At 42.9% G+C, this 62,688-nt stretch overlaps 2 protein-coding genes across 6 annotated transcripts; one reads left to right on the forward strand and one right to left on the reverse strand.

Annotated features, from left to right (window-relative positions):
• Positions 1 to 1,079: 1,079 nt before the first annotated feature.
• CREB1 (cAMP responsive element binding protein 1) lies at positions 1,080 to 42,583 on the forward strand. 5 transcript variants are annotated; one of them, XM_054829731.1, is made up of 8 exons: positions 1,080 to 1,307; positions 21,261 to 21,382; positions 24,844 to 24,990; positions 26,930 to 27,030; positions 29,849 to 29,991; positions 31,461 to 31,643; positions 33,027 to 33,181; positions 36,183 to 42,583. In XM_054829731.1, exons 2-8 carry the CDS (start codon positions 21,269 to 21,271, stop codon positions 36,321 to 36,323), a joined length of 984 nt encoding a protein of 327 aa, XP_054685706.1. In that variant the 5' UTR covers positions 1,080 to 1,307; positions 21,261 to 21,268; the 3' UTR covers positions 36,324 to 42,583. The 5 variants fall into 5 exon arrangements, with proteins under 5 accessions (XP_054685706.1, XP_054685705.1, XP_054685707.1 ...); XM_054829730.1 differs by having other exon boundaries at positions 33,027 to 33,177; positions 36,179 to 42,583; XM_054829732.1 differs by lacking the exon at positions 36,183 to 42,583 and adding an exon at positions 33,306 to 36,124 and having other exon boundaries at positions 33,027 to 33,177.
• A 4,271-nt stretch (positions 42,584 to 46,854) lies between these two features.
• On the reverse strand, positions 46,855 to 50,121 carry METTL21A (methyltransferase 21A, HSPA lysine). Its single transcript, XM_054830848.1, has 3 exons — positions 49,668 to 50,121; positions 48,407 to 48,518; positions 46,855 to 47,351 (listed from the first exon to the last, which is right to left on the reverse strand). Exons 1-3 carry the CDS (start codon positions 49,812 to 49,814, stop codon positions 46,954 to 46,956), a joined length of 657 nt encoding a protein of 218 aa, XP_054686823.1. The 5' UTR covers positions 49,815 to 50,121; the 3' UTR covers positions 46,855 to 46,953.
• Positions 50,122 to 62,688: the final 12,567 nt, after the last annotated feature.

Raw genomic sequence — 62,688 nt, forward strand, 5'->3', positions numbered from 1 at the left:
CTCCTCTTCTCTGATGAGACACAAACCCGTATCCCGTCCCCTGCCCCGCCATGACCCCATGTCCCTCCTGAGAGGCGGTGAAGCACGGGGCTGGCACCATGGGTGCAAACTGTCGCCTCGGTCACAGCCGCTCTGAAAATTGTGGTTTTACAGCTTCGGTGTCTGCATCTCTGTCAAAACAGGTTTGTCCCTGTGGTGCTGACGGGGGCCGGTTGCTCAGGGCTGGGGGATTTCACAGGGGTATTTGTGTCGTGATGGAGCAGCAGTCACCCTGCGCCTGGCTTTGGGCTGCCAGGGCTGGACACAGGGCCAGCGGGGGCACGGAGCAGGACGGGAGTCGCAGCCTGGACCAAAAGCCAGGCAGCAGGGGAAGGTTTAGAGGAGCAACATGAAGGACGTGAGTGCCTAACAACGTGGGGAGGGGACAGTGGGGACCCGAGCAGCCGGGAGGCATTGTGGAGAGGCAGCACGGCCTTGCCACAGCACCTCACCCACCATGTTGGGCCTGCGGAGACAAGGGGCGGTTGGGTCTCGGGGGGGAGAATCGGGGGCCTGAATCTTGACAGCTGTCCTGGCAGTGGGGCACCCAGGGCAGGACGCCCAGAGCGTGGGCAGCCCTGTGGGGCTGGGGGAGGTGGGTGCCCCCCCGGGGCGCCAGTGTGTGCGTGGGGACGTTCTTGGTGAACTCGGGGGGCCCAGCGCCCTCAGTGGGGTAGCCGGAGCAGACGGGCCCGCGCTCGTCACCCGGCTCCGGGGCGGCTCGGACGTTTCCGTGAGCGCTCGCGGCTTTCCGGCCCACTCGGCCCGGCTCGCGCGCCCGGCAGAAGCGGGGTACGGGGGGCGGGGAGGAGGGGTAAAGGAGGACGCGCTCCCCCCCTCCCCCCCAGCCCCACTCGGTGCTTTCCGCGCGGGCCGCCCCGGGCGGAAGCGCTGTTCGCGCCTTCCCGCGGCCGCTCGGCTCTTTCCGCCTCCCCTCCGGGGCGCTTCGTTCGTTTCCGCGGTCGCTCGGCTGTTTCCGCGGGGGCCGGCGGCGCGCTCGGCCGTTCCCGCCGCCTGCTGGGCGTTCGGCGTTTTCCGTGAGCGCTCGGCGTTTTCCGTGCGGGCCGCGGCGCGCTCGGCGCTTGCTCCCTGGCTGGCGCTCCTCAGTCGGCCGCTGCCTGCCTGTCGCCGGGCTGGGAGCGCCTGTGTGTGTGTGAGTGACGCGGCGGAGGTGTAGTTTGACGCGGTGTGTTACGTGGGGGAGAGAATAAAACTGCGGCGAGATCCTAGGCGCGAACGAAAGCAGTGACGGAGCAGCCTGGTAACCGGTAAGAGGAGGAAGGCGCCCAGCAAACAGGGGCGGGGGGGAGGGAAGGAAATGGAGCCCGGCGGGGACCAGGGGAGCCGCCGGGCGGCAGGACGCGGGGGCCCGGCCTTGCACCGCCCGCGGGAGGGGCGCCCGCTTTAAAGATGGAGCCGAGCCCTGCAACATCCCCGCCGCCGCCGCGAACAAAGGATAATGGCGGATGGGAGCCGGCCCCGGCGGCGGCGGTGGCCGCCACGGCCGGGCGGCGGCGGCGACTCTGGCGGCAGCCAGCGGCGGCGCTCACCGCGGCGGGGACGGGGGATCGCGCCCCCCGGCCCCTGGAGGAGGCGGCGGAGGAAGACGACGAGGGGGGAGCGGCGGCGGGGGGTGTCCGCGCACCCACCCGCGCCCCCTCTGTGGCGGGGCGCCCCCTCCCCGCGCCGCCCCTCCGTGTGCGCTTCGGTCTGCTTCCCCGCCGCCGCGCGCCCCTCTTCCTGCCCCCGGCGCTGCCCGACTCGGTCGGCGGCGGCTCCGGGCGCGGCCTACCGGCCGGCGCGGCCCCGCCGGGCTCCGGGGACGCGGGGCCGGCCGTGACGGCGGGGCGGGCGGGCAGCCCTCCTGCGGGGCCGCCCCGGCCCCCTGCGCCCGCCGCTCCGCGCCCGGAGAGTTTCACTTCCCCGGTGACCCGAGTGCGCTGTATAAATAAATAAACAAACAAACTCTTGCCGTGATGGAAACGAGTACGTGGGGTGCTCCTAGGCTCTGTAACACGCTCCTAGGCTCTGTAACGAGAAGTTTTTAATAAAATCTGTGCACAGAAGCTCGGGCCAGCGCTTGGTCTGGTGGTTTACTTTCATTTGCAGCGTGGGGCACGGCAGTCTCCAGCAGGCTGTAGAAGGGGTAATGGTGCTCGGTCACCCAACACCGCGCTCCGGGGAAATATTGGAGGGAAGAGTTTTAAGCCCGATGCGCAGATCACGTAACAGAGATACGGTTCCCTTTTGCTCCGTTATTTCTTTCCTGTTAGTGTTTTTAACCCAAAGCGAACTTGAGCCTGGCCGTGGCTGGTAAATCTTGGTTTGGGATTTGCTTTTGACATTTTTCCACTGACTCTTAGGTGCTGCACAGCGAGCAGGATTTGACCTCTATCCCTGCTTTAATAGCAAATAGCAACTCCACTGCCTTTTCCACCTTACACCAGCCTTGCCTTGCTGCGGCTGTGGGGCTTTTTTCCCATTTTGTTGCCAAGAATAGAAGACATTTTTTACTTCATTTCTGCTTTCAAAACCTGGATATCTGCATTTTTGTGTACAGCAGTAATAAGGAAAAATGACATGGCAGTCATCTTAAACTTAGTTTAAACAAAGATTGTTGCACCTCTCAAATATATACAAGGATTAAAAAAAATTTTATAGGTCATATGACTTTTCTTCCCAAAAACACTTTTGTAAAAATCTTTTTTGTTTTCTAACTCCCTCTTAAATATTGACATGCCTGCACATAATCTGCTTTTGGAATAACACCTGTCATGAAACTATTCTTTTTTCTGAGGTTAGAAACAAGTTTCCTATTTCTTAAATAAAGGATGAGAGACTTAGGAATATCCAGTGTCTCTGTTCAGTCCCATTGTGACCACCAAACACTGTATTTTGAAATACAGGAATTTTGAGACTCTGCTTGCATGTACTAGGGTCTCTACCTTTCCCTGTATCAACAATTGTGGATTTTTACAGTAAAATGTGAAGTCATTGAAATAAGGTTTTATTCAAGACAGGTATTTGTGATTCACATGTGTAGATAGGCCTGTCCTTCCTCATATATAAATTTCTGTTTTCTGTCACTTCCACCACTTCTTTTGAAATGAAGGCCAAAGCTGCTCTACATCACTTCACTCTGAATAATACCAACATGAGAAGAGAGTTTCTAAAGTAATTGATTAATAGACATCTGAGGACTTCAGTAAGCAATGTAGCTGTTGATAGTTGATTAAAGAGAGTGTTAGCGATTGGTGTATTTCATTCATTCTTGGTTTGATGGAATATGCGCTTCATTTTAAATACAAAAATGTGACAGTAAATCCTTCCTTGTTTTTTGTAGCTTTAGAAACACAACATTTTATTTTATTTATTTCATAAGAGTGGAAGACTCTCAGATCCATGTTTTCTAACACAGATCTCTGCATTTCCTCACCAGCTTTGTATCCTCAGATCAGAGAGAAAAGGGAGCAGAGAGGTAGTTGTGTATTTGCTAAGCATCACTTACAGGTGACCTAAAAATATTTGCATAGTTGCATGTAGGAAAGAAGAGTGTAATGACTTGTAATGCTTTAATTTCAGTGATAGCACATCATTGTACTCTCAGCTTTGTGTCTGGATCTGCAATAAATGGTCTGCATCTGATCTTTTCCCCCCCCCCCCCCATACTTCTGGTGATAAAAAAAACCCCAAAGGTCTGAAAGGGGAGAGGGATCTGTTGATACAGAAAATTTAGAAACATCTCATTTAGACTGTCAAGTCATCAATCTGTCTGTTTCCTGGAAGCCTGCACCAGTGTAGCTATTGCTGGTACTGGTGTCAAATATAAAATATTCTGTAGTAGCTGAGCTTATTCTGGAAAGTAGCTGATCCACTGCAGTAAGAAGCAAACAGCCTCGCTTGCCTAACTGCAGCTACAGCTCTGTAGGTGCAGATTTTGATAGTAGACAAGGCCCTGACTAGGAATTTCTGTTGACACACTTGTGAAACAAATGGGATATTCACACTTCACCTCTATTTTCGGATCTCTGGAAGCAAGTGGAGATCATGCCGCACTTCGCAAGGCTTTTGTGCAGTGAGAAGGCCGTGCTAGCTTTCTGCCATGAATCTAAAGTTAGTTTCATGGGACGTTACAGCATTCCTCATCTACAGAAACAAGCCTGCTGAATTCAGTTTGAGTGCTCTGGTGCCCTAACTGCATACAGTTGAAGTTTCATGACAAGGCAGTGATTTTTCTCAGAATCAAAAATTGTGTTGCCTCATCTGCAGTCTGTGCAGTCATATTTCATGGTGATTATGAAAACCTGAGCAATCTGCGGTTAACGATCTTTGTACATCGCCCAGCATGAAGGCATTGATATCTATTTTATTCTTCAAAACTTTTAGATCACTTGGTTGTACCACAATTAAAAAGGTGAGTGAGAACAAATACGACACCTTCCATTTTTCCATGTTTCTAAAACAGCCTTGTCAGCTGTGCAGGAGATGAAGATGTGCCAGGGTCTAGTTGATCTTCTAGGTAAAATAGCATCTGAAAACAGACAAGGATTTTCTCATTTCATGCTGCTGCTTTTTCTTTTTTTTTTTTTTCCTTCTGGCAGTGCTGGATTTAGAGTATCCTGTGCGAAGTGGAGAGAATAGAAAACTGTAGGTGGAGGAAGAGCCACTTAAAGGGGAGAGAGTAAGGAATTTGAAGGAAGTGTGTTCCTGTTTGGATGCATGCATATGTTTTATATATATGTAAAACATAATATACATACATACAAGTTAAAAGCAGCACTGATGCTTGTTAGGTACTTTCAATGATTTCGAGCAAAGTGCGTAGGTACAGGGTTTCTTTTACTGCTTAAGATAATAAGCATACCTGCTTTTTACCTGAGAATATTGTGAGATTCGATGTTTGTCATAAATCAAACCCATTAGATGAAAGATGGAAAAAATAGTTCGTAAGATGGGAGAGCCCTGCCAATTGCTGTTCTGGATTTCATTACTTTTCAATTGGTCTCTGACAGAAGACTACACTAGCTACTTTAGACAAAGCTGCAGGAGGCCTTATAATGAACTATTTTGAAGCTACCTTCATGCAGGAAACTGAAACAAAAATGTCTACTCTTGATGTTTTCATACTTTTTGGAGGGGAGAGTTCAAGTGATGTGTAAAAAATCTCTGATCCTCAAGGTGTTGTTCTAGCAATAGCTTGTTTGGTCAATGAGATTATCAGCAAAATTTTTTTCTCCACATTTGGAAGAACTGTAAATTTGGGTTGTATTTTCCTCTTCTGGCAGAAACTTTTTCACATAGCTTTCTAAACTTAGGAAAGAACGGGTTCTTTTCTTGAGCAGACTCAAAAAAAAAAAAAGATAGTCAGAGAAATGAATTTCTGAAGTTTATCTACTTCCTGACAGACTGAAACTATAGTTCCACATACTTTTTTTGACAGTAATATTGGCTGAAGCAACCTCCATGTCTGGTGATTTGTTCATGTCTTCTGCATTGCACTGGCACAAATGTTTGGGCTATCGCATGGTCAGCCTGAGTGGGGAAATGATCCAGCAGGCTGTGGGGTGGGGAGCCTGATTGTTTTTCACCTGGATCATTCCCTCCCCTGGTTGCTGCACGGCTGCACAGTTGCCATACCAGCATAGTCGGGGAAAGGGATGGGGCTGGAATGCACAGGAAGATAAGGGCAGCTCAAATAGTAGTGCTGCTAAATGAGAAAATGCAGTCTACATACATTTTTTAAATTATTGCTGTGTTTATAAGTGAGCTGGATGGCCTAGATCCTGTTGTAGTTGTTCTTGCTGCAGCGCTGGATCATTTAGCTAAGTTTAAGTTTTTAGGTGTGCTAAATATGAGCAAATGAACATGAGCAGCAGCTGTTCCCAAACTTTAATATCATGTATACATACTGTTTGTTGTGCTACCTATTTACTTGTCTTAAAACACCTTCTATGTGTTTTTTTAACAACTATTATGTTCACTTCCTCAGTCCTCTTCTCACATGCTTTGTTCTAACTTCTAACCTCCCGTCGCCATTCTCTGCAGCTCTTTGCTGCAATCTTCTTAATCATCTCTCCAGCAACACTACAACCTCTGATGTTTTTGGCTCCAATATCACACGCATTTTTCTGATAGATGCTACCCTAAATCTTCTCTCGTTCTCTACTGCTATTCAAATATCAATCAGATTTTGCTTTCCCTTGCACCTTTCGTAGGGCTTGAGTGTAAAATCTCTTCTCACCTACCTTATCTTTTATACCCCGTGGAATAATGGATGCGAAGCATTTATTTTCTTGCCTTTTTCCGATGACTTCCTGTGGCTCTGCATAGCTGGCGCAGCCTCAAACTCTGCTGGTGCCTGTCCACTCCTCCAAGTGACATGCAATATGAGCAGGGTTTGTAAATTTATGTTTTTGTAGATTGTAGAGAGCTTTCTCTTGGAAAAAAGTCTAGGGCGTCACTAAAGAAGTAGGACCCCTGCCCATCTTAAGGAAACTCATCCAAATTTTTCTCTCTCGCGCTGATAGGAAAATTCTGGGAGATACCAAGGGAGGGAAGATGTGAAAAAGGGCAGTGTGTACTAACGCCACAGCATAATACCAACAGAAGTAGTCTGTTGCTGTGGTTTCATCTGAACTGATACAACTGTATGTGGTTCTCAAGAGACAGACGTCTTCCTTCCCTCCTGCTCCTGGTTGTGTGGTGTTCACCCATCCCTTACGTTGGCTGTAATGTTGATTGTATGTAAAATCTAATGAGCCAGTTCAAATCACTAACCCAGGAGAAAACTGTGCTTTTATGTCAGGTTAGTTTTCTTCTGTGTGAGCGAGCTGAATTGGTTGGTGATTGAGATACTGTTAGCACCAACAGTGGTGCAAATTTGTAGGGAGATGGCAGGGAAAGGGAGGAGGGGGACACAATTTTCTCCTTTCAGCAGCAGAGAGCTGGGTCAGCAGACCCATCTCAGGGAACTGCAGCACATGCATGATGCGGCGTGAAAGAAGGAAGAGTAGGGCTCTGTCCATGGTGGTCAGGGCCATGTCAGTTTGTCTTTGCAGCTAGGAGAGCTAGAACACAGGAAGTGTATCAGTTGCAGAAAGAAAAAAAAAAAAAACCAAACCCAAAAACAAAAACCACAAGAGGAAAGTTTCCCTTTTTTGAAAGCCTGGTGACACCTGTGTGGTTGAACTAGCTACTCCTCACCAGAGGCAGGTTTCAGTCTTCTCAAGAGGTTGGATCAGTATATCTCTTAGGTCCCTTTCTTTTTGAGGAGCCCAGTCAGATGGGGAGAATTATATATAACATTTCTTTAACCAAGCCCAAGTTGAAAGACGAAGCTCCAGAAGGAGTCCAGGTCTAACACCTGGGTGTAAATCCTGTCAGTTGGCCCAAGGCATCTGGGCAGTGAGCTCACTTTAGTTTCACTGTTACTACAAACTGATTGTTTGTAGCCTTTCATCCTGATTTGGAAATAATTGTGGCTGAAACTACTAGCATGAAAGTTGTAGTATAAGGTTAATGTGGAGTGTATAACCAGTGCATGTTATCCTGGGCTGGGTAGAGGAAGAATTATGTTACCTGCTGCAAACTGCATTGTCACTGATGTGGCTGTTAGAAAAATGTGTCTGTCTGCCCAATTCTCACAAAGCTAATGTTGAGTATATAAAATATAATCATCCTGTTTCCAGCCTCCCACTCTTAAGCAGAGTCATCAGTAAAACAATAATAAATTACAGAATCTAGATGTTTTCTTTTCTTCAGCATCTTTGTTGACTTACTGCAGTCTTATGACACTGATACCCATGATTTGATCTACTTTGCTTTCATTGGCAGGCCTGTCTGCAGCAGGGTGGACTCTGCTCTACCCTCCCTGTTCCTGCTCCTGTGCCAGTAGCACTGGTGTGGCTATTTGTGAGGCAATGACGTGAACTGGATCAGAGAATTGGTCCAGGATAAAAATAAATTGCATTTTCTGGTCTGTCTGTGGTGCAAATTGGTTGCCCAGTCCCATTTACTACACAGCCTCAGAGAGAGCTGTAACGGTGTAAATAAGAAAGAATCAGGAGGAAAGCAGAGCCTGAGCTGGCAGTGCTGCCAACAGAAATGCTTGTAAGACTGCAGTAGCAGAAAGCAAAAGGGAGATTTTCTTTTGTGTGCAACAAACTGATGCAAAACATGGATTCCGTTTCTTTCTGTGGCCCTTTCTGGTTCATCGATGGCTCCTGTTGCTTACTCAAGGTCATCGTTCTGACCTTCAGCGTTACCAGCAAGTCACATCTCTGTTCCATCAAGACAATTTTGTTGCCCACAGGTAATACAGGTCTTAAACTCCAGTTAAGTACTTGAGAACCAAGATACATTATTCTCAGTTCTGGAATCCACTCAGTTGATAACATCATTCAAAATTATTTTACTACAGAATTTGGTCACTGTTTAGTTTCAGTTGTTTTTTAGGGAGAGGGTGGGTCATAGATTTAATTTTGGTACATTAAGCAAGATAATGTGTCTGCTGTTGCTTCAAGACTAGTGCTAATTGACAAAGCAACAATGATTTCAATATAAGTAGTAAAGCCAGAGCAATTTTAGGATTTAAGGTGTTTCCAAGTCTGAGCTGTGGCTTAAGCCCCATATCTTTTGGTTTTAATGTTGCAATAAATTTTGTGAATAGGATGCATTCAGAAGGTGAACAAGGACAAGGTTTGTAAGGAAGTGCTGGTTTTTTTTGTGCATACCTGGGCATACTCTACTGTGGCACTCCAACTGCAGAAAAATTTCAAAAGTTTTCACTTACTTAAAAGCATTGAAGCAAAAAATAGTCTATATTGCCTGTTAAGAAACAAAGCTATTAAAGCATAACCAAAAGTGTGTTGCTTCTGCAGATACAGGTTATTTTGAATTTGTTTCAGACATTTGGCTTTATATCTAGTAATTATCAGCTTTGTATAAATAATTCAGTCTGTCTTACTTTCAGATAACCAGATCTACTGATAATCTATTAATAAAACACTGAAGGCATTGGTCTGAAACATCCATTTTGTTGTGTTTTCTTTCTGAACTCATTAAAAGTGTTGTGTTTTTTTTGAACAAGACTTTCCAATATTTACCAAGGTATATAACTTCACACTCTTATACTATGGGTTGAACTCCAGAAATACGTTCCAAGCATCAAATGGAATGAACAGTTTGAATAATTTCTGCCTATAAAGCTTGCAGCGTAAACATAAGAAGTGGCATTTTTTATGCATTAATCCTTTAGCCACTGACATTCAGAAGTGGGTTAGAAACATTAGCAACAGAGCTGTCCCTTCTCCCCAACAGACAAAATCTCAGCGCAGACACAAATTCTACTGAAAATTCTCTTGTCAAGTTTAACTATTCTGCTGATAATACCTAAAACTCCATGCTTGCCTTGAATTTCTTAACTGATTTGATAGTTCTCTGAAACAGAAGAATGATGTGAAAACAAGTGCAGTTTGTATCACTTTGGGGTTTCAACATCTGACCCTTTTCAGTCTGCAGTATTTTGCTGAGGTGACCTACAGTATTCAAACCTCAGGCTTTTTTTAAATTGTCTATATTTTGCTTGTTATGCTAATGGCCATCTCTTGTCAGGACTCTGTACAGCACCTGGCTCTGGGTAGATCCTACTTTTTTGTCATGGTTTAACCCCAGCTGGCAATTAAAACAACCATACAGCCATTTGCTCACTCTCCCCTCACAGCGGGATGGAGGAGAGAATCGAAAAGAAACAAGGTAAAACTTGTTTAGAACAGAAAATAACAGGACATAATAGGACAGAAAAGGAAGAGAATAATGATAATGATAAAAGAATATACAAAACAAGCGATGCACAGCACCATTGCTCACCACCTGGAACTGATGCTCAGCAAGTTCCTGAGCCACACCGCTTCTTGGCCAACCTCCCATTTATTTACTGAGCATGACATCATATGGTATGGATGGGAAAGGAAACATTTGCTTTATTCATGGGAAAGTCCCCTGAATTTCCGGCACTTTCCAGAAAATTAAGTTTCGGAATATAAATTTGCATTCATATTACATTAGAATGTCATCTTTAATCAGTGTAATCTCTAAGAACCTTCAGTCCAGTCTTACAGTACTCTATTCTGATAAATGTGAAGTGTGTATTAATATTTTCACAGTAAAATTAACAGAGATTCTGGAAACAAATTACTTTGGAATGGAAAGATTTCAGGTAATAATAATAATAAACATTTATATGATTTTCTGTCTTCATCACATTCCTGCATATGCTTCCATTAAATCCTAGCTGGTATGTAATTATTACAATTAAGGACACACCTGAATGGAGGTGATTCCTTTCTCTGTTACAGGTGTAAAATTACTATATGTTGTATTCTTGGTCCTTGGGCTTGGAGCACTCAGGTTAACTAGACTGATGTGAGTCTGCATAATGCTCTGGGTTTTATTTTTACTTTATAATAAGTTGTTGCTGATCTGCTCTGAGCACCAGAAGAGAGCTGGGTGATCTATATAATTTCAAAGTAGCTTTAGTGTTGTTCACTTAAGCATTTGTTGTGGACCCAGTGATCAAGACTATGCAAATCTCTGTACCACTATATAGAGCAAACCCTGCACAGGAGGCACTGTTATTAAATACCCTTGTCTTAAGAACATCATAGTCCTACTTCACTCTCGCTAGGAGTATAGCTCTGTTGAGCTGTCAGTCATCGCTCCTGTAGTTGGTTGCTGAGAACAAGTTCCAGTAGTTTCCCCACCTCAGGGATAACAATTTATTTAATACAAACATGTAGAGTCTCTTCCTACAGAGTTGGCACGCTGCCACAGGTTTGGGATTGCAGCAATTCTTCCAGCTGATGCCTCTGACCTGGGATGTTTAAAAGTTGCTTGGCATGGGGACAAAGATCCTTACAATGTGTCAAAACGTCAAATATTTCATGCAGCATTTAGGTGGGTTTTACTCTGCCAGAATGAATGACAGGGCAGTAAAAGGCCATAAGACATGAAAATACATATGAAGGAGAACAAATAGGATCCATCTGAATGACCCTGGCAGGTCTACCCAGTGGAAAAAAGGAATGCACCTTCTTAGATGGATCTTAACCTTACTGACTTGGCATCATTTTCTGCTCCAAATACTCCTTTCATTGGTTGGTAGGGACACAGTCCTCTTTTCTAACATCATGCCCCATTTTCTCCATCACCAGGGAAGGAGAAGGTCTCTGCTTGCAGAACTGGCTTTCCCTTCCGTCACAATGGACTGCCTTAGCTCTTCTGCGGGAACATCTTCATGTGCCAATGTTTCCTATGAAAGGAGGTAGCCCAAAATGTTCTGCTTGTTGACCAGCACAGCAGGATGAATTATTTATTTGGTGTGTCTAGATGGCTGGGTGGTACCAGAGCACTGTTTCTTAATTACTCGCTGGGCCAGCCAGGTACAACCTATCTCCTTACGCAGGGCTCACATAGCTGCTTTAGCGTAGTGCTGAACCCAAGGTAGCAACCTGCACTAAGAGGTAGGGTGTACCAGCTTGGGCACAGGGCCTCGTTAGAAGGAAAGAGATGTTAGTTTATCACACCCATTGCTGCACTCACATTACTTGGGTTCAGGCTGCATTAATACCCACCATGGCTTTTAGATGGGTGCTGGTTCGTGTCCATCAAGCTTTCACCATGGGCTGAGCAGGTGCTGTCCCCACCTTGCTGTGTGAGGTGCCTGCTGTTTGCAGAAGTGAGCGGTGTTGGTGAAGTGGAGCATCTAGTAGCATCACAGGGTCTCCCTTTTGGAGAGACACATCCCCACACCCCAACATACTAGTGTTAGTACGGATGTAATTGTATCTTCGTTCTTTTATTAAAAACTGCCATCAGACTAGCTGTGGTCACAGTTTATCACTGGAGTTGGAAGTGGCAAATGTGAGAAGCGGCTGGCTTCATGTCACTGCAGTCAGTTGTGCTGAGAGGTCAGCTTCAGGTCTCGTGGAGTCATTTATTCCTCACTTCTCCACCCACTGCTGTTTCAGTCAAAGGTAAAAGGAGGTTTGACTAGGGCCAGAAATTAAACCTCATCATGAGTGGCTATGCTGATTATTAATTTGCAAAGCCTGTACCAATTGCAAAGAACTTGTTCCTAGAGTTCATGATGTATTCAGTCGGAGCATGAGCTCCGAGATGCTGTCATAAAAAAATCATTTGATGCTTGTCTTTTATGTTGCATTAAAGATGTCTGTGTACAAATTATACTGTTCAGATACATTGATGTGATAATTTTTATTAAGTAACCAGCAGCTACACCTGGCAAAGTGAGCCACAGTACTTTCAGTAGACATGGAGAAGAGAGGCGTGTATTTTGACAATTTCACGTGGTTTCATTTTTGTGAAAGGAAAGCTTCTTTCTACAGTTAATAGCAAGTACAAGAAATCAGCATAGGTTGAAAATTAGGTGCTTTTTATGTTCTAAAAGTAAAGTCAGAGAAAAGATGGTAAGCTGTAGTAAAGTGCGGTCAGATTGTATGTAAATGCACTGCGTAAATATGGTATTGGCAACAAATGTGTAAGAACTACAAAATGTGCTGAATTCTCAGAAACCAGCAAGTTCTGGTGAAGTCCTTATTAACAGATTGTATATACTGCCTAGGACATCCCTAAAAATATCTGTTTTCTCTAAAATTCAGTTTGCAGACAGCTTTGGGGTTTTCGTTTTGGTTTTTTTTTTGCTACGCATATTCACTGAAGGTGTTTATCAGTAGTTATGACAATTCTGTCACACATTAGGGATCACAGACATAAAGCAGGTGAATTAGTCTTCTAATATCCTAAGTGCATTCACTATGAGGACAGAGCATTTATAAATAGAACGTGTTTATGGACTGTGTTTTCACTAATAATAATAGTTACCCACTGACTTTATAACCTTTCTGGGATTTGTTTTGGCATTTCTTTTTTATCTAAGTGAAGTCTGACAGTATTTTGGGGGAATTTCTGAATGCAAAAGGGATAAGACAGTGGAGAGGCATTTGTTTGCTTTTCATTGTTAATGCCTTAGGAAATACTTGCTTTGGTCTCCCCCACGCAGATTTCTACTGAGCTCTTTGCAGAACTGATGTAGTCACATAGGACCTATCCTGACTATTAGATAAGATATTGTCGTTTAAATAGGAAAAAGTTGTGTGTGTTTGGGGTTTTTTTAATATATGTATTATCAGTAGAATTAAAATTTATAAGTTTTTTTTTTAAAACTGGGCAGGAGGGTTCACCCTTGCTTTTAGTACCCAATTCACATTCTTGAAGGAAAAGGTTGTAATCATCTCCTGATGATTCTGTATTAGGCAAGAAAAGGCAGTATAGATTAAGCTTGAATTAAAGTATGTGTGCGTACCAAGTGCTTGCTGGATGCTCTTGTTCATAGAATCTGTGATACAAGAAATAAATTGCAGTTAGTTGCTATCAGAGTCTCTTTTCCTTTTTAAAAAGCTCAAAGGCAGAAACCCTAGAGACTAGTACAGTGCCAGGAGTGTGGAGTCAAATCAGGAAAATCCAGCAGTGAAGAGTGTTTAAGCAACTTCCACTCACACACCTTACCTGTGCATACTGATTCACCATCTGCCTGGTAAATGTCATCTTTCTTGTGTTACGCTAACAGAAAACAAAATCTAGAGCTGATCGCCGATTTGGGTGCTTGCCGCTGTAGCTGCGAGATTAGATTTTCGGTCTTCTGCCCTTGTTTTAAAATCTGCCACTGCTTTTTCTTTAGTGAAAGGCAGATCTGGCATGCAACACAAGTAATTTCCTCCAATGCTTTCATCATTTATTTATCTAAATGTGTTAAGTATGAGAAATGTTCGCTGACTTTGGAAGTGCAGCTACCACTGCACTAGAAGTTCTGTTAGAAAAGTCATGAGCCAGAAAAGTTCGTTACACATAATCAAGGCTCCTGGTTGCATTTCTTATGTGATCTGTATGAAAATACTACTTTGCCTCTCTTGCATTGGCTGTTACAGCATGTATTCAGTCTGCAAAGAGTTTTCAGATGCTTCTCCAAGTGTCATATTGATGGAGAGAGAAGTGGGACTACAGGTATTACATTCAGTTGATGCTCTGATTCTGCTTTGTGCAAGATCTCTTTACAGTGAGATTCAATTTTACTTTTAAGTTCAAGATCAAATATTTTAACTTCACTGACAAGAGGAATTTTTCCAGCTTTTTATTCTTTAATTTGCCTGGCAGATTGGTGTGTGTGAATGCAAATAATCTGAAGACTCTTCTCCATTTTTGGCGTTTTCAGTAGAGGTGGTTGTTGAGGCCAATTCTTTTACTTCCACTTGGTTTGCCCAGCCCCTGCACTGCCTTGAAGCTGGCCCCATCATCGAGTGGCTGTGTGATGAACCCATTCAGAGAAGTGATAAAAGGTAAATTTAAGATGAAGCAACAAACATAGGTTGTGTTCACAGTATGGCACACTGTCTTGTCACCCCAAGGAGAGTGCAGCAAATACCCAGGGGACAGGGGCAGAGGCAGTGCCAGCCTGGGATGACAGAGAAGCTCTGGTATAAATTGCAATTCCTATGCCAACCCACTGTAGTCATTAGCGACAGAGAGAATTATGGGCCTGTCTTGTCCTGTTGAGCATTTATTACTGGTTATTTGAAGTCCCACGTGTAAGCTGTAAATAAAATTATTTTTCTCTGAACATTTGCAGTCTGGCAGCCATTGAGTGGAGTTCATAAAGCAGTTGTTGAGCCGCGGCTGAGAGGGCTGGCATGCCGCAAGGTAACAGTGGAAATGTTTACAGATTTCATGTGAATGTCCTTGGTAATTACACTGAAAAGATGAAAACAAGTAATAGCATACAAAAGGGGTGGTGATGACCTTTTCAGTGCTTTCATGGTGGATCTGTGGCTTTATCAAGCCACAAATAGTAAATATGGAGTGAGCTGAATTCCTGGAACTTTCGATGGTGGAGCTGTATTTGCTTCCTGAACAATCGTACTGGCATGCCTGCTGTGAATAAATCCGAATACAGGGCTTGAGAAACAAGCATTGCCTCCATTTCCCTTCCCTCAGCCCCCTCGTTGCCCCAGCTCTTCATTGCCATGAGCGGTGGCTGGATATTGAACTGGGTCAGGAACCTTGTGTGACAGAAGAGATGGCCTCTGCAGGTGATGGCCAAGTGAATGGCTGACTGGATGTGGCCCAAGTCGGGCTCAAAATGGGCATAGGTTTGTTTGGTCTCTGTTCTGCACTGGTTTTGGAGACTGTCATGTTGTTCTTCAAAATCTGGGTGTGTATTTTAATAAAATAAAACCCGAAGGCATCATCTAGCTATGGAGGAGAAGGAGACTTCAAAGCGTGTCACTTGGTAAAGCTGTGCTTGCTTGTGAGCAGGCTGTGACAGTAGGTCTGAGGTGTAAAGCAAACATGTTGCCTCAAGGTGTAGTTATATTATGTGGCCAATAACTGTCAGCGTAAGCATTAACTGTAACAGTGCGTTGTCACCACGATGTTACTAAAGACAAAAGAAAGGCTTTCTGGGAAAGGTAGCATGTTTCTGGGAAAGGTAGCATGTTTCAGGGAAGGGTAGTATGTTTTACTGTGCCAGCTGGTACAACTGAAAAGCACAGAAAGCTTTGGGGCATTCAGGACCTTCATCTACGAAAGCGGATGGAAAGTTATATCTGCTGTAACAGCCACAGTGAGGTATTGTGGTTCTTGGATTTGGTGGTGTTTGGGAAAGGAGCTCCACATTTGGAGGCAAGGAAAAACCAAGGAACAGAGCCTAACGTTCAGGAGAGATGCTGGAGTTTGTGGGGATGTTTGGGATAGGAAATAGGAAAAGAAGTAAGAAAGCAAGATATACCAGGGAGACCACAGACGTATCAATAGGTGGGTATTAAAGAGTGAAGAAGATGATATGAAAGCTGTGGGAAGACAGAATTATATCTTTCTGGCTCTGTAAGCAGATGGGAGGAGAGGTAACTCTGCTCATGCTCTGAATAGACAGCATTGATGCTCACTTTAAATTACAAGGATTACAGGAGTTGCCATTATCTGTAGCACACCTAGTTTAGCATCCTGTCTTTAAGATAGTGAAGATCAGTAGGTACCTCACAAGACTACTGAAACCTGCAAGAATTACATGTGACATAATCTCCCCCCCTGCCCCCGAAAATCTTTATTTGAATTTTTAAGGATTAGAGATTGATTTAAATCCTGACTCATGAGGTTTTATCTTCCATTCAGTTCTGCACTACTTGTGCTATGAAATAACCACACTAATTCTGGATATTCTTGTTATCCATGTGCATGCCTAAACCCTGTTTGAATCCTGATAAATTGCTTATCATCAGGAGCATCAGTACTCTATTTGTGCTGTACATGAAGTATCAATGTTCATTTTTCTAATAGATATTTTTAAATTTTCATGATAAATTGCTTATCATCAGGAGCATCAGTACTCTATTTGTGCTGTACATGAAGTATCAATGTTCATTTTTCTAATAGATATTTTTAAATTTTCATTTTTATACTTTTAAATTTGCCACCTTTCAGCTTCGCTGTTCTTATAATCAAACATTGAATGTTTCTTGTTGACTTACCCTGTTACTAATTTAAGTATATTTTTAGTTTTTGAAGCATTTCTCTCCTTTCTGGAGTAAGTAATACAATTCTATCCACTCTGTTCATACAACAGGTTTTCATTGCCCCAAATGCTTGCTTTCTCTGAACATGCAGATTCCACAGAACCCATTTTTAAGATGGGCTCCCAACATCTGCACTGTAGTCCAGAGGTATAGGGTCCATCTCTAGAAATATAATTTTTAAAGATTACCCTGTGACTTATTACTGTTGCAGTCTAACACTTTAGCTTTTCGTGTTACAGATGCATGTTAAGCAGAAATCTGCAGTGAACTGTCTGCAGTAGTGCCTGGGCCCCTTTCCCAGGTTTATGCAACTAAGGAGACAAGTTTATTTGGATTTTTCTATTCTGTGTGTAGTTCAGTTTCCCCTGCATTCTGCAACTGTTTATGTTTATTAGCATCCATCTTCTGCTGTCCTCCTGTAAATTCTAGTACAGTTAGTTATCTTCTGCTGAATTTCTTTCTCCCAGCCCTGATTTGGCTAAAAGAAATTACTGAGTGTCAGCTGAATGTTTTGCTGTTTGGCTCTTCATCTCTGAGTTTCAGAACATTAGTAAGTATGCTATTAAGAAGGTATTAGTAAGTATAATACTAGCTCTTTTGAACTAATAAAGAAAATTGTGTGTTACATAAAAGTCATGAGTTAAACCGTCTCTGACCAGGTAATCTCATCAGCTTTCTTAACCTGTGTTCAGAGTTCATTGCCGGGGTGTTTTGGGCAAGCAGACTCTGGTTTTCCAACTCTGGTTCTTAATAGCTACCTGTTTTTTCAGTTAGTTTCATTTAGAGTACTTGGTTCAAGATGAACTACAGCAATTACTCATTTTTTCTCAAAGTGTGGGGTGTGTCCCCTCCTGACAAGATGGAAAGTAGCCTGGAAGCAGAGAGGAATGAGAAGGTGTGCTCCCTCCGCTCCCGTATGCCTTCCCTGCCCTGGACACTTGTTCCCCACCAGGACACTTTCAGATCCTCGCCTCCATTTGAGAAGTCCTGGTGTGGTGGCTGCCAGGGAAATCGGTGCCAGGGAGCGGGGTGGGCCACTGCGAAGGAGGCAGGAGGAGCGAAAGGATGGGATGGCGGGGTGAGCCTGAGCACCCACAGGAACAGAAAGGCACTGGGGTACTGGTCATCAAAGCTTGTCTAGCCTAGGCATAACTGAGAGCTTGGAAGGGAGGTGTAAGGATTGCCATTCATTTGTATGTGTGGGGAGGTTTATGGTTTCAAACCAAACATCATTTCACCGGTTACGTTGTATATTGCAGGAACTAACAGGAATTTACAACCTTAATTTCAGCCATGATCATCTTATCTGTACACACAACTTAGCGTGTATTTATGTTCTAGGTGGCTGGCCTTGTATATCTTGGTAATCTTAATCATACCATACTGTTAAAGCAAACGTGAAACAATGTAGTAGTCAGAGTATCTGGAACATGATGTTGTGATGCTCAAATATCCAATTCCTTCTTTTTCACACAAGTTATTATAAAAGGTAGTAGTAAAGATGTTAGAATACAAATACTGTGATGTATAAGTGCAAGGTAAATTGAACCAAATTCAAGAGTACTTAGAACCTGAAAATAACTTAAGACTAAGAGCTCGTCTGAAAACTACAAGTCATGTTGGAAACTGGCTTCAGCTGCATGTGTCAAGGTGTAAATCTTGCAGGCAGCTTCCTGCATTGCTTGGTGCTTACTCTATGTTCTGAGGAGGTTCCTTTTAGGTGTTTGCAAGTCAGGTTAAGAATTTGATTTCTGAAATGTTGGTGTTGTAGAAGAGGGAGAACCTCAAACAGTTGATGCTTTTTGCTGATTACATATGCAAAAGATGATGCAAGTGGAGAAACCAAGCTTGTAAAAACAGAGGGCCTTTGCTGAATAGCGTATGAGAGGATTGGAAATTCTTCCTAGGAAAGCATTGCATTTATCAGCAGGAATTTGACAACATCTACCTTTGTGAACATTGCTAAATACCTGATTCAAGAGACTCCTCACTTGCACATTTCATCTATTTCTAATCCCATTTGTATAGCAATTGACTCAATACTGGAGTCACGATTTCTATCAGCAAACAAAAGCATTATTAGTTTTGCAACATACTTGAATTTGTAGCTGGGAAATTGGGGTTTTTTTGAAGTTCTTTTCAGATACTTGCCTAGGAGATGTTGCTGATGCAAAAGATCTGCTTCTGAAATGGTTCTGTGGAGGTAGTCTTTTGACTGGAGTCTCCCTGATACATGCATAGGAATTGGGAGAAAGTTGTTGATTTGCTTGCTTTGGACAAACTGGCTGATACTTGCAAAAAAAGTGATAAAACTAGCTATCTACTTAAAAATGATAAAAAATCAAAGGGGAACCTATGGTAGTCTGGTTTGTAGTTTGCACTTTTGAAAATGCAGAACACTAAAAAAAATACTGGGTGTATAACATGGAGGACTAAGACTGTTAAAATATAACTCATTTGTTGAAGTTGGAATAGAAAACCACCTAAACTGTTGTCATTAATGAAGTCTTTAAGAACTATTTGGTAATGTATATTACAAATAGTAATAGTGCATGGGTTTTCTTTTGTGTTTTCTGGAAGATGAAATGCAACAAGGAGAAGACTTGTTACTGTAGGAAAGAATGGAGTTATTATATTTACATGGACACAGGCTAGTCTTGATGTTCTTATAAAAATTGTAATGTTTAGACTACTTAAAATGCAGCGAGTTTACAATTAGTTTCTTTCATGGCAAGTTTACCAGTATATACATATAGGTAGAGTATTGTTTATGAGCGTTCGTCAGACTACTGCCTGGTTTGTGTAGGACAAAAATCATGGCAACAGGGAGAGGCAGAACAAAATTTCAGGTGCTTAGAAGAATTTACTTAGTTGTTTCCAAAATTTTTTAAGTTTTCTTTCATTGTTTGTTTTTAAGGAAAATGAGATTTAATTCTTTTCCTTCTTTTCATTTCCTAAGAGTTTCTAAACTGATGTTGGAACTAAATATTTGGTACCTAAACATATCAGTGTTCACACACACACACACAAAGGTCATTTGAACAGTCACTTTCAATACTAAATATACAGATTTTGATTTATATACTCTGACTTGCTTTCTTCTGATGTGAGCTGCAGCTACTACTTTAAAATGCAATTTATCTTTGTTAATTAGCAATCATTTACTGTAAGACAGAAATTTCTTATTATACTCAGGGTTGAAGTGTGACTCTGCTGCTTTAGGCAACACATCTCCAAAGGCTATTCTTGTTCCTGTGATACTGAGGTATAGTTTGCGTTGAAATTGAAGTTTCCCTGACTTTGTGTTTAAAATGAAATGTCTTGAATGTGGTCATGGTACCACCACCTGTATTGACACTTTTCCTGGGGGGTGGCCCAGTAAAGTTGAGCAAAGAGAGGGGCATTTCTCCTTCTTTCCACCTTTCTTCTGATCTGAGCATCCTCTGCCTCCAGGCCCTTTCCCAAAGCAGAAATGCTCTACTAGTTGTTTTGCTCCAGCTCTGAAGAGGTGTGCTGCCTCAAGGTAGCCAGAGGCCTGAGTAGATTGGGCAGCATGGGGTGGTACACAGGATTAGGATTTTGTCATGGAGGTAATATTAATTCTTAATATTTGGTATTTGTAGTTCCATATAAGACAGTGGTATTGCTATATCACCATTGGGAGCATTTCCTTGTATTTTGAAGTTCTTTGTTATATATTAAATATTTTTATATCAGTATTTAAAGAAGAACTGAAAAGAAATTTTCACAAATCAGTGCAGAATTTAACATTCATTGCACTCTGCCTACATGCATGGTTTTGAAAGTTATGCAACCTCTTTTTATAGAGTTGTGTGATCTAGGCTTGCTCAGTTATTGCTTAGAAATAGAACTGTATTAGGAGCTATATATGATACAAAACTTAGGTCATGACAAAATACTATGTACCTCTGAAAATATTTATTTGCAGTAAGGTTCAAGTAGAAATGGCTTCCATCATTATATATACTGACTTTAAAATGCTGAGTAGAAAAGACTATGTTGCTGTGACGTAGGGCCATACACAGTCCGGTTGTGGAAAGACTTTGCATGGAAATGTTGCATGTTCAGTTCAGACAGAAGGCTGAAAACTTTTAAGTGCCCAAGGCAGAAGCAATTGCTATGGGTTATCTGCAAACTGCAGTTGCGGGACAGAGGGAGGGCTGTAGCAGGGCAGGCATATTGTCACCTTGGCACTGAGGGAGTGCCCTTCCTGACAAACTGTCGGTCGTTATTCCAAATTGCGGAGGTACTAAATCATCATAGTGCAATTGCTCAAGCGATTTTTTTAAGATGAGCAAAACGCATTTTTATCCGATCTCATTGTTGAAGGAGACTGGACCTGTTTTTTGGAAACATTACACACAGAAAAATCAACCTGAGGCAGACACCTGGCATGAAAAAATTTTGCCTGAATGCTAATAGTTTGGCAACATTATAATAAGGAAATGAAAACAGTATGTAGTAATGGGAATTCAGCTGCAGTGATTGCTACCAGATCCACCAAGAATAATGGACTTGCATACCAACCCAGACTTATGACAAATATTGTGATTGTAGGTTACTAAATGACCATGGAATCTGGAGCAGAGAACCAGCAGAGTGGAGATGCAGCCGTTACAGAGGCAGAAACCCAACAGATGACAGTACAGGCACAACCACAGATTGCAACGTTAGCCCAGGTATAAAATCATATGGTATAATAGTTTTACCTATTGGGTAATTTTTTTAAGAGGGTAATGTCTACTCATGGACCTGAGAGAAGGTTCCATTAATACAATTCTGAAACAGGTGCGATGTATAGTTCCTTTAATATTTGCTTTCACATTTTTAAAGCAGTAGAGATTTTTAACTTCCCATCACACTAGGTTCTGTTAGTTCTGAAGAAATGTATGTGTGTAAACTGTGTAATGTTAACAGAATAATGAATGAAAATATTTATAGCATTCTTTACCACAACCATACCACTGAAAGGTATTTTTTCCAAAACATGTAATTTACTGTCTTCTTTATATTGATTGGATTGTTTTGTTGTTATGTTTTCTGTTAGAAACTTGTCTATAGCAGTCAGTTTAATTATTAAAAAAACCCCGAAATTGAAAATGTAGATAAATAATGCAGCAAATACAACATCTTATCAATAAACATTATAATCAAGTGGAACAACTTGGTGTTTGACAACTCATGTTATCCTTCTGTCCTCCAGATTTTCACAGAATTGTTTAGAGAGACAGTAGTAGATCCTTTATTATCCCCAAATTATTTTGGAGAGACAAGAAATCCGATCCCAACTGCATCTCTAATTTTTGAACCCAGTTTCATTCTTGGATATACTGAGGGTTGGCAGAAGCAACTCCATTGTGTAAATGAGTACAGAATCTGTTCGGCTCTCTTCTGTAACCATTTCATTTTAAAACTATTTGCAGTCTGCAAAGAACAAACAGGTTTTTTAGATCTCATGGTTTGGGGAATTGAGTGTCTTTTAAGTGGCAGAAGTGTTAAATCATTTATCGTTTTATAAATTATTAATATCTTTTTAAAGTCATTACACCTTTTAGTAAACCAGAGATAGTACACTTCCATTTAAGTGATAGTATAGGGATTGGAGTTGTTGAAATGCACAGGGTGATGTTGTTCAGTGAAGCCTTAGTGTGAATTTACAGGCCACCAGCTGCCCTGCACCAGCTTGCCTCTTTGGGCAGTTTTCTCACTGTCTAACTTAGGCACAGGATGTAGGTGGTGTGAATAACACTTCAGTGTGAACTGAGTGGAAGTAGTTTATTTCTCTTGCAAAACCAGTAAACTGCTTCTCACTCGATATACATTAAGATTTAGTCCAGAGAAGCAAGAATGTTTTAAATTTGTGTGCTAACATACTAACCTCCGGGTAGCTGAACTTACAGATAGGTAGTGGGTTAAATGCACTTTACTCAGTCAAAATTACACCGGTACTTGAATGAGAATTTTTTCCAAGTAAGAAAAAGCTATACAGCTATGGTTAAAATCCACGTGAACCACAAAGAAATATGTTACATTTTTCCTAATGTCCTCTGTCGCCATTCACTGTATTATTTGCACCTTAGCTTTCCCCCAGGCTTTATATTCCTTGTGGAGGTGATATAACAGTCTAAACATAATTCCTTGTCTTGTTCACATCAGTGTTACGTTACTAGATATTTTTAATACGTGAAGTGGCAGTGTTTGGCATTAAGGAGTGCCCTTAGAGGCTTAGGCAAATCTGAATAACTAATTATGTCAATTTAATTCTTTCATTGTCTCCTGTGAGGTCACCCCTCTTGTAAGCTTAGTTTAATTGCTGCATTTTTAGTGAGTTCAGGGTAGTTTTCAGAGTCAAAAGGAAACTCGTTCCAGTTCCACAAGGTATGAGTCAGAGACATCTGCGGAAGTTACACTCTGCTGTTGGCTTAATCCAACCGCAGTGTGGCCTCCAGTTGATCAGCTTTGCTGCCATTGCCAAGGACTGTTTAGTCAGAAATGCATTATTAAAAAAGGTTGCTTGGTAAAGGAATATAATTTGCCAGAGGAAAGTGTGCTCATGTTAATCTCAGCTCTGGTTTCTCTCAGATGTGAGTTAAGTACTGCCATGTAATGCTACAGCCATTTTCATAAAAAAAGAAGGTAAAGGCAAAAGCACATGTGTGGATTAGGGAGAGACAGCTGTGGAGGAGAGAGGCCTACATGTAATTCCCCTTAATTTTGTTGTTAAGCAAGATTTCCTTGTAAGTGGCGGATGTTTACGAAATTCAGAGATCAGCTACTGCAGCTTTTTGAGAACCCTGTGTTCATGAGGACAGCAGAGGATTTAGTTCTGCATTCGGTACAGAGCAGCTCCTTGAGGTTAGGTAGGACAGCAGTGCAGCCCCTTCTCGCATTGTAGCTACATGGATCGAATTTCTTGAAAGTGCCATTGAATACTGGAGGATTGATAAATTTTCCAAACTTGGGTGTGTAGGAGAAGGCTGGGTAGTCAGCGACCCATGACCTGGCTGTGGTCTGCGAGAGCAGCTCACGCTTGCCTGCACTCTTTCCCTGAGGGCTACGGTGGTGCGAGTCGGGCACAAACCGAGGGCCGTGTGCACTGGTACGGCAGTCCTGGCACCCTTCTGCCTTTCAGGGAGCTCCCCCAGCGTGAACACGTGCATCGTGTCACCAGACAGTTGCCGAGTACTGGATGTGCACCAGGACATCTGCCCAGCTGCGTAGCAACCTCAGTGCACGGCCCTTCAGCCGCCCATAATAGTTCTTGCGACCTGCCAGAGTGAGACTTCCCTGCGTGACGTGAACAGCTTTGTGCGGGTATCCCTGTCTTCGCAGCCCGAGCCCCTGCACAGGACACGTGGCTGTGCACGCAGTGCTAATGTACCGTGCTGAAGTCAGCGTATTCCTGTTGGCATAGCCGCTCTGCCTGCAGGTGTGTGCTGGAGAAACAAAGTTGTGTTTAGGAACTGAGGGTTTAAAATGTAGGCCATTTTTCCTCGTAGAATAAGACTAGAGTTTGTGCTGACCCGTTACACTGAATCACAGTAACTGCCTACAAACCATTCGTTTCCACTGCAAACCCATGAGTTTTCTGTCTGAACATGTGGTCAGTTTTCTTTATTTAAATGGTCTTTGCCAGCTACTCAATATGGTTTAATCTCTAGAAAGTCTGAAGTTTTAACTAAAAATTTTAACTTCTTACATCTGGCAAACACTTTGCATTTTCTTGAGTGAGAGTGAGAACAAAAATAGCTCCACTCCCGTATGTTTCTGCTTTTGACTCAGCAGTGTCTGTAGGAGTACGCCCAAGTCCTAGCAATATCTAACTGAAGTAAGCGACAGGTAATAATGTGGTTTTATTAGGTTACCTCAAAATAGAGGCAGTTGTGTTTTTCTTATTATTGTCAGTGTTTTTACAAGCGATGTTTTGAGCTTGCAGAAATTCTGCATTAGATTAATTTGTAAAGTAGGTCAGATGTTTGGCTTAGGCAGTTCAGGGGCTTTTATATTACACTGAAACATCTGGGTCACCTAACCGGGGTCTTAGAAGAGACATAATTCTTTCACCAAAAAAGTGTTCTTGGTAGTGAAATAAGAAGATTTTGCAATAACCTAATTTATGCTCACAGTCTTTTCTTTGCAGGTATCTATGCCAGCAGCTCACGCAACGTCTTCTGCGCCCACGGTGACCTTAGTTCAGCTGCCCAATGGGCAGACGGTTCAAGTGCATGGAGTAATTCAGGCTGCCCAGCCGTCAGTTATTCAGTCTCCACAGGTCCAGACAGTTCAGGTACTGACAGAAGAAATTCCTAATATGTGAATTGGGCCTTTTGAATAGTCCTGCCAGTGTACTGGTTCCTAATGTGTTTGTGTCCTGGATTGTGGTTTTGCTTATATAAATTTTAAGAGCATGTTGAAGGCAAAATCTGTACAGTATTTGCTACTCTGTGACTTTTTTTCCTGTTCTGGTTTAACTACTTTTCACTTTCAAGCATTGCTGAGTTTCATTTCCCTCTAGAATTTGTATGGTGAGCTTAACATCTTCATGTTTCTTCTTACAGTATTACTCTACTTTTTTTCTCTATTGTATTTTCATACATCTTTATTGAGTAAGAGTTCATGCTATTCTGAACTGAACAAAAGGAATTTTTTTTAATAATGTAATCTTCAATCATTAATGAGGCTGATATTCTGGGATGAGAGTCTTTGCTACTTAGAAAATATTTGCATTGGTTTACAAAACAGATGTCTGTATGTTAATGGTCCTTAAAATAAACCTATTAGTCCTCTCATAAAAATGGTTTTAAAATTTGCCTGTTGAATGTTGTTTGTTTTGTAAAGCCTTAGCATTTTCTCTTCAGTAAAGCAAGAAAGGTAGGAGACAATTAGTCTGAAATCTTTAAAACCTGTAATTTTTTTTTTAACCACTTTAAGCTCAGTGTTACTGAATGCAGAAAGAAATTGCGTGGCGTACAGCAGCTATACACAGCAAGGACTGTACATCATTCCTTTGCTATTAGTACACTGAGCTCAAAAAATGTTTAATTTTTAAAAGTAGACATTGTGACTATTTGATACAGATATTTAGCTGGTCGTTATTTTAAAAAATAATAAGGCATGCATAATTTAAAACAAGACCATTCTGATAATAATCTTTGTTTACTCCTTGTCAACTTTAGTGCTGAGTTTCTGTCAGGCCCTACCCTCCTCATCCATTGGAATCAAAAGTTTAGAGTTTTAATCTATCAGAGTTGTGCAGATAAGCACACAAGTTACTAGCCCAGAGGTGGAATACAAGAGACTGGCAATGAAGCCATGCTTGGAATTCACCTGGCTCAGTGCAAAGCCATTGTGTTTGGAATACTGTGTTGTTCAAAGCCCAGTAGTTCACAGTCAGCCTTGGACCTATTCAGGCCCTCTATCTGATTAACTCTGAGATTTGGGCACCAGCAAGCTTTTTGAGCCTGTAGGAATCTTCCCTACAGTGCATAAAATGTCAGGCTGTGAGCTATGTTTCTCACACAAACATTTCTCTATTCACTAACTGTCGTTAGCTTTTGTATATTTGCCACGTGACTATAGTCTTTTGGAAAACAGTCTCTGGTTTTATGTATTGGGGATGGTTTTACATTTTCGGCACACTTCAAATTTAAAATTATTGAAATATGATCAATACAAACATTTTTAACTTTACTTCATGAATCTGTCTTTTTTTAGCATGTTCAGAATTGGAGCACTGCATTATTTTTTAGCATCTTCATGTATGACATTTTCCTCATGATTTCCCCCCCAAAAGGCAGTCTCTGTATTACATATCTAATTATTTATAAATGGATGTTTCTCAACTTCAGTATTTTGCTCTTTGTTTCCAAACATTTCTGCTATCTTAATTTGGTTTTAGTTATTCTCTCCCTAAATTTTACTTTAAAATGTTTCTTTGTTTCCTTAAAATGGATGGAAACAAGGAATCATGGAAGAAAGTGTATGGAATTACTGTGTATATTTTCTTACTGGAGTATTTAAATTATAAAGGACATACGGGTAGATAACTGACTGTGGTCATTCTTCACTGGATCTGTTACTAAACAGCCTGCCCTTTCTGTTCATTGCCTAGGTAGAAGCACTGTACAATACTTGCATTGTAGTGTTTTTCACAGGATGTCAGCATTTCCTTAAAATAAAGACATTGGAAGTGTCTTGTTAAGTTTGATTGCTGTTCTTATTTGCAGATCTCCACTATAGCAGAAAGTGAAGATTCACAGGAATCAGTAGACAGTGTCACAGACTCACAGAAAAGAAGAGAAATTCTTTCCAGACGACCCTCCTACAGGTATGGAGGTTAAAAGCAGAAGCATTTTGCTTGATGGATGCATTCTTCATGTGGGGAGACAAACAGTGTGACTGTATAGTTATTTATAGATTTACTATTTAACTGAAATCCCTCTTCTGCAATGTCTTTCCATGGAATAAGATGTAAAGAGATAAGCAAATAGGAGGAGGAGGAAGAAACCTCAGCTGTTACACTCAGGTTAAGACAGAAATGAGCTGAGAATAAGCTAATTGCCACATTTGTGAAACATTGATATATTGTGCTAGGTGCTTTAGAGATAGCTTTAATGGATAGTTAATACATGAAATACACTGAAGCTTTGCAAGAAAGTGGCTTCTGTATAATCTGTAGTGTGCAAAAAATCAACTCTTGTTTTTCATTACTGTTGAAATGCTAGCAGCAATCACACTTAATTCCTTTCTCTCGTGAGACTTTCAATGAACATGTGGTGTTCTGTGGCTCAGAGAATTTCTGCTTGAGCAAAATTGGTTGTGTTCAAAGTTTAAGAAGTCAGAGTATGAGTTGAATGTAGTGATAGGCATCTAGTATCTTTAGTTGTCATGGCAAATACTTCTGCGGTAAGACCAACTGAGGTGCTCCTTCACATGGCGTTAGTCCTATGTTACTTTATTAATTAAACCCTTGCACAGCTTTTTCTTGCTGTACTAAATCTCACTTTTCATCCTTAAAATATGCTAAATAGTGTTAGGAACAGCTCTGGAGCTCAGCAGGTTGTAAGACCTGTGGATTCCTAACTCCTTCAGAAAATTCAGATGCTCCTTTTTTCTTTATGAGCATAGCCTTAGAAATACAAGCCAGACTCTAGGCCTGAGCATATCTCAATTTTTTTTTATCTCAATTTTCTACTTTCTTCAGCAGCCTTTAAGGCTGTTCTGCTGAAGATCCCTAGCAATAATAGATCTGGGAAAATATTTTTATTTGTGAGGAGCAGGGTTGCTAACTTCAAGGCTGCCACAGACTTCCTTGCAGTCTGCTTCTGCAGTGAGACACTTGCTTTTACTATATATGGAAGAATGGCTGTATATCATGAGACAACAGAGCTAAGTACACAAGCAGCAAAACAGAGAAGAGGGTACTTGTGCATGCTAACTTCTCATTGAGATGGACTCCTTTGCACGCACTGATGCCACACCAAGCCGCTTCCTCAAGCCAGATCCCAGTGACTCAGCAAAACTTTGTAATTGTAAAACTTGTATATGCAGCTCAGACTCTGGGCTGGCACAGGGGTTATGTCAGAAGGGCTGAGCCAGACTACTGCTGTGTTTAGTGACTTCCTGGTTGGCATCATTCAAGCTGCTGTAACAGGCCCTAGAGACAAGATAAGTTCACAGAATTGAAGAGCTATACCTCTTCCTCAGAAACTCCACCTTGATCCTGGTACTGAAGTACATCATGTGTTCCCCATGTCAGTTCATAGCTCCTATATTTGTAAAGATGCCACCTTACCTTCTATCTTAAATCCATCTTTATGATGGCAAAGGTAGGTTTTAACCACCAGATCATATCTGCCACGAGTTTAAAAAGTGGTGAGCTGTATTTTCCTGTTTTCTATTTTGAGCTTATTGGGTTTTGTTCCTCATCCTCCTTGCTCTCTCCATATTTTTTTCATCTGTTTTATCCACTAGTTTTTGTGGTCTAACACCTAGATTGCAAACTCTCTGGATGGGAGTTTTTTATTTGTCCAAGTGGTGCTTGGCACAGTGGAGTGCTTGTGCAATGCTGGGGTTCCTGCGTGCACACAGAGTCAAAACAGCAACAGCAAAGCTCTGTTTGTCAAGTTGCTCAGCAGAGTGACTGCTCTCCCCAGATAGCTCCGTACAGATGTTCTGGCTCCCAAAGCCTTAGGAGCCTTATTTAAGAAATGAGCATTGTCTTGGAGCTTGGGGTCTACAGCTGTGTTTGCTTCATCACACTTCGAGTTCTAGTGACAGTCCACAGGAAAACATATGAGGAGAATTACAAAATTGTTGCACTTTACCTAAGTAGCATTCGGCAGTGACATAATAGAATATGCCAGCAGGGAAAAGGGCTTGACAGTCCTCTGAAGGACAGCGTTTGGTCTAAATGATGCAAACTGCAGTAACTGCTATGGTCAGTCTTACACTCATGTTCAGCGGTACCTGTAGCAGTGATGTTTTAGCAGTTTTGGCTTTGGATAATTAACACATGGAAGTCATTTAAAAAACTATTCTTTGCCCATGCTAATGTCACAGCTTTCTCAGGCAGGGCACCTGTAAACGTGACTGTGTGACTTCACACAAACACTTGACATTGTCTCCCAGGCAGGTGTTAGATTATAAACTGGTTGCTCTTTACAAGCATTTCTGCTAACTGCCTTTATACTCTTCTCTCTGGCTGAGGCCTTTATGGTCTCTGAAATGGAGCAGTTCCCCTCATGAAGTGAGGAGTTAGGTTTTTAACTACTTTCTTCAAATCTTTATGTGGCTAAAAGCAAGAAACGAGTGAAAATGGATGAGAGAAAAACATGTTTTTAAGAAAAAGGGAAGGTTGTGATAGCTGTATCTTGGGTTGAGAAGAACCTGTTGAGAAGCACCTGTATCTTGTGTTGATAAGCACAGCTGTTCTGTGCTGGCTGCCTCGCTGATCTGTGCATGGCACTTTGAACAATCCTCTCCAATAAAAGTTTGAAGATAGTGCAGATTTTTCATTCTGCACCCGTACTTTCCTTGCTGGCTTGCTGCACTTTTCAGTTTTCTCCAGCATTATGTATCGAATAGACTTTTTTTTTCCCCCTCCAATTTTTATTAAAATCTCTACAACACACTGTCTTTGCCAGAAAAATTTTGAATGACTTGTCCTCAGACGCCCCAGGAGTGCCAAGGATCGAAGAAGAAAAGTCTGAAGAGGAAACAGCAGCACCTGCCATCGCCACTGTTACGGTGCCAACTCCCATTTACCAAACCAGCAGTGGGCAGTACAGTATGTAGTCTGAATTTCTCAGTGGTGCTAGTAAGTGGGGATGAGAAGATGAAGAACTATTATTTCTGTAACTGTTTGGACTAGGACAAATCAGGAGGTGAAAATAAGATTACTTTAATTTGACTGTTTGATACCCATGCCTTTTAAACACATTCCTATTGTAAGGATTTGAAATGTTCAGTTAACATTCTGGGACTGCTTGCCAGTTAGTGCAGCTACTGCATCCTGAGGCAAAATATGAACTAACCATAATGCTATTAGAAACTTTTTCACTTCAGGAACCAGATGAGGTAATTCAGAAGTTTCTTTTTTTTTCCTGGCAGATTATTCATCCTGGTTCACAAAATTGTAACCTCATTAATAGAAAAAACATTACAGTCTGCAATTACATTTTTAGAAAGTCCTGAAAAAATAAGAACTTCAGCAACCTTATTTAAAATATGTAATAAATATGCACTTCTATGTTTTCTTTATTTGTTAAATTTTATAGATATAGTGCTTTGACTTAAAGGATTGAGAATACAGCAGTAAAGCTAGAATTTACATGCTGTCTCACACTAACAAATACAGTATTAAATATACAAAAGAGAGAAAGAACTACTTGTTTATATCTTTCTCTTAAAATCTCTTTAAAATTTTGTATCTCTGTTTACTCCTTGGCCACCTTGCCTAATACCCTACTTAATTTTATTGAAACTGATGTGGTCAACTTTGCTTTCCTACCATAACTGTAAAATAACTGCTTGTGCAGATACTTGAGATTTTGGTCTGTCTGTATATAGGAACACAGTGAAATTCTGTGGAATTGCAAATGAGGGGTGATGTCTCAGTACACCTGCATGACAGGACTGAGGGAAAGAAAGGGAAAAAAACCCAACAAAGTAAGACTGCTCGAAGGGGGGAAAAAAGTGTGAAACTGGACCTTTATGAATGAAAACACTGCTAGAAAGGTGCTGAGGAAGTTCTAGAGAAGGGGGGATACAATCAGAAGAAAAAAAAATGCCAAAACAAGAAGAAGGTGAAACACAAAATGGATAGCAATAGCAGCAGAGGAGACTGAAGGGCATAAAGCATGGAAGAGGAGAGGAATTTCAGATGAGAAGAAAAAAGAAAGGACTGAGGAAAAGACCTAAACCAACCAAGAAGAAAATCTTAACTAACAAATTAAAAAGTGTTCCCTGGGGGAGGTTTGTAGCTCCTCTGTGTGATGCTGTTTTATCAGAGAAACTAATTTGTGTTTTCGGCTGTGTATTTCCCCCCCCAAAAAATATGGGTCTCACGAAAAATTGAAAATTTACTTTCAAAGCACGATTTCTTTAATGTACATTAAAGCCATGTATCTGATTTGAGGGTGTATAAGGGTTCAAGGGATTTAACTCAGACTGATATTCTTCCATATCTAGGTTTAATACTGTAAGTTAATGAGTAAGTTAGTGACTTAAATGCTGTGTCCATTTTTTTGTCTTCAGTTGCTATTACCCAAGGAGGAGCAATACAGTTGTCTAACAATGGCACAGATGGAGTACAAGGTCTCCAGACGCTGACTATGACCAATGCAGCTGCAACCCAACCTGGCACCACCATTTTACAATATGCACAGACCACAGATGGACAACAGATACTTGTACCCAGCAACCAAGTTGTTGTACAAGGTGAGAAATTTCACAGCCAGTCATTCCCAATAACATTTTCTCCATGCAGATGTAAGTTGCTAATCTAACTCCTTCAAATGTGGCAGGAAACAGAATTAACAGCTTTGGCACAGATAAGTCTCCAAAATGATTAAAGGAAATTCTGGACAAAGCTATTCGTCACATTTTCTTGGAGCCTTTCCCTTCAGATTGGTAGAATTGTGGATATTTTGGGTTTACTTCTTAAAACAATGTATTTATTTTTTGTTTTCCATTCTGTATTTCCTGCATTTTGTCCACATTATTTTATTATGTTCTGCAAAAACTCATACCACTTTGGAGTTTGGAGTTCTCCCATGTAGTCACCTGCAACAACAGTAAATTTAAAGCAAAGCGTTAAAGTTAGGAAAGAACTTTCTTTCTATATGGACACTTTAATAGTAATTTTTTCCCCTTTTCAATTACAAGTCATAATTTCTTCCTATTGTGGATTTTGTAACTAGTCACCATGTACTTAATCATTTAGTCTTAGAATCGTAGAATAATTTAGGAAAGTGCCTTAAGAGATCATTTGGTCTAGCCTTCCACTTAGAGCAAGCAGGGCTACTTCAACTTAGAATAAGTTGGGGGGTTTTATTGTATTAAAATATATATTTTCATTTATTAAAAAAATGGGGGGGTATTAAAAATCTGTTTATTAAAAATAGCAGAAAAGTGTACCCCTGCTTTTATGATTGTAAAGCAGGTGATTTTAAAGTTATCCAGAGAACGGGTCTCCAGGCATCGGTGAAAATACATAGCCAAGAAAAATACTATTGTTGCATTGATCTTCTGGTTTTTGTGTTCTTGAGAACATGTGATTTCTTTAGGTGGTATCATATTTTTTTACAAGCTCAGGCAAATATAACACACTCCTAGATTACAATTAACAGCAAAAGAAACCCAAGACCTTCTAGAGAAGTAGTGAAGTTGAGTGCCTAGCTTGCACTGTCTCTCTCTTGTTGGAGTAAAAGCTACATTTCCACACCCTTTTTTCTGTGCCGAATATTTAGACATGCAGTATCTCCTTTTGCAGACAGACGTTTGGAACATAGCTAGAAATACTGTTTGCCATGCTTAATTTTCTTAAAACTGCCCAAAAACCAGAGAAGTAAAAAGAAATATACTAATACTGCAATACAAATCAAGTTATCAAGCACAAGTGAAGACTTCTTTAGCAGGAATGCCCTAAACCTTGCATACATTAATAAACTAAGACTGCGATAGCAATGATGACCCAGATGGTGGTCATCCCTCCTGTACTGTAGCCCGGAGTGCATGGTTCGATAGATGACTGGGTGCTCTTCGCACCACATTTAACAGCGCTGTCACCAAACTGATGTGATGTTCCCTTGTGCCTTGCAGCTGCCTCAGGAGATGTGCAGACCTACCAGATTCGCACCGCCCCTACCAGCACCATTGCACCAGGCGTAGTCATGGCATCCTCTCCAGCACTTCCAACCCAGCCAGCAGAAGAGGCCGCACGGAAGAGAGAAGTGCGCCTAATGAAGAACAGGCATGTACATTTAGATCACTTTTTTTCCAATCAGCTCTGCACAGAACTGGAATGTTAAGCACTAAGAATCTTGATCGTCCTTAGTCATTTTATGAAATGCTTTCTGAATAATTTGCCTTTATTTAAAGAGACAAAGCAAAGAAGCACATCTGCTAATGCCATGTATTGTGACTACGAAACCTTAAGTAAAGGTGTCAGACTCATTCTGTGAGGTTTGTGAATTTGTTTGTGGCCATAAGGAAAAAACTAATTGGTGAGAGACTTACATGACTGCAGGTGTGTTCTTACAAACACCGAGGTGAGTTGATTTTTTTGAGTTAATACATTCATGTAGTTTCCTTTCCTGGATTCTTTACCTTAGCCTTTTGCATACATTCTCCTTGCTGCTGGCCCACCCACACTCTTCATGAGTGCTTTCTTGTCTCACTTGTTCTCTTTAGCTGCTTGTCCTTTGGGTTTTATCAACTAGGCTAAATAAGCAGCTACTCCTTTTGATGTCTTGTGGAGCCAGTAGTGGCAGCAGCGCGGCTGAAAGAGAGAGGAGAAGAGACTTCACCTGTAGGATTTAGTGTGTGAAGAGGACCAGCCAAGCCTACTGAGGTGGGGCTTGGTGGAGACAGCAAAGGAAGGGAGCAGCAGAGAGAAGTTGGCCACGGTGCTCCTTAAGCCTGCTGCTGTGGTAGAGGCAAATGGTGCGCCTGAGCTGACCCATCACACCAACCTTGAACTCCATCTGCAGGCCCCAGATCTGAGCCTGTATGCTACACTGTGACACTGGGAAAACAGCAGTGCTTCCCTCCCCTCTGAGGAGGGAAAACCCCATGAAAGCACTGTTTATGTCATCTGTCAAGCCTGAAAAAACCTGTTAGGTTGTACAGGTGCATTTATCTTCTATAGATTGCTAAGCTGTGAACACAATAGAAAGTTACATGAGCAGACCTAAGGCTTATCTGAGGGGCTTTAATGAAGTAAATAATGCTGAACAGCAGAGTTCACTTTTTAAAAAGGTTTTTGTACAGAATGTCTCCTATCTCCCCTTTTTATATATTTTTCTGATATCAGTGAATAGTAGATGTCACCCTTTCAGGCACTGCATTTAGAAAAATTTAATTAGCATTCTGAATCCCCTCATTTAGTCAGCAGTCTTAATCCAGTAAAAGAAAGCTTTTGTGTTTGGGAAAGCCAAGAAAAACAATGGGGAATTACCCCTACTTGAGTTAAATTGACAGCTTTTGCAACAGTATCATGTTGCATGTGGTGCTTTTAGCCTGCCTGCTTAATAGGTATTTGCAAATCTAGGCTCCATAGCAGAGCAGGGGAAAGGGATATAGAGAGGCAGATGGTGAGGTGGTACTTATTGGAGGATTATAGTGTAAATATTCATAGATATTATTGTGCAAATTTTCTGTGTAAATGTTACATTTTAAAAGTTCTCTTGTAATTCAGTATAGCTCTAGCTGTTTATAATGAATAACTAATGCACACAGACTTGAGGTGGCTTAATATATAGCCCAAGGTGGCACAAAAATCACAAAAAGAAAGAAAAAGTTGTCACCCAAGAAGACAGGTTAGTAGTTTGCCCTGGGAGGCACTTCCTGATCCGGTAGTACTTAATCTTTTGGTGACACAAGTAACAGCCCAAAATGACTTAAATTCTAAATGTTGCACGTGGCCCATTGAAGTGCTGCAAGCATGTGAAATTGTATTTGTAGGAGTAACAAATAGATACCTGAGTCCTTTCAGGGCTTACTAGGTTTTCTTCATCCTGTCTCATTTGTGGAGGTGAATTTAAAAAATTACTTTTAGAGTCTTCTTAGTAGGTAGGTCCTTGAACAGACATTCTTTTTTACCTAGTAAACTACAACTGCTATTCATCTAATACGCGGAAGAACTGGGTTCAATTTTGTCCTCTCATTTCCCAGACCATTGACTCTATCATCAATCTGTGTAGTATTTGCAATGAAGGGACACTCAGACTCTCCTTTTGAAGCTGCATTGCTTTACACCTAAAGGTTCAGGGCAAACCACCATGTGCATTTACATGTATCTGCAGTGTGCTGCTTTGACAAGCTGCATTGCAGGAGGAGAGCCCTCTGCCTGGACTCCGATCCAGCTGTGACATTTAGCCTTGTGCTTACTTTGCACTTTGGTACCGTTACTGTTGCTGTGCAGGATAGCTTCTGCCTTGGTGCTACTGCCTTCAGGATGTTCAGCAGCACATTAACACCTTTCAGGTATTTTTCATTGACATTCTTAGCATCTTACCAAGTTACCTACAGGCAGCTCAGTCTTTCCAAGCAAGCCGTAAAAGTTTGACTGTTTCGAGATCTGCTTTAGCACATTAACACTGCCATGGTCTTGGCACAGCAGACAAGGACTAAAGAATGATACAATTACTACTAACTGTTTATGTTGTGATTTTTTGTTTGAGTCATTTATATTATCATTGCAGTGATGCAGACATCATTAATAAAATCCAAGTATTGCTATATATATATGAATACTCTAAATATAGCTTTTTTGCACCAGTTGAACATCCTGACTATTATTATTTGGTTGGACTGCAGCAAAGAGAAGAGTTAAGACTATAAAGAGATCAATAGATGAACATTGGTCTTACCTATGTTTTTATTATTCATCTATTTATAATAATAAAATCAATGAAATTATTGCAGCAGCATTCCACTTGGCCTGAAGGCTCTAGTGTAAATCCTGCAAGCAGAATTTTGCCATTGAGTAGGATCCTTTTCTCACAGAAACAGAATTTTATTGATGCTGACTTACTGGGATCTGCATGTTGAAATGATCCGTGGATCTTGAGCATGTGTGATTTGTGAGGAGCAATTGTTAGGAACTCAGCCTTTTTCCTAACTCACGTTTCTTAACAATACCTCCATATTCTAAAAATGGTAGTACTAGGTAAAGGTTTGACCTGAACAGTTAAGTAGCCCATGTCTGCAAGTAATTGTTCTGGATTTGAGTGGCCTTTTTTGCTTTGCAGAGAGGCAGCACGTGAATGTCGCAGGAAGAAAAAGGAGTATGTGAAATGTCTAGAAAATCGAGTGGCTGTGCTTGAAAACCAAAACAAGACACTGATTGAGGAGTTGAAAGCACTTAAGGACCTTTACTGCCACAAATCAGATTAATTTTGGATTCCCATTTTCACTTGTCCAGGTGGGATAGAGACTGGTCCTGGCTATACCCAGAAAGACAAAGTAAACTTTTTATTTTCTAAACATTTCTTTTTTCTATGCGCAAAACTGCCTGAAGCAACTACAGAATATACTTCATCTGTGCTTTGCATCAAACTGTGAATGTTCAAGTACTTGCCTCCACTTCTCCCCCTACAAGATTATTTTCATCATCAATCTCAGCGTGAAGAAGAACAGGCTTCTTTCTCATCTCCCCATCCTCTTCAAGGAGTAATGGTGGTCACTTGGGAAGTTACTGTGGGGAGGGTCCTTTTGTAATGATTTCAAGAATTTGTGCTGAGCTCTTTCCATTGCCTTAGAGACAGAACCACCCCAGCCTCTTGGTCCAGAGAACTGTGGGCCACATACGTGGAGCATGCATGGTGCAATGAAGAAGCAACAGTTGCCAAATTGGTTTCACATATTCATTATGAACTATAAAAATACACAGCTAAGCAGCATGCCAAATGAAAGGCGTTTCACAGACACGTTCTTGGTGTGGAGATACCATACGTTTTTCAAACTAGTCCAGGAGGGGTTTTGATTTGTAATCTGTATTAAGCCCTCCTAGACTAGTAAAAACTTCTCCATACCTCAGAAACAAATGCATTGTAATGAGCTTCACTGGTCAGTTGTTGCTTCTCTAAGCTTATGTGTGTAAGTGTGTTCAGCATTCTGAACGCACAAAAAAGCAAACATCAACTTCATAGGATATTGGTTGGGAAATGATACTTGGATGGGAAAGGAATTCTGAATAAAAAAAGTACAATAGTGACGTTTGGAAAACAGTCACATAGTAAGCAAGGGTAACACATGAAAGCACTACCTATTTGTATGCAGAACAACTAAGCAGTTGAAGCATGGCCAACTGACTCCACATACATACTCCCTGATGACAGTATCGTCTGTGTCCCAAGTCCTCTCAAGCAATGAGGTTATTTCTGTTTCCTTACCACTGTCTTATGTAATGGAAATTATTGTACTCAATGGAACCATCAGCCTGGTTTGCTAGATTCTTTTTCAAATTTTGAGGCTGCCTTCCATGCATAAATTTAATTGCAGTACAAAAACTACCAGGACAACCTCAAATATTGAAGAGGACTTCAAATACAAATATTCCACCTTCTGCTTTGCAAGGGACAATATTAATTATTTGAACCTGGCCAGGCTAGCTAAATTCTTACTTTATTCAGAGGATTTTTTTATGTAAAGAGTCAGGTTTACTGAGCAATTTATTCCTGTAAGTAAAATTACTCATGTGCCTCAGACATTTGCAAGACACAGTTTTTTGTGTGCACTGAGGAAATGTGATCTTTCCCAGATTTACATTGTTAAAAAGGTAGTTCATGTTTAAAACCAACTCTGTACTAAGCATTAGGACTTCAAAAGAATCACACTCAAAAGGAACCAAAAAAGAATGTCAAGAAGTCGTCAAAAAGAATCATGTGTAGTTTGTTTACTGGCCCTCTGAAGCCAGTCTCTTGATACATTAACTTGGGTCAATTGATGAAGTAAGTTTACTTTGGGCTTCTGGTCAAACTTTCACGTATAGAGATGTATGAATAAGACTCTGGTCTGTACTAATGCGTTGCCTAGTTAAGTATTAGCTAATATTTTTTTTCCCATTCACTCTATCTGTTTTTAAGATAAATTTCAAACACGAGCTTCTAAAAGGTTATACAATCAACGTGATGTTGTAAGAAGAACATTTGGAAGACTCTAGGCAGTTGAGTCTCAAACAGCTAAGCAGTATTAAAATTTCTAGTTTTCTCATTTGAGAGGGCATTCAGTTTCCAAGAGACTTTAAAAGGAGCAGGGTTAAACTTGTAGCATTATTGTTAAATCTAGAGTTATCAATAATTTCCAATTACATTTGTATTTCAAGAAGAGAACATAAGTATCAGAATTGTGAAATAATTCATTTTCACAGGTTTTGAGGGGGTTTATAAATGGTCTATTTTTATCAGCCATAGAGAATTGATTTTCATGTTTTTATTTAATGGAAGATAAATTTGTTAGTTTAGCAATGCAAATTTAAAGACAACCCTAAATTCTCAGCAATGCTTTTATAAAAATTGCCTGATTCTTAAAGTCAGAGAATACAAATACATACAACGGTTACCAGTTTTTCAGAACTAGTGCTGAAGTAGAAATGTTAATAACGCAGGAGTCATTCATATAAAACATGAAAATCATGATGGCCTGATTTACAGAGTTATATGGAATGGTTCTTCCAGCTTTGAGAAGCACGGAAAATGCTGTCTGTGCCTACATTAAGGCTGTTTCTTTTGTAGAAACATCTATTTGCAAAAATTTGAGTCTTTGCAGTGAACCCGAATGAGGCTAGCCGTGATCTGAGAGCTGTTCCTAGTGGGTAATGAGCACTGTCTAGCACTTGCTGATAGTCACTCGGCACAAAGCCTGGGAGCTGAATGGACCAGGGAGCCTAAACCGGTACCTGGACGGGATTCTTCTAATACAGGGTTGGTGCAAATTTGTGCAGCAGTGAGAGGAGAACTGGGTTACCGGTTTGTCTGTGCGTGGTCTGCGAGTAGTCTGTAGTGTTATTAGACTAGACCTCATTAGCAACTAATGTTTCACTAAGAAAAAGAATGTTATTTTAAAGTACATAGGGATCTGCAAGAATCTTTATTTATGCTGCACTGAGGATTTAGGGACTTGAATTTCTTTAACAGAAGTTTTAAATGACAATTAAAAAAAAAGTATTAGACAAGTACAGGGCTGGCTACGGTTACCCATACATGCTTTACTATTCATATTGACCCAAAAAGGGAAAGAATATGACACAGGAATCCATTCATATGTTATTTACCAAGTAGTGAGGTTGGGGTAATCAGCTTCTATAAACTAAGGCCATTTGGAAATAGGACGGGAATTATGCTGGCAGGGGGGAGGGAGGGTTAGTTTTATATCTCACAGTTGTGAGTTTTCAAGAATTGATAGCCTGTTTTACCTGAAGAGAGGGTTAGAAAGGGCTAGATCCATTATGTTCATAATAAACAAGAATTTATTTGAAATATAATTTTTGTAATGTCATTGTTTTGCAAAACAACAGCACCGATCAGGCAGTTAAGATATTGTCAGAGGTGCTCTTTTAATTTAGATATTCTTGGAAAATACATATGTATAATATATGTACATATATATATATACACACAGTATATAATCTACAGCTCTGAGAGCTTTTAAGTCAGGAATGCTGAGTATTATAGTATATGGAGGTCAGAAAAAATTTTTACTTTTCTGTGTGTGTCTGGGTGTGTGTGGATGTGTGCGCGTGTGTGAAAGCTTCCCCCACCCCAGTAGTTCTGGGCTGCATTATTCTAGCGCTTATTACTGATTTGTTTTGTGCTGTTTCTCAGTTATCCATTTTCAAGAATTTTATTCATCTTTCATGGCTTTTGTGAGGTTTGTTTTTGTTTTTTATTGATGGAGATTTTTGAAATTATGTAAACATTTGTTTTACAACAACCACCACCCCCCAGAATAATTCACTTCTGTGCTTTTTCTCTTTGGCAGCTATATATCAAAGGCAAAACAATTGGAAAGGTTGTTAAGATGTTATTTTCTAAAGGAACCACTGGTAAGACTTCTGTTTTCCTCCTGGGGTAGTGGCGATGCATTTTTATTTAAGCAGCAATTTCACCAGAATCAGGTAGTTGCCAGCACCATTGCTTGTATCTGAAAGCACAATTTTAGCCTGTCCTGCTCGTCAGGACTATACAGACATCTGTAGGTTCCGGCTCTTCTGTAGTTGGCATTTGCGTTGCAGACCACTGTCTTCTCTGGTACTTATACATTGATCAGAAAATTGGTGGGGTGTTTGGAATCATTAAGAGGCTCAGGAAAAAAAAAAAGTTAGATTTAATAAGGAAAAACAGCCCTGATAGTTTCTGATCTAAATTTGTACTACAGTGTTTTTTTTAAAATCTGGGCTTCCAGTAGACTGCAGCTACAAGTAGTCATCTGTTAGCAAAAACTGGCCTCTGCTTTTCTATTTTATATTTTTTTAATTTATGACAGCCAGTGCTTTTTGTGGGTTAAAGACAAGTCTCCCCATCAAAGCAAGTTCATTATCAGTGGTTGCAAATCTGTGACAATTCATAGAGGATTTCATTGGTTTTCTAAGACCCTGTTTTTATTGTCATTATTTCACCCTGAATCTGGTTAGTGATGTAACATTTGCCAATGATCTAACCAAAAAGGTCATGTATTTATTTTTGTTACACTATATTCTTTGTAAATGTTTAATTAAAATGTGCACTTTTAAAAAAAAAAACCACAGAACAAAAAAAAAGAGCAATTGGGTTTGCTTGAGAAGCTTCCTGGCACAATTGTTGTAATCCTGCTGCCTGCACACAATTCACTCCTCTCCCCGCAGCAGTCGACTCCTTCGCAAATTTAACTTGCTAATCAGCACCTGGCGCCCAGCAGGCATTACTTCAAAATGGCAGGAGATCTGAACTGGCAGTACTGAAGACTGGAAAGAATTAAGTGTGTGGTGTCTCAGAGCAGTATGTACGGGATGGATGTGAAATTATTTTTAGAATAGAACTAGTTCAGTGATCCCAAGTGGGAAAGGGAGGTTAATTTGGAAGGAAAGCTAAACTATTTTCCAGTCACTTTATTCCCCTTTTCTTAATTTGAGATTTGGCTGCAAATTTTACAAGCTGCATTCCAAGAAAATAAATCAAAAGGCTTTCCAATTCTTTTGACACCAGGAAGTAAAGGTACGTTGACAATGTGTCACCCTGCTTTAAAAGCCAAAAAAAGCACAACCACCTTTCTTTTGCAGGAACAATGATAATTTAGCTATAACCCTGAAATCTGTCACTGTGAGCAGGTGTTAAAAGCATACAGTACATTGATGGTTCTCTGTACTGTGCCTGGGAACTCGTTTCCTTGAGCTTTTGAATTTGTTAGCTGTAAAAGACATTTTGCAGAAACCTGAATGTATCATGAAGCTTAGTCGGTCTGGGAGGAGCCAGGCTGATGGAGAGAAACAGGGTGCTGAAATCTTATCTACTGCGTGCTTGTGACAGGTTCAGGTCTGTGGATGGATATGGCTTAAATCCATACATCTTTGGGGAAAAGGGACCAGATCCAGCTGGTATAGAGGGTTTGCGTTTTGAGCGTTTTGCCTTGGAATGTTTTTTAAATGTATTTAAGCTCTGGCCCGCAAAGAGACTTGCTTGGGCTAGTTTGTGTAGCACAAATTGGTGAGTTCAGGTCTCGCTTTCACCAGCGAGAGGCAGGAGAAGTCAGCTGTCCTCAGGAGCTGGAAGGGGCCAGGGGCAGGCTGTAATGATCCACGGTTGGCGCACTTCATAAGCTGACCACTTACTGTACTCACGACTTGGGAGCGGTGGGTTCACTCGGTCTCGCCCTCAGCTATGTATTTCTCTAAATTAGGGGGTCGCTGAGGGAGAGCACGGAAGGAAGGCCTTCAGCCAGTTAGTTATCTGGAAATGGCCACTCAAGAGCTGAGGACGTTCAGATGCTCTCCACAAGTTGTGTTTTATCCAGGTGCCACTCCATTTTTTTTTTGTGTGTGTAATGACATTTATTTATATTAAAACATTAATTTTTAAAAGTTCTAGAGCTTTGAGTTTGTATGAGATTTGAAACTGTGCTGTTTATATGGACTTCCAGGAATGGGATGGGGAACAGGGCAAGAAGAGGTGCTAGTTGGCAGCCAACCCCTCCACAGACTTGTCCACAGATTGGTTGTTCACTTCAAAAATGAGTTTTTTCTATGCTAGATTTATAATTTGAAATTGTTTTGGAACAATGTTTTTCAGGGAAGCTTTCATAGCGAGGGTTATTATTCTCCCTTTGTAATGTAAGCTGGAAAGAGAAAGTTCACCTCATCTGCATTTCAGATTCTTTACCCAAAACCATGTCAGCACAGAACAGGGTATTTGAGCTCAACTCCCACATACTTGTGGAAGTTAAAAAATTAAAATCAATTATTGGGGAAAATAAATTCTTATTTACATTTCCTCAGAAATCTAGAAACATCCCTGTTGTGTTTGGGTTTTTTTTTTACTTATTTTTTGTGCTTTATCTGTGTTTAAAAAAAATGTACTGGGTTATAATGCATTTTATTAACACTATGTACATATTAGCTGCTTTGTGTTTCAGAATGGTAGTAATTGCTTTGTATATTAAAGTGATTCTTGTGAATTTGTGAATTTGTCATAAAGACGTGCTTTTTCTTACTGTAACCTTTGTGGTATAAACTGTCATAACTCCCTTTTTACACAAACATTTATGTGCAGTCACATAAACATGCTTTAAAAAACTCTACAAAGTCTCTTTTTTAAGCAGGATGTTCCATTTACACTAATTTAGTGGCAAATGGCAGAGAGAGAGGAATATGGGAAAAGGCTTATTTTAAGCAGACTATGGTGTCCTCTCATGATCTGTGGCCTGCTGTAAGTATTCATAAGATATTTTCCCTAAAGGAAGGGCTTTTTTAATCTTAATTAAATTGAATTAGATTAGTGAGAGGTTAAGTTCTGAAAAACAAAGTTTCTTTTCCACCTCTGATATTTTTAAACCTGCTTTTCAGTATCCATTCCAGTGGTAATTAGTTCCGTTGTTTAATAATGTGTGAAAGACTTTTCCCTTTCACTGTTTAAATATGCTGGTTTTCCCACTTTTAAGCATTCCTGTAAACCGTGTACTACTGATGTTAATAACAGAGCAGAGCAGAAGGCAGCAAACACTGCGAGGATCGCAACCTGATTATGTAATCTGCAAGGCTGGATCCAAACACTGGGAGGAAAGCCAGAACAAATTCAGCACTGAGGTAAACACACCTCCAGTGAAATCAAGGGGAAGCAGTGAGGTCAGCTCATTATGGCTGGGATTTTGTGGTTTTCACAACTGAGCGTTTTCATAATGCCATTCACGTACTTGCTCAGAAAAATTACATGTCAGTAACGAGGGAGAATCCCAAACAGGGTTTTGTCCATCAGATAAAAATGCAGTTTGGCTTGAATTTAACACTGAAAAGAATCAGGTAACACAGTGCTCTGTGCAGTCAGTAGGTCAGCTGGTAAACCTGATTCTTCTGACACTGCTGCACCTTGAAGCTCTTCATAAGATACAGAGCTGAATTTCATACTCCATGTCTTAATATTAATCAAGCACGACTTTAGTTGCAATGATGTTTTAGAAAAGTTTGTTCCCTTGCAGAATGGCATGTTTTAGGGATGGTTTCACAATCTCACAGCATGTTCACGTCTTTTATCTGGTCATTTCCCTGTGACTTGGATCCTCTCCCTAGGGTGAGTAATTTATTTCTCAAGAGACTATTTGTGTGTTGCCCCACTACTCAGGGACCCATGCCCTAACACATCCTCCCTACAGATGAGTTCATCTGTTACAAAACAGAACCAATGCAGTGGAACCACCCAAAGGAGAATCACGCTGACTTCTCTAGTGCTGGGATGAACAGGGTGACAGAGTGCTCGGGCAGGGTGGTAGTGTGATTGCCAGACAGCCGCTGAAGCATTACCATGCATCATCTCACACTAGAGCAGAAACTCACCTGGGACCACTCAGTCGGGACACCAGAGTTCGCAGGTGTCATCGTGGAGGACTGCTCTCTGTGTGTTTGCTCACTGGGCAATTACACCTCTGCTACTTCTCTCCTGCGCATCTGGTGTGGTTCACTCCTGACATCTCCCTGAAGCTAAGTGTGATGGGAATACAAGAAAGCTGCAAAGCCCAGCCCAGGACAACAGAAGGCACTGCTCACTGCCTGGTGCAGGTGGGTGTTAGCACTGCCCAGCGGGAATGGGCTGTAGGTTTCAGCTGAGTTACGGTCTCATGATTCGTGCCTGTCCCCTAAACACTGTAGCTTAAAAACCAACCAGAACTAATGTGCTTGTGGTGGTGGCCAAACTGCAATATTCCTGGGGCTGGTCTCCTGAGTCTAAAGGAGCGCCCACTCCCAGTAGCAGTCAGAGAAGAAGGTGTCCCCTTGAGGGGGTGCCACTTGCAGAGCTGGGGAGAGGCCACCAAAAGCTCAGCTCTGCAGGTCAGGGACAAGGTGCTCACCTGAACTGCCAGTGTTATCTCATGCTTTTCCTCACAAGTATTTACTCAGAGGCCATAGCATTGCTTCAGCCTTCAAACATACTCCTTCAGGTTTGCATACAGCTGCTGTGCAACAGCAATGCAGCAAAAGAAGCCAGGCCTGGTCTCACAGGAAGGCTACGGGCTGTAACAGCAGCCACGGGGAAACAGACACTGAAAGCTGTTAAACATCAGAGACGGACACAATTAAACTGATTTAAGAATGCAAAACTTTTCTTAGTGTCAAAGTAAGGCCTGGAGCAAAGCACCCTTCTTAAAAGTGTGTAGGTTGATGCATTAGGCATTATTCTGCACTACACTGGGCTTTATTCTGTGCTATTTAAGCAGGCTTTTTAAGCATGTTCCTACTACAGCAACAATGCAAGCTGCTAAGGCTCTCAGTATTGCAGCTGCAGCCTCTTGCAAGGGCCGAGCACAGCCAGGCAGCAAGCTTTCCCCACAGACCAATTCACATGCACTCACAAGCCCAAGCACCAGCATGCTGCTTTCTGCCAGCCCCAGCCCAGGGAGAGCCTAACATACAGTGACCACAGAGGAGCTCAGAGAGAAGGAAACACCAGTCGGGATGAAAAGGAAGACGGGTGGTGAGAACTTACAGCCACACTCCAAAAACTAGCACCAGAGAGAGAGCAGGGAGAGCTCATAATTTTTTTCAACCGTTGCTCACCCAGTTGATAGGACAGAAAAAGCCCGTGTCTGGCACATTAAACCTCACATCGTGTTCTGTTTTTAATTAAAGGTGCTGTCTTCCTTCCCTGAAAGGGACTTCAACTCTAGTTTCAGACTGCAAATTCCCAGCCAGCTGCGTAAGTACTGTTTTAGTGACACCATGTGGCTTCTGAGGATACTGTTGTAAGCAAGTGTTCAGAGCAGCAACTCTCAGGCAGAGTCCAGAGTCAAGCAGGAAACTTTGCTGAAAATACGCAAGATGAAGCACAAGACCTGCGGGCCTCATTCATGGGACCTGTAATGATAAATGTGTCATTTCCAGATTACAGCCTGCACATCGCTCCTGGACCACAGGCCCTCTGCATGTTTTCTAGCAAGTTTGATGGAAGCAGAAGTGATAAAGAGCTCCTAATGTCTGTAGCCCAAAGCAGCTGCTGGTGTTTGCTGTTGCCAGTGCCAAAGACATGCACACTCTTAAAACCTGAACCTGACCTGGGGCTTTGTAAGTTAAGTTTAAAGGAAAAAAAAGTTCCACATCCACCAAAAAAAAAAAAAAGTACTATAGCAATTCCTCCATTTAGAAGTGTAGCTGTCTTCGTTTAGCCTATTGTTTTCACCAATTTCATTCTTCCACCACTAGAAAGAGAAGGAAGTCTGCTGCTGGTGTGAGCCGGATTCCAGGCTGCAGCATTTTTCATAGGATCTTGTGGGATAAACATGCAGAGGTGTTTTTACAAGCTCAAGGTAGGAAATCAGTTACTTAGAACAGTGTCTAACTACCACTGTGCACAGAAAGCACGCTGAAATCTAGACACTGCCCCAAGTAATACAAGAATAAGTAGTCTCCCAGCTACAAAGACTTTACAGCAGCACCTTCCTCTCCTAAATAACAGCTCTCAGAGTGAGCCACAAACAAAGGCAGAAAGTAGAACATTATTTAGCGGTACTTTGAGAGTCAAGGACTGATTTGATATTTAAAGAACAGTTTGAGTCTCCTTGTTTCACTTTCCCTGCTGGCACATGTGCATGTGTACCTGCTGCAAGGAGCCTTGATCTGTGCAAGGGAAAGTTATCTTCTTAGAGACAACCCAAGAACCATGACTGCTTCAGTACTGCAGGCACAGCCTCCACGCTTGCAAGTCAGGTAAAAACACCACTGATTTCTCAGTTGGCTTACTCTGCAATATTGATTCCCAACCCACCTCCCCACCCTCACCCCCCCACCCCCCACCAGATCTTGTTCTTTGTTTCCCTATGCCTCTTCAATTCAGCAGTGACAGCAACAGAACAACTTTATAGCAGCTGCCTTTGTTGGGTTTGCCCTTTAAGTGGCTTCTTTTACCACAACTTTTAAGATGCAGAAGCCCTGAAGAGTTAAAGCATTTAGAGCTGGAGTCTTAGCTTTTCATCCCCTTTTCTAGAGTTAAGTGATAAGGGGGAAAAAAACCCCACTCTAAGTTTCCCACAAAAAATAAGTGTGGTTTGATTTTAAACAACAGGTCTTTTGATGACATTTTTGATGCCTGGAGATTTCTGCAACTTAAATCAGTTTCAAAAATTAAATTTGATAAAAAGTCAGTGGAAGACCCTATACAACTCTACTGAGAAATGAAGCAGAGGTTCAATACGCAGATCAGCTGTATCAGACCAAGTGATCAGACAAGACCACCAGAACAAGAAGCCAGTGAAATTACAAAACTGCAATTATATGCTTAGGAACAAGTGTATTGAGTAGAAACAAGGGGAGGATTGAACAGCATCAGTGATTTACTAACAAAGCATAGAGTCAAAAGTCCTCCTTGTGACTACCCTTCTGTGCTTTGTAGATATGAACATCCTTACTGGAATCGTAGTGGATCTCATAGACAGAGAAACGGTCTCTCAGCATCTTCAAGAATTTGTGATCCCGTTCATAGCGGATACGACAGGAAAGAAGAATCACAGTTTGCTCTGAGCACAGGTGCTCTAGCGTCTGAAGCAGTTCTGCAAAAGTTTCTTCCAGATAAACGATGTCTGCACCCAGGACGAAGTCAAATGCTCCTGGAGGGAAGTTACCCAGGTCTCTTCCCCAAGTCAGTTCCTTCACCACAGCTCTCGGACGTAGTTCAGAAGGTAAGTTAGCCTGTACGTTTGACTCCAGGAACTCCAGTGCTGCCGCCCTGTCTGTGATGGTAACACGAGCACCTAAGTGGTACAGAAATACATGTCAGACAAATAGTCAATGTCCATAAATACAGCATTTGGAATACAATGCTCTAAGTCAAGCAGGCTCCCTAGTTCCTGTTAAACATTAGCAACTCCCCTGAGCTGCCTGATTAAAAACAAACAAACAAAAGAACAAAACAAGCAAAAAGCCCACTATTTACATACATCCTACGCTTCATCAGTCACTTAAGAATATAAAGTGCACTCCACATGAAGATTAATTTGGGTAAGGAACAAAAAGTGTTTTCTGGAGCTTTTTCTTAGTGCATTTTCTTAGTAGAGGAGTTACTTTCTGCCTTTCCGTAGGTGACAAGAGTAAGTTACAGGATTGTTACAACGAGCCTGCTCCAATTCCGTATTTGTTCAGTAGGAGAGAGGCAGCTAGAGAGCCTCTTTCACAGGTCAGACAAAAGTTATGCCTGTGTGATTTTGCATGGCATGATTGTATTTTGTCAAACTGCTTTGCTTGTATTATTTCAGTAGGCACCTTCTACAGCCACTAGAGCTTTGAATTACAAAATTAACCTGGGACAGTTAGCACAAATTTAACATAGTACCCAGTCCCTGCTTCAGCCACAGACAGATCACACGCAAATCACTTCATTTCTCCAGACCTTGGTTTCCCTGTCTACAAGATCAGCTAACAAGGCTTACGCAAGCCTAGAGAGTGGTTTCTGTCTGGAGCTTTATCTGTGCTGCATATGAGGACAAGTGGAAGACAAGCAAGCACAGCACTTGCTCCCTGGGGGAGAATAGCTGCAGAACTGAATGCTGCTGAGCTGAGTACCATGGTAACAGGCGTCAGCCTTAACAGGGTCCCACTATAAAGTAAACTGCAGTGGCACCACCGCTACAATAAATAACGCAGCAGGCTCTGAAGTCTTAACAAGAAAGGAAGATGACTCAGGCAGGAAACATCACAGTTCACATATGTAGCTGTGGTGCTAACTTCTATACCAGGCGTGTAGATGTAAAAGTGCTAGTTTTACTATGGTTGTAAATTGCTTTAAACAAGCAAACAAAAACACCCTTACCTAATAACGTGGCCACTATTCCCAGCAATCCAGTTCCAGCTCCCAGCTCAATCACAGACCGATCCCTGAGATCAATGCCTCCTATCTCCAGATAGGCACTCAGGACAACAGCCTAAGCCAAGAGACAAGGACAAATTAAGTAAAGGACTCATTTCAGTCATACTGAACACAAGATTTCTGACTGACACTAAGAGAAGGTTATATGAAGGGTCAGGCACTTCAGGTCTGCAGCAAGACTTTGTTCAGCCCTTCTCTGTCTCCTGGGTGCACATGTGCTCTTTTTATGAGTTTTATGGAAGACTCTTACAGACGAAAGGAAAAAAGAACCACAGAGGCTACAACTCGGACACGGTAACGCTGCTTCATGAATCCCCAAACGTAACAGGAGGCAGAAAGAGTTGCATTTGGAAAGGAAAAGCTGGGGGGTGTCAAACATTGGTGAATGAACTCAGTATTGCAAAAGTCCAGGATAAGGTTTCATAGTATCTTGTGTGGTATTTCAAAAGGTTTCTGCACAACACTGGCATGTGGTCAGGAATGACACAGGGAAAGTAAAGTAGTAACGCTTCTATCTGGTTATATCTAATGTGTTATATTTTACAGCAATCTTGATAACAGGAGCAATCTCCATAGCAAGTTCTGTCGAAGTCAATGTCGGGAAAGACCAACAGCCCTATGTGCCAATTCATTTAGGAGTTTGCTAAAATTGCTATGCTTGTTCTTTAAAGCTAGAGGTAAAAGTGCAATTTGTGCCTGGACAGAGACCCAACGATGGGAAGCCCTTGGATTCCTACAGCACTACTGCAACCTGCAACCTTTGGCCTGCCACAAACCCTTCTGTTTTGAACAGTTCTTATCCCCAAGATAAAGTCTATCAGCAGTCCTTCTTGGCGCTACAAGCTGCAGGATCCGTGCTGTGCTCTGAAGGCCATTAAGCAAACATCAAGCAAACATCACGGGCCACTGGTAAGAAATGGGTGAGAGTTCTGTCAGTTACCCAGAATGTTTCCTGTATTTGGCACTGGCCATGCAGGGTTTAAGGTGGCCTGTTTCACTTGCTCTCCTCTGGGATCTCTTATGAGGAAAAAAAAAAAGGTAAAGCAAAGTTTAACTTTTTCTTTTTGTAAAAATAAAAATAGGAAAAAAGCCTTCCTTTAACAATTCTATGTTGAATAATTTTCTAAGGTGACTCTGAAAGCTGGGGCAAGCCCTACAGGAAACCATCAAGTACAGAAATATTTCGTTCGGTGTGAACACCTACCGCATCCCAGACCACCGCCGCCACCCCCAGCCGCCGCCAGTCCTGCTGGACCCGGATGGTGTGGCTGGCGAAGCGGTACGTGACCGAAGGGCTGTGCAGCTGCCGCACTCCCCAGCCAGCTCCCTCCTCGTAGGGGACCAAGGCCATCCCGCCGGCTGCCGATCGCTTCCTGCGGCGTGGCGGGGCTCGGCGGGCGCAGCCGCAGCCCCCCCCTCCCCGCCCCGGCTCACCGCTCCGGCGATCTCCGCGCCCGGCGGGCGGGAGCCAGCGCCGCCGGCAAGGCCCTCCCCGAGCGCCTCGCTCCCCCTCGGCCCGCCCTGGACGCCGCCGCCGGGCCCAGGGCCGCTCCGCCCCGCGCCGCCGCCCGAGGCCGAGCCGAGGGTACGGGAGGCCGGAGGCTGCCGCGGGGAAAGGCCCGGCTCTACCCCGGGCCCGGCCCCTCTCCGCACGGCCCGCCCGCTACTCACGCCTCGCAGGCCCTAGGCCGCCGCGGAGCGCCCGGCCCGGCCCCCAGCGCCGCAGCCTGCGGCGGGTGCGGCCTCTTCGGGCCGCCGCCCGGCTGGGGAACGGCGGCGTGGCCGGCGGCGCTCAGCGGCTTCCCCTGGCGAGGGTGGGGGGGGGGGGGCGATGAAATCACGGGTAGAGAGGGATGAGTCTGGGGCTGGAAGGTCTCCAGAGCGCTCCTGCCCCTCAGCCACGGCGGGGCGGGGGTAAGGCAGAGCGTAGGCCATGGCTGTCCTCAGGGCGATGCCGGCGGCCCAGGGGCTGGTGCCGGCTATCACGGGCTTGGCAGCCTGGTGCATGGCACTGGGGGGCCGCTGGCTGGGTCAGGGCTGTGCCTGCGCCCGTCCCTGGGAGCTCCTCGGGGCATCCTGGAGGGGAAAAGTATCTCACTGCTTCCTGGGGGAGGCTGTGGCCGGGGAGCTGCTTGCATTTTCAGACCTACGTGCCACGCAAAAAGGTATGAGGTGCAAAACACCCTGTGGGACATTGCTGTCCCCGCGGCTTCTCTGTGGTTCCAGCTCATGGCTTTTGTTTCAGGGTTTTGGAAGTCAGTGCAAAGGCAAGGCATTTGTCCAGCCCACCAGCCTTGTCCTCCATTGCTGGCATGGTGAACATTGTTTCTGCAAGTGCTTATCACCAGCCTGGAAGCAGTCCCTCAATAACTGAGTAGCCATCACAGAAACACAACACTTCTTGTGCATCGCAGTTAGAGCATCGACCAAGGCAGTACAGCAAAAGTTGCTCTCGGGTGGTGGTGTGGCGGTAACGCTCTTGCGGCATTGTTTGTGCATGGGCTTCTCTCACCTTTGGCTCCATTTAATCTCGTTTGGCAAAACAACACAGTGCTCCTCTCCTTTGCGTGTCTCCATCTCCAGTTACTTGAACTTCCTCCAAAGACTGCTAAAGGCCATGGGAGGGCTGGGGAAGCGTCCTGGCAGCGCTTGCACTCTGGCTGCCTGGAGGCGCTGCTGCAGGTATTCCACCAAAAGGCGCAGGACCTCCAGCCGTGCTCCTCGGCCCCTGCAAGGGCCAGGCCACATGTGCGAAGGACCATGCGTGGGGGAGTGGGGCAGGGGAGCAGCATGCCATCTCCAGTAGCTGTGCAGGTCGGCAACTCCCAGTGTCACCAGCGACAGGGCAAGGCTGGCCCTCAAAGTTGGGGAGCATAACCAGCTCCAGAAAACATCACCACTCTTTCCCACAGGGAGCAGCAAATCTGGCTGGCAGATGAAAGCAAATGTGGTTACATCTGAAAGCTGTTGATTTCAACAGAGTGGCTCAAGATTCATGAAAGCCTTTGTGGAGGAGTGTTACAGGCTGCACAGGGGTAGCAGGAACTAAAGCTTGTTTTTAGGGTTCTGCTACTGTAGGGGAGTGGAAACCAGAATTTCACTTGCCCCAAACCAGTTCATACTTGTCTTATGGCAACTCAGACTTTTCCTCATAAACATGCCAGAGCAGGTACGATGAGTAAGCTTATTGTGGTTTTATGTCCTAAAGTGCTGGTCCCTTGCCACCACTCCTGCTTTTGAGAGTTTGAAACTGCTTGTGCTATTATCTCGATTTTTTTTTTAATTATTTATATAGGCAGTGTGGGAAAAGCAATGAGAGTGATTACACTTGAAATGAGAACTCTGCTTGGATGAGTTTTTGAATCGCTTACGCTGTGCCTAAACTACACCATCAGGCAAATGGAGGGAAACTCCCAAAAGGCACAAAGCTTTGGCCTCCACCTCCAGCACCACATGCCAGCCCTGGGATCTTCAGCCGAGGAGACGTGGAGGAGCGCGGCAGGGCTCCAGTGCTCCCAGCTGCCTTCTTTCCCCTGCCCAGAGCAGTTTTCTTCCCCTGCAGTATTTCATGAGACCTAGGGTCTGGCAAAAGAGCAACTGGAGTGAAAGCAACTGTATGTTAAAATTTATATATTTGTTCTCAAAGATGATAATGCAGCGAGTGCTTTTATCCCAAGAACGCAGTTTTATAAGTCAGACATCTCTGAGTATCTTTGGAGCCCAGCAGGTTCTCTACCAATCCTGCTCCGCTTCCCAGAACTATTTCCCCCTCTTCCCTATTAATGTTGCTTTGGCACTGACTTCTCTGAGCCTTATACAGGAGCATAGAAATTACTTTCCAGATCATAACTGGATAGTGAAGCTATTAAAAGGGAAGCAAGTCCCCTAGAAGTTCAGTAAGGGCCCTGATTCCCCATATTCATTCTAAGCCTGTATTTACTTTTCCCCTCTCCAAATCCATTTTCTAAGAAGGTTGCCGTGGTTTAACCCAGCAGGCAGCTAAAACAAACGCAAAGCTATTCACTCATTCCTTGCCCAGTGCAATGGGGGAGAGAATCGAAAAGAAAAATGGTAAAACTCGTGGATTGAGATAAAGACAGTTGAATAGGACAGAAATGGAAGATAATATGATGATGACGATGATGATGATGATGATAATTATACAAAACAAGTGATGCACAGCACAATTGCTCACCACCCGGAGCTGATGTTCAGATAGTTCCTGAGCCATGCTGCCTCCCGGCCAACCCCAATTACATACAGAGCATGACATCATACGGTATGGAATATCCCTTTGGTCAGTTTGGGTCAGCTGTCCTGGCTGTGTCCCCTCCCAGCTTCTTGTGCACCCCTCACCTTCTGGTTGGCAGGCCAGTATGAGAAGCTTCGCAACAACTAAATTAGTGTGTTATCAACATTATTCTCATGCTAATCCAAAATGCAGCACTGTACCAGCTGCTAGGAAGAAAATCAGCTCTATCCCAGCCGAAACCAGAAGAAGGTACAGTACCCAAGTATTATAGTGACAGAGACTTGGTTTGTTCCACCCTTCCTGACAGTAAAAGGATAAGGAAAATGCAACAACAAAGAATTATGACTAAAACAGTTGCCCAGAATTGAAATGCTTTTTCTCCCAGCAGGGCAGGAGTTTAGCACAACAATAAAACTGCAAGAACATAGCCCGGTCCAGCTTTTAAACACTGCAGAAGGCTACAAGGGCACCTAAGCTGCAGATAAACTTGCAAAGTAGGGAATAGCTGATTTTAAGGTAAGCAAGAATGAGTAAAAGTATAAAGAAACACCAATTCAAGTCCATTCTTACCTTATTCAGCTAGTTGATAGAGCAAAGGCATAATGTGTCCAACTATAAGTAAATCCTGCTACCTCAAATGCAGGTAAGCTGCTTGGGGTAACTAAGAAAAAGTGTTTAAGAGCAATAGTCCTTGTAATACTCAGAAGATCAAAGAATCAAGTAGATGAGACAGAAATGAGAGCAAATTATTTTGAAGCTATACTAATATACCTCCCTTTCTGAAATCTTCTCTTTCCTGCTTAATATTTAAAATCCTCTCTTAGAAATGCATGTGGCCGTTCTTGTGATAGTTCTGCAGACACCGCATGTACCACATGGCTGCGCATGGATTTTGGAACCATCCATGATGTGGGGAAAATACTGCATCCCTCACGCAGTCTCCAGTTACCAAGGCAAAGGCAGGTATAAATAGAAACAATCTGATTTTTTTTTTAAACTCTATCTAGAAACCTGCGTTGTTGATAACCCTGACAGCAACGCCTTATTCCAAATGGTTCTGTTCTGCATTTGTGTGGAAACTTCTGGTCGTACACATTCAATCCTTTCCTCTCTGAATAAATAGCAGCTACTTCTGGCTGTCATTCCACTGAAATACGAAAACTGTCTTTGAAGTAAAGTTTGGACAAATAGCTCTTTTGCCAAGAGCTTTCATCAACCAAATGAACACAAGCTAACACAAAGCTTGGAGAAAAACCCAGAAAAGAAAGCGATCTTTCTATCTTTCTCCCTAAGTGTCACCGTAAGTGGCCATTCAAATGACTAGCAGTGAAATGATTTAACATTTTTTACATTTTCATCTTCACCAGTAGCTTCCAGATTCTCGACACCAGTGAGATAGATGGGGCAGTGAATCACCTGCTGTTAAATACAAAGGGAATAAACCAGAGATTAATTTGGCTGATGACAGCTTGCAGTTGCAGAATCAAGACAGCCTCAGCTTGAAGTCATCTGGATCATCTTCGGAACCAATGAGGTGAATTAAAAATAAAAACTTAACTTTCTGCAGAAACTGACAGGTTATCAGTAGACCTTATAACTTGCTGCTTCAGCAAGATCCTTGCAAAAATGTTAAATACTGAAGTAAATGTATGGTCTGACCTAGCGTGTCATTTCCTTCACACACAGAGTTACATTAAACAATGGAAGTAATGATCAAAAATACGAAGATGTGTAATTTCATAATTGCTTGAGCTGAAACACGAGAAGTTTCTGGAGCGTCTGAAGAGGGAATAGTTCCCATCAGTAACATTACATTCACGTCTTCAACCTCACATCTTGATAAACTGTCATACATAATCACCACGTTTTTAAAAATGTCTTGTTACAGAAATGTCACTTAGCTTTTAGTGGAATTATGTGACTGATCTCTCAAAGGTCTTACAGGTCTGAAAGCTGATGTTATTCTGAAGTTTTAATTAAGGAACAAAAAGCAAAATGAGTAAGCTCTTCTTCGCAAGCAACCACTGCAGTTCCGGCTGCAGTTCATTTACTGGAAACCTCCTCCATTTACCACCGCGCTCTCAGGTGTTCCCAGATGTACAGCCTTACCCACATCTCCAGTGGATGGACTTCCAGGCCATGAGATGCCACGTGGCGGGTCTTGTGACAGGAGAGTCCCTGAGCCACCAGAGCGTGACTGACACATGAGTGGGCATTGGTGTGCACACGGGTGGATACCGGGAAGGGCTGCTGCAGCAGTGCTCCGCTGACCGTGGGGCTGTGGTAGGGAGATCACGGTGCGGCGCTGTGATTTCCCTCCTCCGCCAGCAGCTTCTGTACTCGTTGCAGCTGGTTGTAGGCCAGGGTAACGCGTGTGTCTGGAGGGTGGGATACTGGGACGGGGAAAAATGCTGCAAAAACCACCCTTTTATGGAGTCTCAGTATGGATCTAGAGGCTTAACGTTAGGTGGCCAAATTTCTGATGTGCTCTCTAGGTGCAGTGCTATATAATTGGGGAGGAAATTACAGTGCAAGCAATGCACTGTATTAATTTAAACCTAGTTAACAACGACTAATTTAAAAACAATTACATGGACAGGCAGACAACAGCTATAGCATTCAGATGCAAGAGCATCTGCCTCACTGCAAAGGTTACCTTTTAAAACCAAGCAGAATTCAAAGTTACAAAAAATGCGGGGGTTTTAAGTGTTATTTGTAAGGGTATCAGCAGTGTTTGTCTTCTCCACTACTTAGAAGACAATGGAGAAGCAAGAGCCAAGTCTAAGCATTTTCAGGTACCTTAAAACTGATAGGAAATTCTCCCGGATTTCGGCTGGGATACAGCTAATTTTCGCAAGAAGCTGGGAGGGGACACAGCCAGGACAACTCACCCAAACTAGCCAAAAGGGTATTTGTTACCATATGACGTCATGCTCAGTATATAATGGGGGGGCTGGCCGGGGAGGGGGGAATCACTGCTCATGGATCGACTGGGCATTGGGTTCTGGGCAGCGAGCAAGTTGCATTGTGTATCACCTGCTTTGATATCCTTTTATTATTTATTATTTATATTATTTTATTACTTATTTTCCTCTTCATTTGCTGTCCTATTAAACTGTCCTTATCCCAACCCACAAGTTTTAGCTCTTTTTTCCGATTCTCCTCTCCATCCCACCAGGGAAGGGGGAGGAGTGAGCAAGTACTTAGGAGGGAGGAGTGAGTGGTACTTAGTTGCTGTCTGGGGCTAAACCACGACTGAAGTGCTCCTCAGAGCCTCCCTCCAGGCTTTGGTGGACCAGGGTTGGAATTAAACCTTTAAAAGTTTGCCCTAAACAAACTCACTGCAGGGCTTACGCGTGCAATTTGACTTACCTGCAGTAACAGCTATTTCTAACACTTGGTACATCAAAAGAGCAGTTCTGCCAGCCCTCTGCCCAAGAGCGTGGAAAGTACAGCTTTGCAGGCCTCCGTCTTTCTTGGCTTCAGCACATCTCGAATTCTCTTCTCAGGTATTAAGTCTCCATTAACTCTACCTCAGCCTTTGATAACTGTGAAGCTATTTTTATTTTACCATAGGACAAAATGAAGGTAGGATCAGAAAAGAGAAGCTAAGGTAAAGAAACATTAACTCCCATATGTTTGTGCTGTCGGTATCCCTGCAGTGATCCAGATGCTCACATCCTAGCCAAGAAGCCTCTGCATTGCCTGTAATGACATCTTAGATTGCTGCAGAGGCAAAAGGATGGATTTAATCAATGACACCAGCACTGCAGTCCGTCCTTATGCTATGAAGCACAGGCTCCTGGCCCTGGTTTGTATGTATTCGCTGCTAGCCAAGGGTAGTACAGAAGGTTTAAAAGTGTGAAAATTTAGGGCTACTAAAAATCCACCTTGTGTGTTCTGAACAACCTCACTGGCTACTTTTTTTTCCCCAAAAACATTGGAATTTTGTATTTCCTTAACTACTGTTTTGCTTCAGGCTTTTTCCCTTAAATGGCGATAGTCTTATGTTACTTGTCAGCTTCAAAAGACAATCACGCGTGCAATATTTTTGTCCTGTCAGCTGGCAGTGGATTTCAAAACAGGATGCCTATTTTTCCCCCCATTATTTGCAACAGTGAGGCACAGAAGTCTGAGCTTTTGTTTTCAGTTGGTTATACAGGTTCAACCTGGTGATTCATTCTTCCTGCAGCTATGTTTCCAGGAAAAGACAAAGTCCTGGCTCCTCTCCAAGTTATCCATAGACTGCTGAGAGTAACATCAGAAAGCGCTCCTTCTCCCGCCGCTGGGACACTTTCTAAGAAGGGAGAAATTGAACAAAACACATCCCAGAGCTGGGGTTATCGCCCTGCAGACAAGCAAGGAGGCACATGGCCTTGGAAAGGCATTTGCGGTACTAAGTCAAGGTGAAGATAACAGCAGAATTTACAGGATTTAAGATTCCTGGCCCTGTGAAGCACAGCTGAGCACCTGCAAAGAGCCATTCTCTGTTTCTGGGGCTGATGGTGACTGTGAAGCTGGATGGCTTACGGAAAATCCTACAATTTAATTTCAAGCATTTTAGGAGAGTTCCAGCTTCTCGTTGCAGTTGGTGTGGGCAAGAGCATATCCTTGGATTTGGGAATTTTTCAAGAGTCGTTATTCAGATAGGAACTGGTAACTATGGTTTCAGACGTCTCCTCTCAGGGACACTGCAGCTCACAGATGAAGGGAAGCCTGGTTTTGCATCACAAAGCAAGGGACTATGGGGTTGTGTGGTTATGAGCACAAGCACTAAGCTTTCAGAAAGGGAGATAAATAAAAACATGCACAAATCTACCTACAAGTAACCATCGCAGGAAATGTAAAGACTTGTCTGAGAAGTGGAGTTTCTTTGAACACAGACAACGGCTCACATGTACAGGGCAAACGGGCCAAGTAAAGAGACAGAATTGCCTTCCCCCGTGAGCCCACAAGCCAAAACACAGCTGGTAGCACTGATATTAGTCCTGTCAAGCCTGGCAGTCTTCATTTATTATACACCCTGCAAATAATTATACATACAGTTAAGCTTAAAGCTCAGAAGCTGCATTCAGTAGTTGGCAGGGTATGTTCCTCGCTGGTTATAGATCCTTTGACCTCATTAGACTCACGTCAGGAGTGAATCTGGTCCTTTGTATTTTCAGAATAAAGCATAGATCTTTTTCATCTCCACATCTTGGGGAATATAGGTTGCTCCTGCTTTGGCTGTCGTCACGATCTGACTTAGGTTTTGTTTCAGGATCCCGCCTGGCCTGCCTTAAAGGCTGTGTGGAGTTCTCCTGGCAACTACAGCAACTTCCCCAGAGGGCTTAAATAAGGATTCGTTTCCCACATTTTGGAAAGTTGTTTTCCCTTTTGTGAAAATTAAAGCAAACATACTCTCTCCCCACCACGCATTATTAAAAGTCAAACATGAGCCAACACTTGGAGGAGGAATGAAGGTCTGTATAACAAACTTGCTCTCTTTAGGGAACAGTGACATTAAGTGTCAAATTTATAAACTCCCATCTGCGCTCGCATTAACACCCGCTGGAATCCATTCGGCAGTCAGTACCCTTGAGCTATTACTTTGTAGGTTACATTTAGGTCACGTTTTCTTTGTGAACACAAATGCAAGAGAACTACTTTTTATCTTCATAAAAGCAAGATTCAGGTTGGGGGAAAAAAAGCGCAAACCTGCAATGCCAGAGCAAGTCAAAAGCTGCTCTGCTCCTCTCTGTTCCCTGGGAGAAAGATGCAGTATGAGTTTGAGGATGTCACAGTTTATGCCAGCAGGCAGCTAAAACAACCACGCAGCTGTTCGCTCACCTTGCAAGAAAACCTGCTGTAACCCACTCACCAGGAAAAGTTTGTTTTCACATTAAGACATGGCTGTCTCAGTGGGGAATAGCTGCCAGGTGGGAGAGGGGATGCTCTCCCGGAGCCGAGCTGGGCACGGCACGTGGTCGCTGGCTGCGGTGCAGCGGCAGCTCCCACTGCATCGCCCTGCTCTGTGCTGAGTCCGGCCAGCGCTCCGGGGGGATGTTTTTATGTGCCAACTTTCAGGACAGTGCTGAGAGCTGGTCCTTCTTCCCATAGTGAACGACTGAAACCTGCTAGGTATGCAACTGAAGCAAGAAAAGAGAGAGAATTAAAAAACCCACAATGCCTTCATTTGAGGATCACACCTGCCTAAAATCCAGGACTTTGGTCTGTGCCCTCCTTGCCCGAGTTCTCCTGGTTGAATGCAGCGCCGAGGCAGTGTTCAAATGAAACTAAACGTAATCCCTAAGAGGTTAATTGAGCATGAATGCTCAGCGCTAATCCAAACTGCAAATACTGCATACATTTAAAGCTGAGTGATAAAACTGTTTTCTTGTCCCATAAGAAAAAGCTTTCACTGTTTTAAGAAGTGTTTGCCCAGTGCAGAGGAGGACACAAGTTCTTTCCGATTTGTTTTAATTTTGTCTGCAACCATGCAGGTTTGAGCCCTGTTCAGAATAGGCCATAGCTCGTGATCAGGCTTCTTCCCCAGTGTCTGCCTCTGGCTTGAAGCAAGTAAGCAAAGACATCCGTGAATCCCATTTCCATCAACTTGCAGGTCTCTCTTTCATGGCGGTTTTCACCCAGTACACCTTGAAGCTGGAGTGACCTTCCCAAGCAAGGCGCAGAAGCGGCACGCTGCCATCGGTGGGACTGGCACTTCCCAGTGTTACCCTCAGCTCCTCCCCGAGAGTAGCAGTGATTCTCCCCCCTTACTTCAGATATCGTTATTGCTACTCTGCAGTAGGATTTACTAATCTTTATGGGCCAGCCCTGTAATCAGGAAAGCTCAATAAAACTGACCCACCCTCCTTGCACCATCATCTACACTGGGAATTGCCCTACCCCGGCTGCAGCCCTGGTGAAATGGGACAGCCCTGAAACCAGGGAGGGGGTGTTAACGCTGCAACTAATGGGAAACGCTTCACACAGGGTGGAAAAACAGTTCAGTGCAACAGATCATGTAAAAGCACGCTATGTGGTGTCTGTGAGTGAGGGGGGTTGCTGCCCAGTGGGTGCCCTGTTCAGAGAGATGGGGCAGTAACTGAGGGTTCTGCGGCACAGACCTCTCTTCCTGGAGCAGGCGGAAAAGGGCTTGAATCTCAACGGTCCATAGTAAGCTATTTTCAGCTTATGTACTGGGGGCATTTGTTATTGCCAAGATCCGCCATCCAAAATGCCTACTTATCATGCAAAATGTGGAACTAGGTATGTGCTGCCCATTGTACATCAAAGTAATTGATTTTTTTATAATGGAAACTGTCTGATGATTCACTGGGGTAAATCAAGCAAAACAGTAGAAAGACAAGATGGAAAATAGGAAGAGAACCAGGACTGGTAATAAATCATGATAGATAGTATTCAGTATATTGCTATAGCAGTAAGTCAATAGAGTGCTAAGCTGCATAAATAAAAGATAATGTGTTTCATCTCTGCAGGGTGTTGCTCAGGCTATACCTATTAAAAGGACCACCTGGTTCTGCAGAAAATACACACAGCAACAGGTTTTGTCATATTATCCTGATAAATCACATCTGTATTAAGATTTTAAGAGTTACTTTGCCAAAATGGAGGGGGAAATGAATATTCCTCATTACTGCAGCTACAGGGAAACATGCACAGATACAGAAAAATACTCTTTACTGGCATACTGAGGTATGTGGAAGCGGAAGCTTCAATTCTTCTGGAATGACGGGGAGGTGGGACAGTTTGCTGTTTCTGTGATTTCCAGGGATTAAAGTCAGCTTCCTCTTGCTTAAGACCTACATGAATAAGGCTACACAGGGAAACAGACTACTGATTTCTTTCCTCCCTCTGCATGTTTGTATAAATCCTGATACTCTACAACAGCGCTAGTGCGGGAGAAGAGCAGCCTCGTCTCTTCCCCTTTGCAGCATTGCACACCAAAAACAAGTATGAGACCCATGGGAAACTTCAGCCTCTGGGAGTCAGAGGAACCAAAACCTTCACGCTCGAATAGCAGAGAGACACGTCACATACTCCAGGCACTCCAAGTTCCCAGCATTTTTCATCTATCGGGACAAGTACGTGAGGTTTTGGCTGTTGCCCTCAACGGCTGGGTCCCAGCGCTCAGCTGCCTGGTGAGCCACTCTTGCTCACTTCTTCTTCGCCCTTGAACAAGGATTTTCCACTGCCCAAAACCGCAGCTTTGGCAAAGGGCTTCCCTCTGAGGCTGCTCCGAAGCCCAGACCTAGCAGAGGTCCCAGCTTGCTGCCGGGATCCCACGAGGCACTTGCTGCAGTTGTACCTCCCTTCGCCGAAGCCGGGCAGCCCCATTGCACACGCTAGCGTGGCTGCAAGGAACAGGACGGACGTGGTTTAAGAAACGGACACTCGGCATCGTGGCCGCGTGGCTGAGATGTGCAAATTTGCCTGTGATTCCTACCACCGCTCCGGATGGAGCCGGCTCGCCTCTGTTGGCATTGAGCTGCTGGATGGGGCCTGGCAGCACAGCAGGAGTGCAGCTTGCTCAGCCGCTGCCGCTTTCTAAAATAGAGTCAGCCAGGTGCAAACAAGTAAGGGTATTGCTTTTCTGGTGTCACAGGGTAAATTGCACCAGTTTTAGTATTAAATAGCGCAGATGCAAGCCAGCTCTTATTCTTGCTTGAGAATTAATTACTTCACTAAACCACACCAACCCTTCAGCTTTCTTCTCCTCCTCCACCATCATCACCAAAAATCAGCGGATGCAATGCCAGAGGGAAGAAAACACCAACTTCTGAATGGCTGTTTTGCGTGAAACCCCTTTTTCTCCTCCTGACTCAGGGCAGCCTCCTGTCCCACCCGACGGTTAAGTCCCGGTCTTCCCGAGACCTGGGAGTAGGACCCGATGTCCTACAGCTTTCCAAGCAGAGTACAGAGGCTGTGAAGGGATGTTGGGCTGAAGTGGTTTAAAAAGTGCTGAAAGCAAATCTTCTCTGAGGCCCTCACGTAATCCACAGCGAGGTCAGATTTCTCCGGAGTAACAAGGCTTTGCAAACTGTCAGTAGCGTGTAGAGAGGCTTAGCTAACACAGCTTAGAGAACCTGCCAGCAAGAGAAAAAGTCTAATTTATCGGTCTGAGGGAATAATCCTTGTATAAGACTATAAATCATTTATTTCCTCCCTTTATTGTGCCTGGGATTAAGTTGTACAGATTCTAGAAATGCAGCATCTAGGACTTCCTCTCTTCAAAGAAACTAGCCATGGTTTTACCTGAAAACTCCGTGTCCGTGATCACATGGGAGAGCCAGTGTTAGGGTTTGTCCTATAAAATGGAGTAAAACCCTGAGCCTGCCTATCTCTGGAGTAACTGCCAGCACGATAGCACCGTTTTGTAATACTCGGTGTATTCTTAAGTCTTCTGCAGAGCCATTCGTCTTATCAGGGGCCAGAGTTAAATTTTTGTAGCGATAGCGAGGTGATCCATTGCAGAAAGACGTTATGTTCACGTTTATCAGGGCCTCTGACAGCTGTGGGTATCTTGCCCTCTAATCCATCTTCCCTGGAGCGTATTTGAGCATTCCAGTCCTCTGAGCGGCTCTCAGGTAGCTGAGACTCCCCAAGCAAAACCGCAGCTGCTGGAGACTTTCAGTACAGCGAAACAAAAGTCCCCGAGAATCCCAGCGGCTGCGTACGGCGTTTCCTCCCCAGACTGAACGCGGGGGAAGCGCAGGGCAGTGAATCACGAGCCGTAAGCAAGCAGCGGGACGCGGCATTGCTTACGCTCAACTACTCGAGGGACTTCACCGTGAAGTCATCATCGGAGCCGACCGCAGAGCTCCCAGCCGGCCGCTGCAACCCCCCCAGGCACCCGGCCGCCCACTTACGCGCGGGGGCACCTGGGCACAGAACGACCCAGAAGCCTTTAAAACCTTTAATAACGGGGGAAGAGAGCAGGCGAAGCTCACAGCCAGCCTCCTCACCTCAC

This window comes from Grus americana, chromosome 6 (assembly GCF_028858705.1).
Source record: "Grus americana isolate bGruAme1 chromosome 6, bGruAme1.mat, whole genome shotgun sequence".
In the NCBI taxonomy this organism is placed as follows: Eukaryota; Metazoa; Chordata; class Aves; order Gruiformes; family Gruidae; genus Grus; species Grus americana.

Bases quoted from the DNA above. Each gene is read 5' to 3' on its own strand.
- METTL21A (XM_054830848.1), bottom strand. From the start codon at position 49,814: ATGGCCTTGGTCCCCTACGAGGAGGGAGCTGGCTGGGGAGTGCGGCAG. The intron at 48,519-49,667 runs GTAGGTGTTCAC...CTCTTGGCTTAG, and splicing joins CGGCGGTGGTCTGGGATGCG to GCTGTTGTCCTGAGTGCCTA. The intron at 47,352-48,406 runs GTAAGGGTGTTT...TGTACCACTTAG, and splicing joins AATAGTGGCCACGTTATTAG to GTGCTCGTGTTACCATCACA.
- CREB1 (XM_054829731.1), top strand. From the start codon at position 21,269: ATGACCATGGAATCTGGAGCAGAGAACCAGCAGAGTGGAGATGCAGCC. The intron at 31,644-33,026 runs GTGAGAAATTTC...TGTGCCTTGCAG, and splicing joins CAACCAAGTTGTTGTACAAG to CTGCCTCAGGAGATGTGCAG. The intron at 33,182-36,182 runs GTACATTTAGAT...CTTTGCAGAGAG, and splicing joins GCCTAATGAAGAACAGGCAT to GCAGCACGTGAATGTCGCAG.